Here is a 68,630-nt window from a genome sequence, read left to right as displayed (position 1 = left end):
GTATATGGTCGGCAAGGTTTTTTTTTATAAATTTATTTATTTTATTTTTATTTTTAGCTGCATTGGGTCTTTGTTGCTGCGCGCGGGCTTTCTCTAGTTGCGGCGAGTGGGGGCTACTCTTCGTTGTGGTGCGCGGGCTTCTCATTGCGGTGGCTTCTCTTGTTGCGGAGCACGGGCTCTAGGTGCTCGGGCTTCAACAGTTGCAGCACGCGGGCTCAGTAGCTGTGGCTCACGGGCTCTAGAGCGCAGGCTCAGTAGTTGTGGCGCGCGGGCTTAGTTGCTCCGCGGCATGTGGGATCTTCCCGGACCAGGGCTTGAACCCGTGTCCCCTGCATTGGCAGGCGGATTCTTAACCACTGCGCCCCCAGGGAAGCCCGGTAAGTTTTTTCTAAAGCACGTTACTGCCTTGGGAGATGGCATTATTGTCGGTTCCTTTGATTGTTCTTATTTTGTTGATTGTATTGGGATGTTCAAGTTTCTTGTGCTAGCCTCATGGATTTGCACTGCTGTTGGATTTGCATTGTTGCTGTTGAGGCTAGGGCAGGCCACCCCAAAATATGCCACCATAGACATGTTGTTTATTTTGTGTTGAAGTTGCTTGAGGAGCAGCTGATGTGAGAAGGACACTCTGACCTGTGTCTCCCTGAAAGTGTCTCTTATACGAGAGGTACCCTTCCTGCATCTGGAGGTAGAAGGACACCCTTATCCTCAGAGACAGGGAATTTGGAGCCAAAAAGCCTGTAGAAACAAACCTTGTTGCTTTACTAATTTACTAGCCAAGCCCCAACTCTTTAGATTCTTCACCAACTAAACATCCAAAGCCTAAGTTTCTTTGTACTGTCAATTCCTCACCAATTTATTCTTTGTCGAAAAAGTGTAAAAGCTGCCGGCTTTAGCCACTTCTTAGGTCCTATTTCTATGAGTCCTCTGTGCGGACTAATTAAAATTTGTTTTTCTCCTGTTAATCTGCCTTGTGTCTACTTTATTATTAGTCCAGACACAATAAGTCAACAGGGGTACAGGGGAAATTTCCCCCTCCCCGACATAGTTCGGTGTAATTTTAAATTTTATTTCTTTATTAACAGATTTATTGAGGTGTAATTGATATATTTTTAAAAAAACCTGCACATGTTTAATGTATATCATTTGATGAGTTTCGACCCAGGCAGTAATGGTTTTAAAGCTCCTTCAAGTTCATGCATTTTCTGTCCATTCTGCTCTTCAAAATGCCAGCTCATTCCAGGCATTTTCATCTCCCAGTACAGATGCGGAGGTGGAGGCTCCCCAAGGAGAAAGGATGTGGGGAGGGGTTGGGGAGAGCTGGGGGGCGGGGAGGGCGGTCACCTGGCCCTGGTCCTGGAGGCTGAGGGGCAGAGACCGCCCACCTGGGGCTGCAAAGAATTAACTTGTATCTTGGGCTCCCTCTTGTGGCCGCAGTGGAGAAATTCCCTTCCAGGTTGAAGGAAAAATGTTTGTTTATTTAGGCTGCGTTGGGTCTTCGTTGCTGCGCGCGGGCTTTCCTAGTTGCGGTGAGCGGGGGCTACTCTTCGTTGCGGTGTGGGGGCTTCTCCTTGCGGTGGCTTCTCGTTGCGGAGCACGGGCTCTAGGTGCACGGGCTTCAGTAGTTGTGGCACACGGGCTTCAGTAGTTGTGGCACGTGGGCTCAGTAGTTGTAGGTCACGGGCTCTAGAGCGCAGGCTCAGTAGCTGTGGCGCTCGGGCTTAGTTGCTCCACGACATGTGGGATCTTCCCGGACCGAGGATCAAACCCCTGTCCCCTGAATTGGCAGGCGGATTCTTAACCACTGCGCCACCAGGAAAGTCCCGGAAAAAATGTTTTTTTTATCCTACAAATTCATTTCTTCATTCAGTAAGCATTTGCTGATCCTCTACTGTGTGCCAGGCACTGTTTGAGGTTCTTGAGGTCCATCAGTAAACAAAACAAAAATCCCTGGCCTTGAGGATATTATATTCTTGCAGAGGGAGACAGACAATACACAATATAGATTCAGAGTTCCATCTATGTCCCTGGTGCCCAGAAGAGGGGCTTAAATACTAGAAGCGGGCTTCCCTGGTGGCGCAGTGGTTAAGAATCTGCCTGCCAATGCAGAGGACACGGGTTCGAGCCCTGGTCTGGGAAGATCCCACATGCCGCGGAGCAACTAAGCCCGTGAGCCACAACTACTGAGCCTGCGCGTGTAGAGCCTGTGCTCCGCAACAAGAGAGGCCACGACGATGAGAAGCCCGCGCACCGCGATGAAGAGTAGCCCCCGCTCGCCGCAACTAGAGAAAGCCTGCGCATTGAAACGAAGACCCAACACAGCCAAAAATAAATAAATAAAATAAATAAATTTATTTAAAAAAAAATACTAGAAGCTTCAGTGGCACTCTACTTAGTAAATAAAATAAATTGTCTGGGTAATTATGATTGGATTTCTATAAAAGGCCAGCTAATTATGGCAGGGTTCTAGGAATTGGCCCATAATTATGTACAGTAACTGAAGTATGTAGAGTAGCTAGAAGCACCTAGGGGATCATGGTATAGTCTTAGGAACCACCAGCTGGGTAATTGCACCAGGAGCTCCTAGAACCAGCTGGGTAATTAGAGTCCCTGGAATCTGCTGGATAATTACCACAGACTCATGGAACCAACAGTAATAAGAGAAGGGTCCCAAGTACAGACATCAGGAAATGCTGGAGATGTTTTTGATTGTCACAACTGGAGAGTGATGCTATGGCATCTAGTGAATGGAGGCCAGGGTTGCTTCCAGGCATCCTGCAATGTGCAGGGCAGTGCAGGACAGCCCCACAGCAAAGAGCCATCTGTCCTGTTTTAGTCTGTTCAGGCGGCTCTAACAGAATGCTATGTAGAGTGCAATAACAAACATTTATTGCTCACAGTTTTGGAGGCTGGGAAGTCTGAGATCTGGGTGACAGCATGATTGAATTCTGATGAGGGTCCTGGTTTCCTCACGTGGTGGAGAGAGAAAATGGTCCCTCACCAGACATGGAATCTAGCAGCACCTTGGTCTTGGACAGCCTCCAGAACTGAGAAATAAATGTTGCTCATAAGCCACCTGGCCTCTTCTTTGTTATAGCAGCCAGAGCAGAGTAAGATGTTGATCAGTGCCTGAAAACATTTTATATATACTGAACCCTTGAGTAAGGTTAGTTAGTAAAAGTAGCCGTGATTGTACTCTTATTCGTAGTGTATCAATCCAGAGTCTCAGTTTGCAAGCAACAGAAAATAACTGGTTAGTTTTGGCCAAGAAGGAATTTATTACCAAGATACTGGGTAGCTTTTGGAATGGAAGGGAAGACTAGAGAAATCAAGCTGTGAGAATGGGCAGGAAACAAAGGAGGCAAAGCATCTTTGCCTTAACTCAAGGGGAAAAGTCACACACGTGGGACTATGTGATAGGTTGAGCCCAGGACCCCTGCTCACTGTCTACCTGTGATATTGTGGTTTATAGTAAGAAATATAATTTGGTCTTTTTCCCTGTTTCTGTCACAGAGCTCCTAAAACCCTTGGAATTTCCTAAGTGATAGGAGTGATAAAGGTGTCTTGATATTCCTAACAAATCCCTTTCAATCTCCCCTGAATTTGTTAAGGAGGCGACTTTTGGAAGCACCTGAGGGTGGGGCTGGTTGCCAGGGGAACCAACCATGTGATTAGAGGGTTGGAACTTTCAGTCTCACCACCCTCCCCCCAACCCCGACCTCCAGGGAGGGGAGAGGGGCTGGAGGTTGAATCAATCACCAATGGCCGTGATTTAATCAATCTTGCCTATGTATTGAAGCCTCCATAAAACCCCAAACGGAAGGGGTTTAAACGGAGAGCTTCCAGGCTGGTGAACACGTGGAGATTTGGGGAGGGTGGTGCCACTCAGAGAAGAGAGTATGAAAGCTCTGAGCCCCTTCCCATGTAAATACTTTGCATCTTTTCCATTGAGTGAGCGGTAAGGCACCCAGCTGGTGTCCGGAGAATTGCTTGGTGGTATGGGAAGAAACACATGTGGGAATGGGTGTCAGAAACATACTACCTCAAACGGTGGAGACAGCTGCCACAGAGGAAGGCCGAATAGACTTCCCACTAAGGCTGGGACCGCTGGGAGCTTCTTTCCAAAGAAGAGAAGGGTCCCAACTCAGAGATCCGACTGTGACACACGCGCTCTGCAGCGCTGTGGCTACCGATCCTGGTGACTCCTTAAATAAAACCTCTCTTCCCACGCACGTTTTGCCAGGTGTCCGGAGGGTTTTTTTAATAACTGAAGAGACTAACAAGACTGAGGGTGAGATGATTGTTACAGGCTGAGTTTTTCCTCCAACATTTTATTATGAAAATGTTTCAAACACACAGAGAAGTTGACAGAATGTCACAGTGACTGCCCACATACACACTACCTGGGTTCAACCATTGACATTCTACTCTGTTTTATCACGTAGCTATCCATCAACCCACTTGGGGTGTTTGGGGTGGGTGCCTTTATTATTTTTTTAAATTATTTTATTTTTTAAATTTTCGGCTGCATTGGGTCTTCATTGCTGCGCGCGGGCTTTCTCTAGTTGCGGCGAGCAGGGGCTACTCTTCGTTGCCGGGCGCGGGGTTCTCATTGCGGTGGCTTCTTTTGTTGCGGAGCACGGACTCTAGGCGCGCGGGCTTCAGTAGTTGTGGCACACGGGCTCAGTAGTTGTGGCACGTGGGCTCTAGAGCGGAGGCTCAGTAGTTGTGGCGCACGGGCTTAGCTGCTCCGTGGCATGTGGGATCCTCCCGTACCAGGGATCGAACCCGTGTCCCCTGCATTGGCAGGCAGATTCTCAGCCACTGCGCCACCAGGGAAGCCCCTGGGGTGCCTTTAAAAGTCAGTTGCAAGGACTTCCCTGGTGGCGCAGTGGTTAAGAATCTGTCTGCCAATGAAGGGGACACGGGTTCGAGTCCTGGTCTAGGAGGATCCCACATGCCACGGAGCAGCTAAGCCCATGCGCCACAACTACTGAGCCTGCGCTCTAGAGCCCGCGAGCCACAACTACTGAGCCTGCGCTCTAGAGCCGGTGCTCTGCAACAAGAGAAGCCACCGCAATGAGAAGCCCGCGCACCACAACGAAGAGTGGCCCCCGCTCACGGCAACTAGAAAAAGCCCACGCGCAGCAACGAAGACCCAACACAGCCCCCCAAAAAATTAAATAAATAAAATAAATAAATAAAGTCAATTGCAGACTTCAGTATGCTTCCCCCTGAATATTTCAGCAAGTGCATCATTACCTAGAGTTCAAACTTCATGTTCCTTCTTTTTTGTTGTGTGTTAAAATGTGCATTCAGTGAAATGAAATGGACACATTTAAATGTACTAGGAGCTGTGTTTTGACAGTTAGATACCCAAACCACTATCAAGATATAAAATACAGTCATTGTTCCTGAAAAATGGTGGGTGCAGGGGCTGGGGGTGATGGGGAGTTGGTGTTTAGTAGGAACAGAGTCTCCGTTTTAGAAGTTGAAAAAGTTCTGCGGAAGGTGGCGATGGTTGTACAACACTGTGAATGTGTTTGGTGCCACTGAACTGCACACTTAAAAATGGCTAAAATGGAAATTTAATGTTATGTACATTTTACCACATTTTAAAAATGAAAAATTAAAATTGAATAAAAACAACCTTAAGTGGGGATCATTAACTTCATTTTGCAGCTAAGAAAACTGAGGCCAGATCAGGGGTGTGAGTTCCATGGGACTGCAGACCTACACAGTGAGGGATTTGGGATTTGAACCCACATGTGTGTCCCTCTGAGTTCATCCATTTTCCTTCTCCAGGCAGTTTTCCATCCTCTTGTGCAAACATTCCCAGCAGTTGTAATAAAAATAGCAGAAGTAGTGGCGGTTGTAACAGTAAAAGGAAAAATGATAACTAAAATGAGTTCCATCCACTCACCAGATTCTTACTCAGCCGTAAAGCTAAGAAGAGCCGATACATTCCACACTGTGGATGAACCTCGAAATGTGACTCTGAGTGAAAGAGCCACACATAGAAGGTCACCCACTGTATGATTCCATTTCTAGGAAATGTCCAGAACAGGCAAATCCAAAGAGACAGGAAGCAGATGTTCTGGAACTAGATAGAGTGATGCTTGCACTGCTTTGTGAATGGGATAAATGTCATTGAATTGCATGCTTTAAAATCATTAATTTTTAAATTACTTTTTAATTTATTTTTTTCAAAACTTTTTATTGAAGTTTAGTTGACTTACAATGTTTTATTAGTTTCAGGTGTACAGCAAAGTGACATTATATATATATCCATATATATACTTTTTCAGATTATTTTCCATTATGGTTTATTACAGGATATAAAATATAGTTTCCTGTGCTATACAGTAGGTCCTTGTTGATCTATTTTATATATAGTAGTGTATTTCTGTTCATCTCAAACTCCTAATTTATCCCTCCCCCTCCCCTTTCCCCTTTGGTAACCAGAAGTTTGTTTTCTATGTCTGTGAGTCTGTTTCTGTTTTGTAAATAAGTTCATTTGTACTATTTCTTAGATTCCACATGTAAGTGATAAAATATTTGTCTTTCTCTGGCTTACTTCACTTAGTATGATAATCTGTAGGTCCATCCATGTTGCTGCCAATGGCATTATTTCGTTCCTTTCTATGGCCGAGGAGTATTCCATTGCGCGCGTGCGTGTACGTACCACGTCTTCTTTATCCATTCATCTGTCAAAGGATGCCTAGGTTGCTTCCATGTCTTGGCTATTATAAATAGTGCTGCTATGAACATTGGGTGCATGTATCTTTTCAAATTCGAGTTTTCATCTTTTCTGGATATATGCCCAGGAGTGGGATTGCTGGATCATATGGTAATTCTATTTTTAGCTTTTTAAGGAATTCTCCATACTATTCTCCATAGTGGCTGCACCAACTTACATTCCCACCAACAGTGTAGGAGGGTTCCCTTTTCTCCACACCCTCTCCAGCATTTTTAAATGGTTAATTTGATGTGAATTTCCTCTCGATAAAAAAATAACAGCTATTGAGCATTTGCTGTGCGCCACACACCACGTAAGCCCTTGGACAGGTATTAATTTATGAATTGGCAGCACCATATGGGGTAAGGATGTCTTGCTTCATTTTTTTTGGAGAGGGATATTCCAAGCCACGGGGTCACAAAGCCGGCAAACGGCAGATCTGTGATATGTCCATCTGGCACTAGAGCACTTCCTTTTAAAAATCATCCTTCGGGGCAAAGAGAAGGAGCATGTTGTGGGGATCGAGGTTCCTATCCCTTCCTCCACCAAGTCAGCTCTGCTTTCACTTCTCTCTGCTTCGGCTTCTGAGCACGGTTTCCTGTTAAGCGTAAATTGAGTTGCACTCCCTGCCCCCCTATCCCCCCAAGAGACTGTGAGTGAAAAAGTGAGAGCAAAAGAAAGAAAGAAGAGGAAAGAGAGAAAAAAGAAGTTCGAAAATCCCTGAACGCTCCTTTTCCTGCCAGCGTGGCTCAGAGGGGATTCCAGGAGCCTGTAGCTTACGCTGCCTTTTTCTTAGCTGGTGGCCAATCGCTGTGTGGCTGTCATGCTATAAATAAAATGGTTTAATTTTTGTCACACCTGCTAGAGCTAAACGCACCTCCAGCATCTGGGCCCATGTACCATTTCCTGCCAAACTCCATTCACAGCCACAGTGCCATGCCCAGGTTTGCTTAAACCAGCACCCCCTCGCCCCCACCAGTGGCTTCTGCTGTCTGAAAATAAGCTCTAAAATCCCTCTTAGACTTCAGACCCTGCACAAGCTGGCCCTGCCCACCTCCCTGGCCTCATCCTCTAGAACACCCCCTCCCTTGCTCACACCAGCCCCTCCCACACACACACGAGTTGGTTTTCTCTCTGTTCCTCCAATTCTAAGCTTGTCCCTGCCTCAGGGCCTTTGCACAGGCTGTTATTTCCGCCTGAAACTCTCTCCCCGCAGCTTCTTCTCATCCTTCAGGTACCATCTTCTATCACTACCTCCAGAATACCTCCCCATCATACCAAATAAAGTAGGTCTCTTGTTGTACCCACTCATAGTTGCTAGTCCTTTTCTATCACATCTCTGTTCACAATTTGTCATCATATAGATTGTGCTGTACATTGGGGTCCCCAGAGCCACCACCAGAAACTGAAAGTGCATCCAAGGAAAACAGCCTGCATGACAAGAAGGGCACCTCACCTCTCTGGTATTCCTCCCCCCAAATCCACAATCTCAGTCCCATCCCGAAAAAAAAATCAGACAAAATCAGACTTCGGGAGGTTGGACAAAATCCCTGACGAGGGCTGCTCAAAACTGTCAAGGTCATAAAAATCCAGGAAAGAGGGAAGAACTGTCACAGACAGGAGGAGACTCAGTGTCATGTGGGATCCTGGATTGGAGAAACATTAGTGGAAAAACGGGAAATTAGAATACAGTGAGTAGTTTATTTAATTCTAACGTGTGAATGTGGATCTCTTAGTTTTGACCAATGGACCCTGCTTATGTAAGATGTTAACGTCAGGGAACTTAAGTGAAGGGTATAGGTACCATCTTTGTACCATCTTTACAACTCTTCTGTAAATCTAAAGTTATTTCAAAATAACAGTGTAGGGAGCCCTCTGGCGGTCCAGTGGTTAGGACTCCGCACTTTCACTGCCGAGGGTGCGGGTTCAATCCCTGGTGGGGGAGTTAAGATCCCGCAAGCTGCTCAGTGCGGCCAAAAAAAAAAAAAACACCAAAAAAACCCCCGCAGTGTAAAATTAAAAAGTAGAAAATAGAAACAAAAACAGACAAGCATCAGCAACTCTACTTCTGAGTATATACCCTGTTAAAAACAAAACAGGCTCAAAATGAAGTTACTTAGGCTAAGCCCCGTGTCACCCAATAAGACTTCATTACAGGGACTTCCCTGGGGGCGCAGTGGTTAAGAATCCGCCTGCCAATGCAGGGGACATGGGTTCGATCCCTGGTCGGGGAAGATCCCACATACCACGGAGCAACTAAGCCCGTGCGCCACAACTGCTGAAGCCCGCGCACCTAGACCCTGCGCTCTGCAACGGGAGAAGCCACCGCAATGAGAAGCCCGTGCACCGCAACGAAGACCCAATGCAGCCAAAAATAAATAAGTAAATAAATTTATTAAAAAAAAAAAAAAAAGACTTCATTACAGTTTCTGCTCTCCCAGAAATGGAATCTTAAACCAGTCAATCAGGAATCACCTTAGCAGCCCTGATTAGGTAACCTGCCTGATAGACCCTGCCATCCCCTAAAGGAAAGCAACCTGGCGGTAACCAACCCGCTTTTTTGCCCAGTGTAACTTCCTCACTGCTGCTCCCTTCTGCCTATAAATGACTCGCATTTTGTACAGCTTCTCAGAGCTCCTTTCTCTCTGCTTACACTGGCTGCTGCCCGACTCATGAATTGTTGCATAAGCCAATAAGATCTTTAAATTTTACTCAGTTGAACTTTGTTTTTCAACAGCCCAAAAGAATTGAAGGCAGAGTCTCAAACAGAATTTGTCTACCCATGTTTATAGCAGCATTATTCACAATAGCCGAGAGGTGTAAGCAACATAAATGCCCATCAAAGGATGAATAGATAAGCAAAATGAGGTATATACATACAATGGAATACTGCTCAGCCTGGAAAAGGAAGGAAATTGACACACGCTACAACATGGATGAAGCTTTGAGGACACCATACTTAGTGAAATGGGCCAGACACAAAAAGACGAATACCGTATGATTTCACTTGTATTCAGTATCTAGAGTAACCAAATTCACAGACACAGGGAGGAGAATGGTGCTTACCAGGGGCTGGGGTTGGGGAATGGGGAGTTATTGAGTTATCATTTAATGGGTATAGAGCTTCAGTTCTAGAAGATGAAATAGTTCTGGAGATGGATGGTGGTGATGGTTGCACAACACTGCAAATGTACCTAACACTACTGAACTGTACACTTAATGAGAGCTGAGATGGTAAGTCGTATGTTGCGTCTTTTACCGTAATTTTACATTTTTTAACTAAAAATGTTTTTAAAAACAAGCAAAAACCCAACCTACTTGTAAAGTTACGGAGAGCTGGAGAGTTGTTTTTTGTGAAGGTGTAAAAACCTTCTCGGGACTTCCCTGGCGGTCCAGTGGTTAAGACTCTGTGCTTCCACTGCAGGGGGCCCGGGTTCGATCCCTGGTCAGGGAACTAAGGTCCCGCATGCCTCGCGGTTTGGCCAAAAATAAATAAATAATTTTAAAAATTAAAAAAAAAAAAAAGAACCTTCTCAAAGGAGAGCATAAAAGGATGTTAAAAGCGGGAATAAGAAAAGCCTGGGAGGTGTTGAAAACATCCGTTACCTTGATCATGGTGATGGTATCACGGTGTTTGCATTTGTCCAAAGTCATCAAATAGTATACATTAAATATGTGCAGTTCTGTGTATATCACTTATACCTCAATAAAGCTGGGTTTTTTTTTTAAAGGGAATTTCCCCCACCTCTGCCCTTTGATTGAGGTCCCAGTGGGAAAGTGCATAGGTGATAAATGTCTGCCTGTTCTAAAGAGAAGCTTCAGACATGCGGAGGTCCAGAGTGGCACAATTACCCCATCACCCGTCTTGAGGTAAGGGACTCATAAGAGGGTGGGGTCCTTGCAGACGTACTTTGCAGAATAGAGCGGGCATTCCCTTCTTGTAGGGTGCTGTGGACTGAATGTGCTCCCACTCCCCAACCCCCAAATCACATGTTGAAGCCCCAACTCCCAATATACCATTGTATTAGGAGGTGGGGCCTTTGGGAGGTGATTAAGTCATGAGGGTGGAGCCCTCATGGTGGGGATTAGTGACCTGGTAGGAAGAGGAAAGCACACCAGAGTGCCCCCCACCCTGTGTCTGTGTCTCTGGCTCTCTGTCTCCCTCGCTGTCTCCCATGTGAGGACACAGCTAGAAGGGCGGTCAACTGCAAGCCAGGAAGAGACAGTGCCCCCTGCCCTTGGGACCTGTGAGTATGGCAAACCATCTTGCTGAGACAGTAGCCTCCGGATCCTTTGGCCTCACCGTGCTTGAATAATAATGAAGTCTGTTATTTTACGACATCTCAGAACCTCCATGGGACAGAGCTGGAGCGTGGTGGAACAGGACCGGATCCCCTGAGTTTGGGGCTACGGGGCTGGGGTGTGGGAAGGTGAAGCTGACAAGCGGCGGGAACCTCCGCCGCTGGCACACCCAGCAGGCACAGCAGAAGCAGGTTTGCCTGGCACTGAGAACACCCCAGAGGACTGCCACAGGGGGAGAGGGCCCCGCGGGGTGGGGCGCGTGTATCGTGAAGAAGAGCAGGGGCCAGGAGGGTCGCGGTAGGACAAGGGCTGAGCGAGTGCAGCACGGGGGGGGGGGGGGGGGGTGACTTCAGGTGGTACCGTGATAGGTAAACTCCCACTGCAGAGTCTGGCGTGATCCGAGCTACTTTCCCCTCATGTCAACATCTGCTGCAGGCGTTCCTGGACGGGCGGACCCTGCATCCCACGCAGGACCCTGCTGCGGGGTGGGTGGAGGGGCGGTGGGAGAGACAGGCCACGCCTGGAAATAAGGGATGCCCGTCATCTCTGTAAATACTGCAACGGCCAGAAGCAATCATGCCCACCAGGGAGATAAATGCCAGTACCTGGTGGGAAAGGACACGCGGAACGGATGTAATGCTCACCGCCACGTCAGGACGCTCCGCCGCAGGATGCAAACAATCTTACGTAACATCCGCTTCAGTCAATATCACTGCGCAACCGCAAAACGCCCACTCTCGCCATAGATGACTTGTTTCTTTGCCTGGTACCCCTTTATCCTCGCTTTCATGCGCCCTCCTGTAGAAAAGATTTTTTTCTTAATGTCAATTTTTAAAAATTGAAGTATAGTTGATTTACAATATTGTGTTTCAGGTGTACAGCAAAGTGATTCAGTTATATATATTTATTGAGATTATTTTCCATTATAGGTTATTATAAGATAATGACTATAGTTCCCTGCGCTATACACTAAATCCTTGTTGCTTATCTATTTTATGTATAGTAGTTTGTATCTGTTAATCCCATAGTCCTAACTTAGCCCTCCCTGCCCCTCTCTTTCTACGTTGGTCACCATAAGTTTGTTTTCTATGTCTGTGAGTCTGTCTCTGTCTTGTATATAGATTCATTTGTATTATTCTTTAGATTCCACATATAAGTGATATCATGTAATATTTCTCTGTCTGACTACTTCACTTAGTATGATAATCTCTAGGTCCATCCATGTTGCTGCAAATGGCATTATTTCATTATTTTTTTATGGCTGAGTAATATTCTGTTATATGTATATACCACATCTTCTTAAACCAATCCTCTGTTGATGGGCACTTGGGTTGTTTCCACATCTTGGCTATTGTAAATAGTGCTGCTGTGAACACTGGGGTGCAGGTATATTTTCAACTTAGAGTTGTCATCTTTTCTGGATATATGCCCAGGAGTGGGATTGCCGGATCATACGGCAACTCTATTTTTAGTTTTTTGAGGAACTTCCATACTGTTTTCCATAGTGGCTGCACCAATTTACATTCCCACTAACAGTGTAGGAGGGTTCCCTTTTCTCCACACCCTCTCCAGCATTTATTATTTGTAGACTTTTTGATGATGGCCATTCTAACTGGTGTGAGGTGAAACCTCGCTGTGGTTTTGATTTGCATTCTCTAATAATTAGCGATGTTGAGCATCTTTTCATGCACCTGTTGGCCATCCGTATGTCTTCTTTGGAGGAATGTCTATTTAGTTCTTTTGCCCATTTTTTGATTGGTTTTTTTTTTTTTTATAAATTTATTTATTTATTTATTTACCCTTGGCTGTGTTGGGTCCTCGTCTCTGTACGAGGGCTTTCTCTAGTTGCGGCGAGCGGGGGCCACTCTTCATCGCCGTGCGCGGGCCTCTCACCATCGCGGCCTCTCCCGCTGCGGAGCACAGGCTCCAGACGCGCAGGCTCAGTAGTTGTGGCTCACGGGCCCAGTTGCTCCGCGGCATGTGGGATCCTCCCAGACCAGGGCTCGAACCCGTGTCCCCTGCATTGGCAGGCAGATTCTCAATGACTGCGCCACCAGGGAAGCCCCGGTTTTTTTTTTATATTGAGTTGTATGAGCTGTTTGTAGGTAAGATTTCTTGAGACACCCAACCACAGAGTTGCCCCTGCTCCCTGACAGCACCCAAATCCAGAGCAAGCTCTCTTCCTTTGACCCTGCTCAAAATGACCCAATGACTCTAAAGCCAATTATAGAATCTTTCTAACACCCTCTGTGTCACTTTCTCAGGCTGCCATGACAAAGCACCACAGACTGGGGGGTGTCAACAACAGAAATTTATTTTCTTGCAGTCCTGGAGGCTGGAAGTCCGAGATCAAGGTGTCGGGAGGTTTGGTTTCTTCTGAAACTTCTCTCCTTGGCCTGTAGATGGTTGCTTTCTTGCTGTGTCCTCACGTGGTTGTCTTTCTGTCATGTCTGTCATGTCTGATCTCCTCTTCTTATGTGGGCAGCAGTCATATTTGATTGGGACTCCCCCTAATAACCTCATGTTAACTTAATAACCTTGTCAAAGGCCCCATCTCCAAACATAGTCACATCTGAGCCACGGGGGATGGGAATTTCAACATATGAATTTAGGAGGACCCAATGCAGCCCGTAGCACCCCGTTGCTTGGTCTGTGTTACCTCTCACCCCAGGATGTGTGTTCTCTCTCACTGTGATGAGTACTAAACCCAGCTTGTTCAACTGCAGGTATGTTCCTGGCGGTCTTGGGCATCACAGTAATTTGCTGCTGAAGAAGGGAAGCAGGAATTCTTGGTGGACTTGAGGGAAGGAGGAAGGGTGGGGGGCGCTTCCCAAGGATTCCCATGAGACAAAGAGCCATCAGACTGGCACAACTTGGGAAGGAGAAGAAAGAAAGGAGTGTCTATATCAGAGACTGGCCAAAGAGAGCAAGATGAGTGGGCAAGCCAACCATGGGTCACCCCCTCCCTTGGTCTGTGGGGTCTTAGGTCAAGCCTCCGCCTGGAAACAGGGGGTGACTGCGCTGGATGCCAGATGGATGTTTTGATATTAAGTTAGGCTGGACTGTTGACCCCCTGAAACTGGGACCGTTGGAAAACCCCCAGATGGCAAGAAAATCTAGAAGATCTGCTCCTGATATAGCCACGGAGGAGGGAAAGGGGGCTCAAACAGATGGAGTGTGAAGGCAGGGTGAGAAAGAATGAAGCTGTCTCCTGTTCGCACCCGTGAGCCTAGACTTTTTTTTTTTTTTTTTTTACTCTTTATCATTTTAAAAAAATGAATTGCTTTTTTCTAAATAAAATTTTTATTTTAGAATAGTTTCACATTTACAGAAAAGTTGCAAGGATGGTACAGAGAGTTCCTATACACCCTTGGCCCCATTTCCCCTGCTGCTAACATCTTAGATTGCTCTGGTGCCTTCGTCACAACTAATGAACCTAGATTGATGCCCTGTTGTTAACTACAGCCCATATTTTATTTGGAGCTCCTTGGTTTTTACCTGTGTCCTTCTTCTGTTCCAGGACCCCATCCGGGAGACCACAGGACATTTAAGCTCCTGAGGCTCGCCTTGGCTCTGACGGTTTCTCAGCCTTTCCTTGTTTTGGATGAACCTGGCAGTGTTGAAGAGGACTGGTCAGGTATTTTGTAGAATGTGCCTACCTTGGGGTTTGACTGATATTTTTCTTATGATTAGACTGAGGTCCTGGGTTTAGGGGAAGAAAACCACAGAAGTAAAATATCATTTTCCTCACATCGCATCAAGGGTACAGACTAGCAACATGACTTTGATGCTGACCTTGAACTCCTGGCTGAGGCAGGGCTTGTCGGGTTTCTTGACTACAAAGTTACTCTTTTTCCCTCGTTTTTGTGCTGTTCTCTTTAGAAGGATGTCATCGTGCTCAGCCCACACTTAAGGAGTAGGGAGTTATGCTCTACCCTTGAGGGTAGAGTAGCTACATAAATTATCTGGAATTCTTCTGCATGGGAAATTTGTCTCTTCCCTCCCATCTCTTACTTTATTCACTCAATTATTCATATCATTCTGGACTCATGGTCATTTCTTTTATTTTTTAACATCTTTATTGGAGTATAATTGCTTTACAATGTTGTGTTAGTTTCTGCTGTATAACAAAGTGAATCAGCTATACATATACATATATCCCCATATCCACTCGCTCTTGCATCTCCCTCCCACCCTCCCTATCCCACCCCTCTAGGTGGTCACAAAGCACCGAGCCGATCTCCCTGTGCTATGCAGCTGCTTCCCACTAGCTACCTATTTTACATTTGGTAGCGTATATATGTCCATGCCACTCTCTCACTTCGTCCCAGCTTACCCTTCCCACTCCCCGTGTCCTCAAGTCCATTCTCTACGTCTGTGTCTTTACTCCTGTCCTGCCCCTAGGTTCTTCAGAACCATTTTTTTTTTAGATTCCATATATATGTGTTGACATATGGTATTTGTTTTTCTCTTTCTGACTTACTTCACTCTGTATGACAGACTCTAAGTCCATCCACCTCACTACAAATAACTCAATTTCGTTTCTTTTTATGGCTGAGTAATATTCCATTGTATATATGCGCCACATCTTCTTTATCCATTCATCTGTCGATGGACACTTAGGTTGCTTCCATGTCCTGGCTACTGTAAACAGTGCTGCAGTGAACACTGTGGTACGTGATTCTTTTTGAATTATGGTTTTCTCAGGGTATATGCCCAGTAGTGGGATTGCTGCATCATATGGTAGCTCTATTTTTAGTTTTTTAAGGAACTTCCGTACTGTTCTCCATAGTGGCTGTATCAATTTACATTCCCACCCATTTATTTCTTATTTGGGTTATAATCCAATACTACTTAATCGTGTTGCTCTAATTATAGCCCTGTCTCTTTTTTTCCTCAACATTTTAGTATGAAAAATTTCAAACAGACAAAAAAGTTGAAAGAATGTTACAGTGAAAAAAACAAATAATCTAATTATAAAATGGTCAAAGGACCTGAAAAGACAAGTTTCCAAAGAAGATATTCAGATGGCAAACAGGTACATGAAAAGGTATATATGTATGTTGTGTATGTATAGATATAGATATATAGATATAGCTATATATATATATATATACACACACATATACTTATACATATATAATCATTAGTGTACACCTTAAACCTACACAGTGTTACATATCAATTATATCTCAATAAAGATGGAAAAAATAAAGAATATTACAGTGAATACCTAGACACCCACCACCTAGATGCTACCGTTAATATTTTGCTTTATAACATATCTATCCCCCTGTCAACCCACCTTATTTCTTTTTTGATCCATTTCAAAGGAAACTGCAGACACCACTAAATTCCCCCCCATACTTAAGCATGCATATCATTAAATAGAGTTCTTTTTTCCCCCAAGGCAAAATTTGCAGTGAAATGCAAAATTTGTACAAATCTTAAGTGTACCACAAATGCAGACCCTTTGTACCACAAGTGCCACCCAAAACCTTATCAAGATACAGAACAATGCCATCACTCCTGAAAGTCCCCTCGGCCCCCTTCCCAGTCAGCCCTGTCCCCACCCTCCCAGAGGCAACCACTGTTTTGATTACTGTTGCCACCATAGATTAGTTTTGTCTGTTCTTGAACTTCACCTAAATGGACTCATACCATATATACTCACAATCACCTCGTGAAACTGATGAGTCTCCCAGAATTTACGTCATGGGGAGCACATGTGAGTTCTTTAGCTGGGACCTGCCCTTGTCTTTTGTCAAGAGGGGCTGGTCAGGAGGCCTTCCTGGAAGAGGCGGCATTGCTGCCTCTCTCTGGCTTCCTTCCTGCCTCTCTGGGCTGCTCCTTCTCAGCCTCTTTGTGGGCCCATTTCCCTCCGCTTGCCCCTTCCACAGCAGTGCTGCTCAGCGTCTGGCTAGACCAGAGCTTACAAAACAGCCAGCACCAACCCACGGACAGGTTTTATTTGGCCCACACAGTATTTTTTTTGTATTTGAATTAGCTTTAACATTTAAAAGCTGAGGGATTTTGCTTTTAAAAATATCCATATTTCTGTCGTCTCTTGGAAATTTGGAACATCTGGCGATGCTGTGTCCCTCTCCCCACATGGCAAGAATTGGCTGAAACAAAATATCAATAGCAACAACCTGTGCTCTGAGCCCTCCCCCACGCTGGGGGCAGGGGTCCTAACACACCCAAGCCCTGAATTAACACCTATAGAGTTTGGGATGGTATTGGAATGGTATTCAGCCAAGAACCCTGGAAATGCTCAGGGACCACCCTGGAATAACCATTCGTCTTCCCCAGGAGAAGCAGACCCAGGAAACAATGGCAGGAGGTCAAGGAGAACAAATCTCTATCAGACAGCATCTCAGATCTCCCATTCATCAACATAATCACTGTCGTCACCATCATCACCTTCCTCCTCCTCCTCCTCATCCACACCATCGACATAATCACTCTCGTCACCACCCTCATCATCACCTTCATCATACCATTGTCACCATCCACAGCACCATAATCTTCATCATTGTCATGACCGTCATTATCCCTAGGACCATCACTACCACCATTATTTTTCTCCCTAGTAATGAGATGGGCAACTAGCCCCAGCCCTTCCTCACCAATCGGGAGCAAAATATTGGGATGAGATGGCTGGAGCACCGTCTCCCCTTTCTCCCCCCTGCCCATCACACCCCCCCCAAGGGAGGCCATGTGTGGGGACGCCAGGTGGCGAAGTCTAGCCCAGCTCCACAGGGGTGGGGGAACCCCTGGGGCAGATTCCTGGGGACCTTAGTTTGAACTTCAGCAGTGACTGGCTGGGTGGTGACGCTGGAGCAGCCAGGTCCCCTCTACTTCCTCCACTACCAGTGCGGTATCAGTGGGTTCCTGTGAGACTCAGCAGAGGTAGCGGCTGGAAAAACACTTTGTAAACTGTAAAGTGAATGACAAGGGCAGGTGGATCCTTGTATACATTGAAGTCTTTCTTAATCAGTTTAGAGAGGTTCTTTAACACATGGGAGGCATCCTTATAAAGATGGGAGGGGGTCCCCCAAATAGATGAGCAAGTTCTTCTTGGAGTGGGAAGAACCCTTCTGCACGTGCCAGGGGTCCTTACTGCAGACATGCGGGTGTACGTTCTGGAGGGGTCTGTACACATAGGGAGGTTTGTGTCTAGAAGCTGTGTCCTTATACATATATATATTTTTTTAAGTGGGAGAAGGCTTTTAACCCACATGGAGGCGTCCTTTACAGGTGAGAGTACGCTTATAGAAGTGAGGGGTTTTTATTGATGCAACTGACCATGATTTGTAACTGATCATTATTTGTAAAATGCTGCGCAAACACTAGCGACCTCTGCACAGACACGAAGGTTCTTCCTAAAGATAAAGGGATCGTTATGCTGTAGGGTGATATAACAGTATGAGCGGCCTTCTACTGGATGTCGCTGTTCAGCCGAGCTCTGTTGGGCCGCCTATGCGAGCAGCGCGGTACCTGCGCGGGGGCCGCAGGTGGGAGCCGCCACCGAGTGAGCGCGGGGAGCCCGACTCGCGGTACGGCAATCCCCCCCTCAGCCGCCAGGGGCAGCACCATCCCTGCCCTGCCCGCGCCTCCCCCCTCCTCCCCCAATCTCCGCCCCCCACCCCCTCCCTCCCCCCCCCCCCCCCCGCTCGCTCCCCTGAGCCCCGCCAGACCCCGCTCAGCCCGCGCCCCGCTCCGCTGCCGAGGCTCCCGCAGCCCCGGCGTCCGCCCCGCTGAGCCCTCCCCCGGGGGCCATGGGGGCGCCCCCGGGCTACCGACCTTCGGCTTGGGTGCATCTGCTGCACCAGCTGCCCCGCGCCGACTTCCAGCTCCGCCCGGTGCCCAGCGGTTTCGCGCCCCAAGAACAAGAATACCAGCAGGTGGGCGCGGGCACGGGGTCCTGGGGGCGGGGGCTGGGAGCTGGGTGACAGATTCCTGTGTTCTCTGGGGGTGGGAGCCGGGCCGGGACTTTGGGGTACCTGAGGGAGCAGGAGCCTGGCGTTCCCGTACCTGGAGGTTCCCCTGGGACAGGCGCTGGGGAACCAGACCCTTTGCTCCTTAAATAAGGGAGGACTGGGGCCTGGACCCCTGGATCTCAGAGGAGGGAGGGGACTGGGGGCCCTTGGATTCCCAGGTCCCTGAGAGCTGCGCGGGAAGCTAGGGTCATCAGGGGGATAGGTCCATCGTGTCCTAAAAGACGACCCCTTCCCTCATGGGAGCAGTGCAATCCAGTTAAATACGTCCCAGTTCAGGTGGGACCCAGGAGATAGAGGAGCTGACATGGAGAGGAAAAAAGCTGGGGGATGCCCTGATTCTGGGACGGGATTGAGACCTGAAATGGGGAGGGGGCTGAGGGCTTTTAGGGCTGGAGCTGGGAAAACAGGGGAGGCGCTGGGAGAGACTTCCAGCCTGTCCCAGGACGGAAGGGGCAGGCAGGCAGGTCGATGGAGGGGGGTGAGGATGAGGTAAGGTGTGGGGACTGGAGAATGACAGAAACGGGGCCAGAGGGTGGGGCTGGGTGGGAACCTTAAGGAAGCCGGGGTCCCTGGGGAAGGGGGCCCAGCCTGGGTCAGCTCCAATAGGGGCGAAAGAACTGTCCCCTGACCCAGTTTAATTCAAGTCCTTGACTTTGAGATTAATGAGCAAGGCTTGGCTGAGCTGGGGGTGGGGTAGGGGGTGGGGAGGATGGTGGAGCCGTGGGATGGGTCCTGGGCCCTGCCTGTAAGGTCTGAGCCCCTCGGATCTGTCCTGGGGGGCTCCCGGGACAGGGGGCTGGGGATTAGGAAGGCAGAGAGGGGGACGTGTGCTGTATTCTGAGCTATTTGGGTCATGGCTGGGCTGAGCCAGCCGTAAGAAGCTCCTCCCTGCCTACTCCACGCCGCTCTGTCCCCACCAAACGGGGACTGCCAGCCCCTCTACCACAGCCTGCTGGTTACACAATCCCAGCCTCCAGAGCCAGTCCACGGCCACCTGCTCACGGCCAAGGAGACCTCCCCACACGGATGCCACGCGCGGGGTCCCCACCCCAGCCACCGCCAGAGGCGCCCAGGGAGGTTCGCTCTGCCCCCGTCGACAACAGTCAGGGTGACAGTGCTGGGACACACACCCCAGGAGGGGACAGCTGGGAAAATAATTAGGGACTGGGTGCCTCCGTGCTGGGGGGACACGCTCACACACAATTAGACACACACTCTCACACGTGCATTCACACTCACGCACATATACACACACATATGCACACATATACATCCACATACAGATACACGTGTACACACCCATATACTCACACTCACATGTATACACACACCCACACCTTCACATTTACACACACATTCTCGCACTCATACAAATGCTCACACACATGCATCAAGTATACACACACACACACTCATATGTTCACATACACACATTCACACACTACCTCTTTCCCTCTCTCTCTCTCTCTCCCCCCCCCCATCCTCCTCTCGCCCCTGCTCTGTCTTCACTCTCCCAGCCTCCGGGTCCCCATGTCTGAGTTGCGTGCGCGCACACACACACGCACGCACACACTGTCACGGAGGCTGTCACGCCCCCTCCCCCTGAGTCCCTGGGTGACAGACTCACACTGCGGTGGGTGTGCAGAGCTCAGCATCAGGGGAGAGGAAGCAAACAGTGAGTGGGGAGGACCAGCGCGGGGGAGGGGGGAGGGAGTAGGAAGCCTGCCACCCCCAACCTGGCACACATCGCCAGGAACAGGTGCCCCCTCCCGATCCCCGATCCCACAAGGATCTGGGGTCCAGGTCTTGGCATGTCCTTGGATGGTGCTTCATTCCAACTACCTGGTTTTGGTGAGGAGAAAACCGAGGCTCAGAGAGGGGAGGGCCCCTACCAAAGGTCACACAGCCTTTGGAGGGCAGAGCAGAAGTTGAATCCAAGACTTGGGCCTCCCAGTTGGAAGCTCCCTCCAGCCCCAAGTCCCAGAGCCCTGGCTGCCAGCCTGGGAGGGGCTGGGAATGCCATCTTTCCTCACAAACCTGAAAACCACGGCTTGGGCTCGGCCCCCCAGCTAGCCAGGGACGCCTTCCACCTGCACTGAGATCCCAAACCCAGAACCTCCAGCCAAACAGGGAGGGAGCCCGGAACCCCTCTGATGCCTGATGTCACCCCCTTCCCCAGGCCCTGTTGCTGGTGGTGGCCTTGGCAGGCCTGGGCTTGGGCCTGAGCCTCATTTTCATTGCTGTCTACCTCATCCGCTTCTGCTGCTGCCGGCCCCCAGAGCCGCCCGGGGCCAAGAGCCCTCCGCCTGGGGGAGGCTGTGTCACTTGGAGCTGCATTGCTGCCCTTCTCGTCGGCTGGTAATGGGGCCCCAGGGTGGGTGGACACTGGGGATAGGGCTCCCCAAGCTCTCTATCAGTCATTCTTCCTGGTGGTGTCCCAGCAGGGGAGAATTGCTCCCATTTGATGGATGGAGAAACCAAGGTCCAAGAGGAGAAGTGACTTCCCAAAGGCAGCCAGCCTGGCAGGATGGCCTAGGGGTTAAAGGCTGGGCAGTCAGACTGCCTGGGTTTGGTGGCTCTGTTGTGGAACAGCTGTGTGACCTAGGCGAGTGGTATAGTTTCTCCAGGCCTCGGTTTCCACATCTCTAAAATGGGCACTGTAGTCACACCCACCTCCTAGTTGTGGTGCGATTAAATGAAATGTACAGTGCCTGGTTCACAGCTAGGGATGTCATTCATTAACTCATTCATTCATTCAGCAACTATTTCCTGAGTACCTACTATGTGCCAGGAAATACTGACTAAGCCAGACGAGGTCCCTGCCCTCATGAAGCTGATGTCCTGGTCAGGGACAGTAAAGGGATATTTACAATCCAGGAGCAGCCTTGAGCTGGTCTAACTCCTTCCCACGGTAACCCTGCTGGATTCAGAGTTGTCACAACCAGTTTTGAAAAGGGAGGCTCAGGGAGAGGCAACTTTTCAAGGCCAGGTGGGCCAAGTGGAGATTCAGACCCCAAAACCCCTAGGAGCCCAGGGGCCACCTTCTGGGACACCCTCAGGGGTGGGAGGAGCAGGGCACGTGAGGACGCATCATTTACCAAGAGCCAGCTCTGAGCGCAGCCCCTCCCCGGCAGGGCAGCACCCACCCCTCAGGGCAGATCTGGGCACTCAGGACCTGCCCCCGGACCTGGGGCTTGGGGGCGGGGAGGGCGGGCAGCGGCCGGAAAGCCGCTGGTGCCCCCCCACCCCCGCCAGACCGGGCTCCGCCACTGCGGGAGAGCAGCAGCGTGGTGGTGTGGGGGTGGAGGTGGGGGAGGGGGGAGGGGGGCCGGGAGGCCCAGGATGCTTCCCCTTCGGGCTCTCCTGAGTGGAGGGGGGCGGGGAGGCGGACAGAGGCCCTGCGCGGGAGAGACACGGCCAGCCCCCGTGGCCGGGGAACAAGAGCAGCTTTGTAGCCCTGCGAACAATGGGTACGGGCGCTGGAGCCGGCGCCGTCGGATCCCAGGGCCGGGGGTGGGGGCCTGCGGAGCGCGGGGCTGGGAACTGTGAGGGCGTCCGGGCGTCCGCCGCCCCGCTCCAGGCCTGGCCCCCTCCGCGGAGGGACCCAGTGTGTTGCGGAGGGAGAGGGAGGGGGCGCGTATTCAGGCCCCACAATGGAGCTCTGTGTGCCGGCAACCGAGGGGCGGGGGCGCCCGGCTTCTGGCCCGTCGGGCCCACATTCCCTTGCTTCCCTCCCAGCCGTCCAGAAGCTTGGGTCCTGGGGGTGGGGGGAGGCTGGGAGTTCGAGGCTTGGGGTCCCCAGGAGTTGGTGGCTCCGTGGAACCCCCAGGAGGCGGGGGAGGGGACGGCTGCATCCTGAAGGGACAGGTGCTGAGGACCCCGGATGCTTGGGGAAAGGATGGAGGGCCTGGGTGTGGGGTGGCAGTCACTAGGGGGGAGGACTTCCCGTCCTGGGGCTGGGCATGGCAGGGTTTCACTCCGGGGAGGTGCGAGTTAAATCTGGGGGCCTGTTCCCCTCCACCTCTCCACCCACCATTAGCATCACAATGACGTCCCTGGGCCGGGGGAGTGAGACCTTCCCGTTACCTTGGCAACTGGTGGGGGCCTGGCTGGAGACGTTCCTTTCCCACGATGGGCTGGACCAATGGGATGGGGTGGGAGATGGGATTGGGTGTGTGAGGAGGTGGGGGGAGCGTGGCGGCCCCCAGGGTCCCAGGACCGGTTGTGATTTCCCTTCCCTCCTCCTCTTAGCGCTGGCATTGGCATCGGTTTCTATGGCAACAGCGAGACCAGTGATGGGGTGTCCCAGCTCAGCTCCGCACTGCTGCATGCCAACCACACACTCACTGCCATTGACCACCTGGTGAGGGGCCAGGCACTGGCCAGACCCCAGACCCACACCCAGACTGGTTCCCCACACCTGGGCAAAGGGCCCCCTCCCAGGGAAACAGGATCTAAACTCAGAGCCAAGACCCCAGACTCAGAATGTCAGGTTCCAACATGCAGATCTCAAGACTGTATGCCCAACCCCCAACCCTGACTACAGATTAGGGCCTCACACATGGCACCATCAGAACCTTAGCCCAGATCTGGGATTCGAGACTAAATCACACGCAGCCCCAGCGTTGGACTTAAGCTCACAGCCCAAACCATCCAGAGACCAAACACCAAAACCCAGCCCCTGCCCTCAGGTCAGATCCAGGACGGAGACCTGATCCTTGGCCCGGGTGCAAGGTTAGAGACCTCAGCTCTCAGACCCAGGACTCAGAAGAGAAGCCTCACTCTGATCCGCAGCCCCAGGGTTCCAGACCCGGGCCTGAGACCCAGCCTGACCTCAGACCTTAGATTTCATGTCCAGTTGCAACCCTGGAACCCAGACGTGAGACCCCAGACTCAGGAAGGCAGATGCCAGCATCAGACCTAGGATTCCAGACTTAATCTCAGTCCTGGGGCTCCAGCCACGGACCTCTCCGAGCTCCTGACAGAAGCCACAGGACTGCATGAGCTGGACCGCAGAGCCCCTTCCTTCCCTTCCTCAATCCTCAGATGCCCTAGCGCCCAGATCTCAGATACCCGCCCCTGCTCACTCTTACTTCGCCCCCCCAGCCCTGTCGCCCAACCCCTGGCCACCCCAGAGAACGCCCTCCCCCGACTCCAGGCCCACCCCTGTGCGCAGGTGTTGGAGATGGTGGAGAGGTTGGATGAGGCCGTGAGGACAGAGCTGACCACTCTGGAGGAGGTGCTGACGCAGCGCACGGAGCTGGTGGCGGCCACCCGGGGGGCTCGGCGGCAGGCAGAAGCCGTGGCCCAGCAGCTCCAGGGGCTGGCCTTCTGGCGGGGAGTGCCCCTGAGCCCCCTGCAAGTAGCCGAAGATGTGTCCTTTGTGGAGGAGTACAGGTAGGTGACCGCTCTTCTGCTCCGTGTGGCAGGGAACGCCTGCCTGGGTGATTGTGCCCCCAGGGGACATTGGGAGACATATCTGGGTGTCACAGCTGGGGGAGGGGATGCTACTGGCACCAGGTGGGCAGAGACCAGAGATGCTACTGAATATCCTACAATACACAGGACAGCCCCCGACGGCAAAGGATTATCTGTGCTAAGTGTCAGTAAGTGACAGCAACCCTGGCGTAGAGAGACGGACCAAGTGATCCCGTGCCCACTCAAGTATTCATCCATTTACTCCCTCCCTCAGTGCATTCACTCCTTCATTCATTCTTTCATTCATCCTTGACTCAGCCATTCATCAAGTCACTCTTGCACTTCACTCATTGAATCTCAGACTAACTAGTTCACTCCCTCGGTTGTCCATCTGACGTGTGTATCCATTCAACAGATATTTATTTACACCTTCTGGTGAGAGAGGTGTACCCAAATGGTCAGGACCATGAGCTCTAAAGCCAGATGGCTACTCCCTAACCACGTGATCTTAAACAAGTTACATGCCAGCTCTGTGCCTCAGTGTTCCCATCTGGTACCCGTGGCAATAATGGGTAGCAATACCCTCATTGGATTGTGGAGGATCTGTTGAGTCATTATCTGTCAAGTGCTTACAGAGGCGACCAGCACACGTTATATAGGTGTCTGTAAAATATGGGTTTTTTTAAGATAGAGCGATGAACAAAACAGAGTGATTCCTGCCTGCCTCACAGTGGGCGGACCAGTAAGAAACAAATGCATGAATGAGATATTGTCTGGAAGGTGGTGAGTGTTAAGAGCTCTGGAGAAAAGTAGGTGGGAGATGGGAACGGGATGGTCTGGGGACAGAGGATGGCAGTTTTGGGAGTGGGGGGTCATCCGGAAGGCCACACTGAGAAGGTGACATTTGAAGGACATCTGGGACGGCCATCTTTCCCAGCAGCCAACATGACGGAGTCCTCATTGCTTCGTCCGCGAGGAATTATTTCTTTTGTTCATCCGACAACTGAGGGTCCCAGCCAGACATGGGAGCAGAGACAGGGAAGACTTGGTCCTGGATTCTGTGCTCCAGGGGGAAGGCAGACCTGGGCTGAAGCAGTCTGCAATGAGGATGCCCCCTGCAGGGCATCAGACAGGCCTGGGTCCCAGTGAGTTCAAGTTCTGGGTTCTGGCCAAGCTCAGGGGTGCAGGCCCTGGGCCTCAGCCCTGTTTCAGGGGGGCTGGGGGGTAGCTGTGTGGACTACACCCGAGTGAGGCAGACCTATCGTTAACAGGAAGTAGCTTCTGGATGCACCAATACGAGAGTGCCTGGCACTTGGGAGTCCAAGGAACATGGCCGGTTTCCTGGAAGGAAATCGGGGCCCCCAGCGGGAGAGCTTTGCTGGGGGAGTTCTTGGTGGCTTAGGGCAGAAGTGCTACCTGCCCCTGATGGAAGTGAAGTGAAGCTGGGGCACAAGAGCTGGCGGTGGGGACATGGGGAGCAAAGGCCTGGAGGTCAGCTGGAGCCACTGGGCCCAGCTTCTCCTTTCGGGGGAGAGCCTGACCCTCCAGCAGTCCGGGAAAGAAGGGCACAGTGAGTCCCCACAGGGGTCTGAGCAGAGGCTGCCACGGAGTGGGGTGGCGGTTCCCTTGCCGCTCTGGCGACGTGGGGACCGCTGAGAGCGATGCTATTTATTGAGCATCTCCTAAGTGCCAGGCACTGTGCTGTGGTCTCATGTACATCTTCCTCTCCAACCAGAGTGAACTGATCATTAACTAATACTGAATTCTTAAATGACATTAAAAGTTTCCTGATGCGTGTTCAAGCTAATATTTAAGTGCGTCCATGTTGGCACTCTTCTCGGTGCTTTATGGTTTAGCCTCACGACAACCTTTGGAAGTAGGTGCTGCTGTTCTCCCCGAGTTACTGGCAGGGAAGCCGAGACACAGGAGGCAAGGTTACTGAGACCAAGTTGCAGGCAGGCAGGAAGTGGAGGGGCTGGCATTGCGACCCAGGCCGTCGGCCTGCAGACACTGAGCCCTTGGGTCGTGCCCTGTGTTGCTGAGTACATGCCTGGGAATGAGTCTCTCTGCTCTCCAGGCTGGGGTGGAGGGGCTGGGGCCCTGAGAGCGTGCCACTCACAGGGCTCATGCGTGGTTCGGTCAGGGTACGGTCCTGGGACCTGTGCTCTAAATGGCTACAGTGGCCGGCCTCCCAATGCACCCATTTCACAGATGAGCCTGGCTGTGGCCTGGAGACTGGGCATCAGGGAGATCACATGTCCAGGCAGAGCCGGGAGAACGTGCAGGTGCTGTCACCCTCTGCCAAGTCCCGGTCTGGGAGCCTGGGCACGTGAAAGGCTGGATTTGCTGCTTCGGCCTCACCCCTGTCACCCCCTCCCCAGGTGGCTGGCCTACGTTCTCCTGCTGCTCCTGGAGCTACTGGTCTGCCTCTTCACCCTCCTGGGCCTGGCGAAGCAGAGCAAGTGGCTGGTGATTGTGTAAGTCTGGGTGGCTTCCTGGCAGCGGCACATGTCACTGAGATCCCACAGCGCTCTTCCGAGAGGGGCCACGGTCCTTCCCAGGCCCACACTGGTTTCATTCCCTTGTCCCACGAACCTCCATGGAGTTCCTGGGCTGGGCTGGCACATAGAAATCAGGCTCAGAGCTGCCCAGGAAGGGGGCGGGCAGGAAACAGGCTGTCCTCACAGCAAGAAGTGCACCAAAATCCTAGAAAAGCGACGATAGTAATGCTTGTGCTGAGGACTGGGGTGATCACTGACCCTCTCAGTTGCCATGACAACCCTGTGAAGGAGGTGCCTGTCGGATGCCTATCTGGAAGACGAGGGCCCTGAGGCAGAAAGCTATCACGTGGTGTGGCGGAGTTAAGGACCACACTCTTACTTAAAGGTTCATTCTGTATGCCCGATGCTCTTCTGGAACCCTCGCACTAACCCTATGAGGAGGTCCTTTCCTTCTCCCCATATAACAGAAAGGGAGACGTGCTCAGAGAGGTTAGGCCACTTGCCCAAGGCTGCACAGCCAGAAAGTGCTGGAGCTGGGATTCCACCTAGGCCAGCCTATCCCACTTGGAGGAGCCTTTGTATCCTCCCTGGCCCTGAGGGGGGCCACGCTTGTGCCCGCCACCATTCCCACACTCCCCCCGGGGTGAGAGGTCCTGCCATCCCATCCAGGCCCCCCTGAAGCTTGAAGATGGTAAAGCACAGTGGGCAGGGCAGGTCTGGGGCTTGTGGCCAGGCCTTCAGTTTGGCCCCCTCCAGGTGCCCTTCTTTCTTGCTGACCACCCTCCAATGTGGATCCCTCCCAAACCCCATCCCCAGAGAAAACCTGGAAGGCGATTTCAGCCCTGGAGCTGTCTCCACTCCTGGGAGGAGGAGTCTGGGCTGAGAGGGAGGCTGACCAAGCAATGGGTGAACCTGGGAGCAAGCTCCTGCGGAATTCAGAGCAGGGAAATGGGGCCCAGGGGTGGGCAGTCCGGAGCAAGGCGGGGACAGACGCGGGCTGGATCCGGCCAGCCCCTCACCCCGTATCCTCCCCCAGCAGGGCCAGATGTTCAGTTTGACGTCAGCAGCCTCGGGTCCACACCTCTCCCCCCACAGCTTCTCTGCCCCTAGTTGTTATCTTCTTGGCTCCAGAGGTGGGTGGAGGGTAGGGCTGGGGCTGTGATGGGATTAGGGGTGGGGGGAGGCAAGAGGCGAGGTGGGAGATTAAGAACCCCAGAACCCCCAAGTCCAATCCCTCCTCCCCACCGTAGGATGACGGTGATGAGTCTCCTGGTTCTTGTCCTGAGCTGGGGCTCCATGGGCCTGGAGGCAGCTACAGCCGTGGTGAGTGGTGCGGGACAGGCCCTTGGGCTCCAAGACTTACGGGTGCCAAAGGCCCCTAACTCCTGGATCCTGGGGCAGGATGGGAATAAATGCCTTAGGTCCTGAGAGGAAAGACTTGGGGGCCGGGAACGCAGGTTCTGAAGTTTCCAGCCAGTTTCCTAGGTCCTGAGGGACTGGACTTCTGGACACTTGGGTCTGAGGGAGGAGGGACTGGGGGTCTGGACTTCTGGGTCTGAGCGGGGGGGCTAGAGGGCACTCAGTTCTGTGGGAGTGTGGAATGGGGGCAGTTTCTGTTCTGAGCCCCCTTTCCTGCTGCCCCTTTCAGGGCCTCAGTGACTTCTGCTCCAGTCCGGACACCTACCTCCTGAACCTGACCCGGGAGGAGACTGGCCTTGGCTCAGGTGATCGCATCTCCAGGCGCACGCCCTGGGTCCTCGGGCCTCTCTGCGCGGTCCTCCTGGGATGGGGTGAGGGTGCGCAGCCGGCAGCCAGGCCCTGCCCAGTTCTGCAGAAGCTCTCGGCACCTCCCCTGGTGCGCTGGAACAGAGGGAGGGATAAAGATGATGGAGTCAGGAGAAAGGGGTCCTCAGGCTGGAGCTGAGGGATGGGAGGATTTGGCCACTTGGAGAAAATGGGGGGAGCACAGTTGAGTCAAGGGGAGGGTGGCAGAAGCAGGGGCTCCCCGGGAGTGTGTAGATCAGCATGTTTCTGGCTGTGGCTGGAGCAGAAGGGATTAGGGGCTGGGAGGGCCGCCAGTCTCAGAATGCGAGGTCATTGGGACCACAGGAGGGTCCTGAGCTGGGAGGGGTGGAAAGTGTGGCCTTGCCCCCTCCCGCCTTTCCCCAGGGAGGCCCCGGGGCTCAGGCTCACAGCCTCCCCCCTCTTCCCCTCTTCCCTTGCCGCTTCAGACATCCTGAGCTATTATTTCCTCTGCAACCAGGCCGTCTCCAACCCCTTTCAACAGGTTAGGGCTGCGGGCAAGGGAACCGGGTGGAGGAGGGCGCGGCTGGGGCCTAGACTTAGGGATCCTGGGGGAGGATGAAGGCCCCAAGTGGGCTGGGGGTGTCAACCGCTGGGTCCTCCTCCCTCCCTCTGGCTTCCCGCAGAGGCTGACTCTGTCCCAGCGAGCTCTGGCCAACATCCACTCCCAGCTGCAGGGGCTGGGGCGAGACGCTGTCCCCCAGTTCCCTTCTGCGCAGGTCGGCGGGCCGGGTGCTCCTACTGCACCCCGACTCCCAGGGGAAGGAGGGGCGGGAACCTGGGTCTGTGGGCGGAGCCTTAGAAAAGGGGGCGGGGGTGGTGGCTGTGGGCGGGGGGGGGGTCCGCAGAAAGGGGCGGGGCCCGCAGAAAGGGGCGGGGCGGTGGCTGTGGGTGGGGCCCTTGCTTGTGAACCCACAGAAAGGGGCGGAGCCTGAAGAGATGGGCGGGGCCTGAAGAGTTCCTGGGATAACAACCTCCTGCCACCGCAGAAGCCTCTGCTGTCCTTGGAGGAGACGCTGAATGTGACAGAAGGAAACTTCCACCAGTTGGTGGCACTGCTGCACTGTCGTGGCCTGCACAAGGTGACCCCTGTCGCCCTCCCCGAATTCTTCTCGCAGGGGAGCCTCTGCCTAGACCCAGAAACCTAGGAATATCCTTTCTGCTTCCTGTTCATTCGTCCAGCAAGTTCTGCTGGCCCTTCTGCAGCCCCTCTGGACTCAGCACAGCTCACACCGTCACCGCTGCTCCCGACGGCCGCAGGGCCTCTTCCCTGTTCGCTGCTTGCCTGCCCCCTGCTTGCCTGCCCCCTGCTTGCCTGCCCCTGTCTGTCCTCCGCACAGCAGCCAACAGCCCAGTGAGCCTTTTAAGCACAATCTGATCTTCTTCCCGCGCTTAAACCCCACAATTACCCCTGCAGGCGGATTAAGGTCCTGGCTTCTCGCCTGAGCTCCGGGGCCTGTGTGGTTGGCCCTGGCCGGTTTCGGCCTCAGCCCTTTGCTTCCCCCTAGCCCGCACCCTTTCCCCCAGCAGCCTGGCGGGTCTCCCAGACAACAGTCCCCCACCTCCCATCGGCCGGGTTCCTTCCAGCTGGTGCCATCTTGCTGTCGGGACCCCAGTACTGCTTTCCAACCCCCCTCTCTCATTAGCTCATTGTGTTCTGAAGCGACCTTCTGGGGCCTGGTTGCTGAAGCTTCCCCGGTACTTGGAGCAATGCCTGGCACAGAGCAGGCCCTCGGCCAGCCCCTGCTGAATGACTTATGGCTGGCCATTCAGGAAATGGTGCTTCTGCCGACTTCCAGGGATGACAGTAGTGTCAGCCAGTGTTTACTGAGTGTGCGTTATGTGCAGGGGGCAGTTCTACACCAGTTGTTCTTCTAAGCCTTATTCTCAGTGCTGTTCTAAGCCAGCGATTTTGCCCCAGGGGACGGTGGCACTGTGTGGAGACACGTCTGGGTGTCACGGCTGGGCCAGGGGGTGCTACCGGCATCTAGTGGCTGGAGGCCAGGGCTGCTGCTCGAGGGCCTGCCGTGCAGAGGCGCCACCCGCTGCCACCCCGGGCAGCACACGCAGAGCTCTGCCCCAACGTCAGAAGCGTCCGGGTTGAGACGCCCGGCACTCAACCGAGGCTGAGCTGCTGCGGCGTCTGGGCGTGGGGCGTGGGGGGTGGGTTCTCGGTGATGGAGGCGAAGCCGCAACTGGGCTTCCTGCTTGCAGGTGTGATAATGACAATGACCACGGCGCCTACCGTGTGCTGAGCGCCTTCTGCCTGCCAGGCCCTGGGCTGAGCACAGGCGACGGGAGGAAACTGAGGGACTTGTTCAACGTTGCACAGCCAGGTGGACGGTCTGAGCCGTGTGCATTGCCCGCTGACGCCCTCTCCCCCCGCCCCAGGATTATGGTGCAGCCCTGCGGGGCCTGTGTGAGGACGCCCTGGAAGGCCTGCTCTTCCTGCTGCTGTTCTCCCTCCTGTCTGCGGGGGCCCTGGCCACCGCCCTCTGCAGCCTGCCCCGCGCCTGGGCCCTCTTCCCACCCAGGTCAGGAGGGGAGGGGGGCAGGGTCTTGGCGGAGGGGATGGGGGAGAACCATTGAGCCACTGTTAGGGGGCAGCCTCCTGATGGACCCCCATCCTGTTTCTCTGCCACTCCCCCCCTTGCACCCCAGTGACGACTATGATGACACAGATGATGACGACCCTTTCAACCCTCAGGTATTGGATCCCTGGGTCTGAGGGGGGAGGGGCTGGGTCCTGGACCCCTGGGTCTGAGGGGGGAGGGGCTGGGGGCCTGGACCCCTGGGTCTGAGGGAGGAGGGGCTGGGGGCCTGGACCCCTGGGTCTGAGGGGAGGAGCTGGGGGTCTGGACTCCTGGGTCTGAGGGGGGAGGGGCTGGGGATCTGGACCTCTGGGTCTGACGGGGGAGGGGCTGGGGGCCTGGACCCCTGGGTCTGAGGGCCCACACTACAAAGCCAGATTCCCTAGTCATGCCCTCTCTCGCCCCACATCTCCCTGGCAGGAATCCAAGCGCTTCGTGCAGTGGCAGTCATCTATCTGAGCCCTTCCTCCATGCCAGACTGGAGCCTGTTCCCCATCTCCGGTGAGCATCTAGAGTGACACCCCAGCTCCCAAAGCCAGCCTCTGCCCTCCCTCCTTCCCTCCCTATGGGCTCCGGGGCGGCCCTTCTGCCTGCATCTGGTCCGATCTTTGCCTCTCTCTGCAGTTCCTTCCCCAGCTGCCGGAGAAGACCCCACTAACCCAGCCTCACTGGGCTCCCACCACTAACAATGCCCTGGCTACGGACACCTTAAACAGGACTGCCTTCCCGCCCGCCCTGCCCCCTCTATGTGTCCTTAGCCCTGGAAGTGAGCCGAGGGGGTAGGCCAGGGCCCGGAGTTGGCCGGGCAGCGGGCAGACAGCCAGACCCACAGCCTCTCAGCCCTGAAGGGATGTGAGTGCCCCCGCCCTGCCACACCCCAGTGGGCTTAGGCCCCTGATCTCCACTTGCAGCACCAACTTGGGAAAGGGTTGATTTGAAATAAAAGGGACGACTTTATTTTACAAGCAGCTGGGTCCTTTTTTCTCCCCTCCCCCAATCTGGCCTTGTGGTTGGGGGGGGTGGAGATTCTCTTCACCTCTGTTCTCACCCTGCCTCCTGGCCGCCAGGTGTTTCTCTCCTGTCCAGGCTCTGCAGCAGTTCCAAAGGGATTGTTCTTTAAAAAAAAAAAAAAAATCCCCCCCACCCCTGATCTAAAAGCAGCACACATGTCCTGACGCAGGAAGAGACGCATATCCCTGGAACAGAAGAGACAGCCTAGAAATAGATCTCAGTGTGTGTGTACATATGACAGAAAACAGATTTCAAGTCAGGGTGAAAAGGACTGGTTTCGAAGGAATGCTGACATGATTAGCTCTCCAGCTGGAAGAAAACAGTCTACATACAGTATGGGTGGAAAACCTAAATGTAGACAAGGGACAGAAGTATTTCAAGGGAAAAGAGGAGACTTTTGTATATTGTATATCTCGGTTGGAGGGGGAGGATTTTCAGCAAGGTATCCTAAAGACTGAAAGGAAAAGAACTTATTTGACAACTTGTGGAGTGAAAAAAATATCGTAAAGTCAAGAGGCAAAATGACAGTCTGGGGAAAATAGTTTGTTTTTCTAAAAACACACATGGCAAAGAAATAGGTAATTCTTAATACATACGTATAATCTGCAAAGCTTCCACAAACCAAGAAAAAGATGACCCAACTTGAAAATAAGCAACTAAGATGAACATTCAGTGAAGTGAAAATCCCAACGCCAGTGAACAGACTAAAGGGCATTCAAACTCTAATAATTAGGAAGCGCACCGTGAAACAAGCAGAAACTTTGTTTTCGCCACCCAGTGAAAAAGAATTATTATAAAATTAAAATTATAAGATTATCATATAAGGAAAGGAGGGCTCATGTCCCGTGCTGGCCAGGATGTGGCGGAACGGCTCGTGCACCGCTCCTGAGGCTATGAACTGCAGTCCAATGAAAAAAATAGTCTGCTCACATGTGACAGACCCTTTGACCCAACAGTCCTACTTTTGGGAATCAATTTATGGAAATAAAGCAGAGACACGTAAGGATGTATTTTAGGCGCTGTTTGCTGCAACGATACTTCGATCAGCTAAACTCTGGAAACTAAAGTCCATAGAAAGAGGACGAGCCCAGTAAACCGCTGTACAGCAGGGCTCTCGGAACGTGACAGCTCTTGGCTGGGTTTGGAATCTTGGGAGAAAGCCTGAGAGAGGAGAGATTTGAGGTGGGAGTGACAGACAATGGCTGCAGAGTGGGCAAACGCAGAGCAGGATCCCTGTGGTTAAGAGCCCAGGCCCGCTCCTGACCACCAAGTGGATGTGGGTCGTCGCTCGACTAGCTGGACCTCAGCTGTGTCATCCATCAGAGAGTGTCAAAGACAGCTCCCCAGTCCCTCCTCAGCAATTCCAAAATCCAAAGAGCTCTGTTAGACCAAAAGTCTTCCCTGAACTCACTGGGCAGCAAAGCCCAACCTGGCACGAGGTTACTTACAGACTATTTCCCTGCCTGGTGTGAATGTCCATCTATTTCTCTACAGAAACACTGATGGGGTTACTTCCAAGTGCTGGGCAGGGTACTGAGGGTACCGTGTCCTCTGTGGAATATACACCATGCTCTCTCTTGAAAGTCTGAAAAATCCTGAATCCCCAAACACGTAAACAGCCCCAAGGGTTTCAGGTCAGGGCTTGTTGGCCCAGAGTGCCAGATGTCAGGTGTCCAGTGGGGGCCTGCCGTAGGGAACAGCTCCATGCTTGCTAATCATTTCCATCTTGTACACCAAAAGGAATGTTCCAGGAAGCCTTCGATGTGTGGGCCTGAAGCTGGGAGAGAGAAATGGATCACAGTTTCCAGAGAGGGACACCGGGGGCCACCCTCATGGACTCACTAATTCTCATGACTGGGTGAGCTGTCTGGCCCTGGGGCTGGCCCATCTGCGCTTCTAGCTGCTTTGCTCTCAAATACTGCCCTCTAGTGACTCTGAGTCTGTGTCCGGAAGCTGGTGCTCCCTGAAGTGTAGGATGCTCACAAAGTACCCTGAGATTCAGGCTGCCTGATTTCCTGCCAAGGGGCCTGGGAGTGATCTTTAATCACAAAGCCCTAACCAAGAAAAAAAAAGACCATTTTGGCCTAACCTTTACAAAAGGGAAATCTATTTTCATTTTTAAATGACACATATGAGGACTTCCACTTCTGAACAAGATGGAGTAACAGGGACTGGATTTGCTGTCCTTCCTGAAACGACCAAAATGCCAGACAGAATATGTGAAACGACGGTGCTCAAGACTTGACATCAGGCAAAGAGGGAGGAGGGAGGGTGATCCCTGAGAATTGGAAAACACCTAGGTGACCCCTGAAATCGCCACAGCCTATGAGTTTCTGACCACAGGGCAGGGGACCTCCCTAAGGCCCCACCTAAAAGTGCTCTAAAAAATAAAGTCTATTTTTTAAAAATGCTCAAGCCAAAAGAAGGCAGAAAAAGAGGAAAAGGGGAACAAAGAAAGATGGGACAAACGGAAACCAAATAACAAGATGATAGATTTAAATGTAACCTTACCAGTGATCACATTACAATAGTTATAAACACCTCTTTTAAAAGGCAGAGATTGTACGCTTGGGTAAAAAACAAAGATCGAACTATACACTATGTATAATAAACCCACCTTAAATATAAGGGCTAAAAGTAAAGGGATGCTAAACGCAATGGGGTACCCTGGATTGGGCTCTGGCACATGAAGGAGAAAGGCACATAAAGGGGAAAGTGGTGAAATTCAAATAAGGTCTGCAGTTAACAGTAATGTGCCAGTGTTGGTGTCTTAGTTTTAACAAACATACTACAGCATTGGGGGAAACTGGGTGTAAGGTAGGAAGGACTTTGAATTATCTTTACAACATTTTTGTAAGCCTAAAATTACTCTAAAACAAAAAGTTTAATTAAAAAACAAGTAAAAGGGGCTTCCCTGGTGGCGCAGTGGTTGAGAATCTGCCTGCCAATGCGGAGGACACGGGTTCGAGCCCTGGTCTGGGAAGATCCCACATGCCGCGGAGCGACTAGGCCCGTGACCCACAATTGCTGAGCCTGCGCGTCTGGAGCCTGTGCTCCGCAACAAGAAAGGCCACGATAGTGAGAGGCCCGCGCACCGCGATGAGGAGTGGCCCCCACTTGCCGCAACTAGAGAAAGCCCTCGCACAGAAACGAAGACCCAACACAGCCATAAATAAATAAATAAATAAAATTTTAAAAAAAAGTAAAAGGATGGGAAAAAAGATCAACTGTGCTAACAGTAACAAAATGACACGCAGTTATCAACAGAAAAGTTTTTAATAACAGAAAAAGGGAAGGAAATCGCTGCATCTTAAATACCACCTGCTATAACTACAGTGACCGGCGCGTGAACTGGACTGGATAATTTTCTCAATCAGAGCCCTGGGTGGAAACAGCTGGCATACTCAAAAGATTAGTTGCAAGGAGTTCAAAGAAGGGCCTTTTTAACTTGGGATGGTCCCAATTCCTCAGCCGGACATCGATGGCCTTTCAGGATCTGCTACCTGCCCACCTCCACAGATCTATCTCTTGACGCCAGGACCCCGCACACTTCTGTTCTGCCACAGCCACCTGACCCCCGCCGTCTCCCCAAGGTACGCTCGTTTCCCGCCTCTGTGTGTTAGCACACGCCATTCCCTCTGCTAGGTACGCCATTCCAGTTTTATTTACTAGGGAAGCTCCCCTTTCCGGCTGGAGGCTATTCTCATGTTCTCTTGCCTTCTTTGGGTCCATCATTCTCTTCCCTCGTCTTCCACATCACTACACGATGGGTAGTCTTAGAACTCTCATCACACTAATTTGTGTCTAGGAATAGTAATGGCTACCACCAACTGAACCAAAACAAAGATGCGTGGAAGGGCGCGGAACCTGCGAACTATGCCGCGCGTGTCCCCTCGGGGCCACCGTCCCCACCCCGGCTTCCGGCTTGCATTAGGAACGCCCACCGCGTGGTAGCGTAGGCGGAAGGGGTGGGCTCAAATCAAGCTCGTGGCGTCTATTGGCTGCCTGGGGACGAGGGAGGCGGGGCGAGGCCTTCGCGTGACGTCAAGACGCCACGGTCCGGGCGTCGAAGCCCAAGGAAGACAAGAGCCAGTCGGGTGGGGAGCAGTCTTGCGGCCGTGTTGCTGTCATTTGGAGCCGCAGCTGATGAGTCCCGGGGGCGTACGGACGAGGTGGGTGTACCGAGCGGCGGCGGGCGGAGGCGGCGTTTCCTTTTGGCCTTACGCCCCGCGGGCCCCGAGGCCTCGGCGGCGGTCGCACCAACGGACGCCGCGCGCGAGCGACGACAGGGTGTGGTGGAGCCCGGGCCACTGGGCCTGCGCACGAGTGGTGGGGAGTGCGGCTGCGCACTCTCGCGCCTGCGCCGTCGGCCTTTGCTCCCCACCCGCGCGCTCGGAATTCTTGGGCTCCGAGCACCCCTTTCTTCAACCCCCATTGACCCGTCACTTCCTTCGGGAGGACCACGTTGCCCCTGGCGACCCTTGCGCTGTCTTCTCCCGCCCCCCCCCCCCCCGGGGACGTGGTGCGCACGCGCGGCTTGGCCGGGGCGGTGGCTCCGGGGCCAGTGGCGAGGATCCGGGCGAGCTCTTCCTCCACCCGGAGCCCTCCTGTGCCTTCCCCGGGCCTGCGGGACGGCCAGGTGCCCCCCTGCCTCCGGTTCTCGCCCCCGCCCAGAAACCTCCCTCCAGGCTCCCCCAGACCTTACCCCCACTTTTCTTCCTGTCCCGGGGCTCCCCCCACTATCCCCGCTCGTGACCCCCCCACCTCCCTGCCCCCCACCCTTCCGTCCAGTTTCGTTCGGTCTCTTCTTTATGGCTCGTCTTCTCTAGGCTTTTTCCCAGTTCCAGACTCCTGTTCTTATTTTTCCACTTCTTGTAGGATTTTCGGGTTCTCCAGCGGGACTCGCCTTTGAGCACCCCCATACTTCTCAGTTCCTTCCTCAAGTCTAGGCCCCCCAATTCTTGCCCCCAGGACATTTCCTCATGTTCTTGCCGTCCTCTTCTCTCCACCCCACTCCAAGTCCCTAAAGATGTTTTGGACCTCTTGGGGCGTCCCCAAAGCTTTCCCTCCAGACCCCCAACCAAGGGGCTCGCTTCTTCTCTCTCCCAGGTTTACTGCTGTTTCTAGGAATCTCCGATGTACGGTGTTCTCTATCCTTAGGGACCTTCCTGAAATTAGTCTTCTAAGAGCTTTCTAAGAACTCATTTCTTCACTCCCGGGGTTCCTTTCTGGCACCCTCAACTTTTTCCTGCTCCAGGAGTAACTTCCAGAAATCCGCTTTTCCTCCCAGACTTCTCCATTCTCCAGTGTTCTCTTTTCTCAAGGCTTTCTCAAACGTTTCCCTCTTTACAGACTCTCTCTTAGGGGTCTTTCCAGGTCTCCCAGCCTGGAGATTCATTTAGCCCTTGTTTATTAGAGCTTCTTCTCAGAAGCTGTCTTCCTCCTTGCTCCTTGCCTGAGGTCCCCCACCCTGCCCTCTGACCCTGTCCCTGTTTCGGGGTTTCCCTCGAACCCTTCCCTTTCTTCACATGGGCTTCCGATCCTTCTCTTTCTCTTTGGGAAACTCATTTGGACTTCCCTGTTTTCAAATCCTTTGTTTTCCACCTAGAGCATTGCAGAGGGGTCAGGGTCTTTCCCTCAGGCTGTAGCCCTTTAATTCCACACCCAAAATTCTCTTCAGATTGTTTACTCCTTGGTTCATTCTTTCTCAGATTCCCTTTTCTGTCTGGCTTCTCGTGAGCCCATTTGCTTCTCTTCCCTATTTGTTGACATGTTTCTTGCCTAATTCGTTCTTTTTCTTGCAGACAGTGAAAAAGCAGTCTGGCTCCTGAGGTCCACCCCGTACACCCCAGGGTCCAGATGGCGGCCAACGTGGGTGATCAGCGTAGCACGGATTGGTTAGTGAGGCTAGAGGGACAGGGGTCGGAGGGGAGGGTGAGAGGAAGCAAGACCCAGTGTTGCCTTCTGGATGGGCCCTCACACAGCAAGGGGGGACATGATACCACAGCCCCTGGGGTAGGGGTGCGGATGAGGCACTCCTTTGAGCTTTCATCTTTCACAGTACAGTGCTTGTTTCACAAAAGTGTGATGATTCATTCCATGGGCTGTGATTAAGGGGCAGCCTCTGACGCTTAATACTCAGTTATTTATTTTTTTAATTCCTCGTTTTTTCCAAAACAGTGTGATGATTTTCTGACTGAGGTGGCATCAGACAGAATTTGTGGTTTCATAAAGTATTTAGATCTGCTAGGCATTAGGTCTTGTTTTAAGTCCCGTGGTTACTGGTAATCCTTTTGTTTGATTTTTAACATCTGTATGTAGCAGGCATCTGGAAAAGTACCTTAGGTAGGTAATCGCATCTATCGCTCACTGAAAACTGTGAAGCAGAAACTGGCTGTCAGTGTGTCACAGATTAGAAAATTGAGGCTCTGGGATTCAAGCCCTGGTGTTTGCCTGCTTCCATCCTGCCCACCGTGTGCAGTGGGAGAATGGGCTGACTCGACGTCCCCTGTCTGCAGGTCCTCTCAGTACAGCATGGTGGCCGGGGCAGGCAGAGAGAGTGGCATGGAGACCCCCATGCACGAGAACCCCGAGTGGGAGAAGGCCCGCCAGGCCCTGGCCAGCATCAGCAAAGCGGGAGCTGCCGGTAGCTCTGCCAAGGCCAGCAGCAGCGGGCCCGTGTCCAGTGCACAGGTGAGCCGCGTCTCCGGGGGACCCACGTCCCCTGAGCGGGCGTGGGGCACACGCACACGCTTGTGTCGTCTCGCATCACCAGGGCAGGGTGCTCTGAAGATGTCCTAGGAGCCCTTGCGTAGGGGAAGCGAGTCTGTCTCCTTGAGTCTAGGGCACCATGTGGTCGTCGTTCCTGGGAATCCAGCCTGAGGAGGGAGGGGTGCTCGTGTCGGTGGTAGAGGTGGTGGCTCTCTGTGGAGAGATGTGGACCCAGTTCTGTCCCTTGGCAGTTAACCACCAGTAAACAGACCTGCCCTGGCGGGGCCCTGGGCTCCTGCTTCCAGCACTGATGGCACGTGGTTCTCTCCCCGCACAGTACGTGTCACAGGCAGAAGCCTCAGCTCTGCAGCAGCAGCAGTACTACCAGTGGTACCAGCAGTACAGCTACGCCTACCCGTACAGCTACTACTACCCCGTGGTGAGTGCCCGCCCCGCCCGGCAGGGCCACGCGGCGGAGGGGCGGAGGTGGGATCAGCCGGGCAGGGTCCAGGGGCAGTGGGTGGGTTGACCAGAGCCGTGACAACTGCTGCAGAACCCTCCCTTAGCTCGTGGTCCACAAGGTCAACGCCCAGGTCCTTCCGTGGCCACCCACCCTGCCCCCCCCGTGCTCACGTTGCCAGGGAGGCTCCTCCACCTCAGCACACACCAAGTCCACCCTTGCTCCCGCCTCAGCCCTCCTCTGGTGTCCCGACACTCGCTGTGTCCTTGCCCAGCAGAGGGCTGCCCGGAGAGCGCCTGCGGAGTGCCCGTCCTGGGGCAGGCTTTCCTTAGAGTGGCATTCCCACCGCTCACCCTGCCGCTTGGCTTCTCTGCTTGGCTGGTATTCGTTGCTTACTGTTGGCCGTGTTGGGTGTCTACTGTGGCACGTACTTTGAGTGCAAAGTTCATTTTGTCTTTACTTTCCATTGTATTGTAGTGTTTAGATGGGTTGGTACTCAGTAAATAGTTGTTGAAGGGAGTGGAATGTGGGACAGATGGAGGTGATCATTTTATTTGGTAATTTTTCAGCATGAGGGAGTTGGGCGCTTTTATGCGGTGGAGAGAGGGAGGGTGAGAGATCGGTAAAGGATCGCAAACTGAGCAGCTGGGAGAGAGGGGCAGGTCTCGGCCTCCGGGGAAGGAATCGTCGGGCCCACTGCTAACCCCTCCTTCCTGTGCCCTCGCCAGAGCATGTACCAGAGCTATGGCTCCCCCTCCCAGTACGGGATGGCCAGCTCCTACGGCTCAGCCGCACCACAGCAGCCGTCCGCACCGCAGCACCAGGGAACTCTGAGCCAGGTAACGCCCTAGCCCCGCCACGGCTCCCGTCCGCGCGCGGGGGGTGGCGGGCCAGCGGTGCGGGCGCCTGCGTTATTTAAGCTGCTCCTGCCGAGCAGTTCCTGATCTGAGAACGAGGAAGGCAAAGCATCGTTTTTGAAACCAGGGTGGGTTCAGGGCTTGGGCACGGCCAGGGGGCTGAGGTGTCGGGGTGACGGTGGGAGCACTTGTGGCGTGGCAGCCTTTTCCTGTGCTTCCCCTCAGCATGCGGCCACACGCGTACAGTCTCGCTCTCACACTCTAGCCTTGCACTTCGCGTGCGGCTGGGAGGCGCGGTGGAGCTCGTGCCGGGGAGGTGGGCAGACCTGGGTGTGAATCCCAGCGGCCGTGGTGGCGAAACTACAAGTCACGCTCTCTCTGCGCCTCAGGCGGTGCCATCCGGGGGGAAGGATGGCGGCTTTATCGCGGGGTCCCGCGAGCGTGCGCCACGCGTGTGTCTTGACGGGCACGTGACACGTGCTCGGACAGTGACCGCCGGGGCGGGGGTGCCGTCGGGGGCGGACGCCGCCGCCCAGCAGCGGGAGCCATGGGGGAGTAGCGCGGTGGCTGAGCCGCTCGGCCGTGGGCGGTGCGGGGCGGCTGTCGTCGCCGAAGCCTCCCCTCGAGAGGCGCTCTGCGGGTGCGGGTGGCGAGGTGGGGAGCGTCCGGCCGCGGAGCTGAGCGCCGAGGTGGGCGAGGGCCAGCCCGGGGCGCCCGCTCCCGCCTCAGCGGCCGCTCCGCCCGCAGCCCCCGGTCCCGGGCATGGACGAAGGCCTGTCCTACCAGGCGCCCCCTCAGCAGCTGCCAGCGGCCCAGCCCCCTCAGCCCTCCAACCCCCCGCGCGGGGCTCACCCTCTGAGCAGCGGCCCGCAGCCCGGGACGGCCCCTGCCACGCAGCACGGCCAGGCAGGGTCCGCCTCGGGCCAGGCCTACGGGCAGCACGGCTACAGCGAGCCCGCCAAGCCCAAGAAGGGCCAGCAGCTGTGGAACCGCATGAAGCGTGAGTGGCCTTGGGCCGTGGAGGCGAGGGGGCCCCCAGGACTCCCGGCGTCGGAACGGGCGCCCTTCTCTGGAGCTCACGGCTCCTGCCCCGGGGGTGGGGGCGGGGCCACCCATGTGGGCCTGGGGGGGCCTCACCCCAGCTTTCGCTGCCCTCACAGCGGCCCCTGGGACTGGTGGACTGAAGTTCAACATTCAGAAACGGCCTTTCGCTGTCACAAGCCAGAGCTTCGGCTCCACCACGGAGGGCCAGCACGGCAGCTTCGGCCCCCAGCCCAACCCCGAGAAGGCCCAGAACCACAGGTGAGGGCCACCCCCGTGCCCTGCGCCAGCCCCGGGGCACCGTGCTCAGCATCTGCGTGCGGCCCGCCGGCACGGCCTGCTCCTTAGAAAGCAGAGCGCCCCCCCGGCCCCCGCGGGCTCGCCCCGAGCGCCCGCCCGTGAGGGGCGGCGGGGACGGTCCCGGCTGGGCCGTGGGCTGCCGCTCCCCAGCCGAGCGAATGCAGCTGCCCTCCCTCCGCCAGGGGGAGCCTGTCCGGGAAGCCCGACGACTGGCCGCAGGACATGAAGGAGTACGTGGAGCGCTGCTTCACCGCCTGCGAGTCGGAGGAGGACAAGGACCGGACCGAGAAGCTGCTGAAGGAGGTGCTGCAGGCGAGGCTGCAGGACGGCTCGGCCTACACCATCGACTGGAGCCGGGAGCCCCTGCCGGGGTGCGTGGGGCCGGGGCGCGCTCGGGAGGGGGCCTGCCGTCCCAGTGCCCGGGGCCCTGAGGAGGGGGAGCAAGAGGCTTGGGTCCTGGGGGCGGGAGGCTGCCAGGGGTCGGAGTCCCGGGGGCGAGAGCGCAGAGGCGGGGGGTGTGCTACTCGGCGGCTGCGAGCAGCCTCTAGACACGCAAAACCTTGGGATTGTCTCCCACCCGAGCGTCGTGTTAGTCGAGTGGCCTGGGTAAGTGCCCTTCGTCCTGAGCTCGTGTGTCCAGGGGCGGGTGGCAGGCGTCGGGGACGTCGGGGCGCCGGGTGGTGATGCCCTGCCCTGCTATATCCCCAGGCTGACTCGGGAGCCTGTGGCTGAGAGCCCCAAGAAGAAGCGGTGGGAGGCCCCTAGCAGCCTCCACCCTCCCCGGGGGGCAGGCTCAGCGACCAGGGGCGGGGGTGCCCAGTCCCAGCGAGGGACGCCCGGGGCTGGGGGTGCTGGCCGAGCCCGGGGCAGCAGCTTCGCCAAGTTCGGCAACCGCAATGTCTTCATGAAGGACCGCAGCTCCTCCTCCAGCACGGACTCGCGCTCCCGCTCCTCCTCCCGCTCCCCGACCCGCCACTTCCGCCGCAGGTGCGCAGCCTGCGGGGTGGGGGGGCGGGGGGCGGGGCCGCTTCAGGCCTCACCGTTGTGCTCCTCCGCGCAGTGACTCGCACTCGGACTCGGACAGTTCCTACTCAGGGAATGAGTGTCACCCTGTGGGCCGCAGGAACCCACCCCCCAAGGGCCGGGGAGGCCGGGGGGCCCACGTGGACCGGGGCCGAGGCAGGGCGCAGCGTGGGAAGAGGTGAGGCTGTGGGGGGGCTGCGGAGGGGGAGGGCTGTGTCTGGGCAGCGGGGCAGAGGCGGGCGGGTGGCGCCACGCCTGTCGCCTCAGGGCCCCCTCCTCCCTCCCTCCCTCCCTCCCTCCCCAGGCACGACCTGGCCCCCACCAAGCGCAGCCGCAAGAAGATGGCGGCCCTGGAGTGTGAGGATCCCGAGCGCGAGCTGAAGAAGCAGAAGCGGGCGGCGCGCTTCCAGCACGGACATTCCCGCCGCCTGCGCCTGGAGCCCCTGGTGCTGCAGATGGGCAGCCTGGAGAGTGGCGGGGCCGACCCCGACTGGCATGAGCTGCAGATCGTGGGCACCTGCCCCGACATCACCAAGCACTACTTGCGTCTCACCTGCGCCCCCGACCCATCCACCGTGCGCCCCGTGGCGGTAAGTGCCCCCTGGCAGCGAGGGCAGGTCCTCCCTGTGAGGCCAGCGCCGGCACCAGGCCTCCGGGACCAACGCTGCGAGGATGGCAGAGGCAACGTGGGAGGAGGTGGTGGGGCGGGCAGGGGTCTGGCTCGGGGAAGACCCCGACCTGCCTGTGCACAGGGGGCCTGTGGCTGACCGGGCCCCGGAGGCCTGAGGCACCGAGAGGTGAACTGAACCCAGAGCTTGTGCTTCGGAGCCGAGTCCAGGGCCTGTGGCCTCGTCGGAAGGCTGGGCCGGCCTCTGAGCCTCCGTCTCCTGCTTAGGAGACCAGGAGAAGGAAGCTGGTGTCCCCGGCCAGTGCCTGTGAGACACTGGGACATCCATGTCCCGACATCCCCTGAGGCCCGAGCTGGGAGCGGGGCTGACGTGTCCCGCCGGGGCGCACGCGCCGCCTGTGCTGACGCAGAGACTGTGTGCGTGCTCTTACCGCTTTAGGTTCTACTCCCTTTAATGTCGGCATCGAGCCACTGGCTGGGTTTAATGTTGCAGCCCCCGCTCTAGGACCCCGAGTTTGTGGAGCCGTGGCAGGTTTTAGCACGTCCTCGCTCTCCCTGCTCAGGTCACGCTGAGCCACGGTTCGCCTCCTTGGCAGGTTTTGAAGAAGTCGCTGTGCGTGGTCAAGTCCCACTGGAAGGAGAGGCAGGACTACGCCTTTGCCTGCGAGCAGATGAAGTCCATCCGGCAGGACCTGACGGTGAGGCGGGGACCGGGGGGGGGGGGGCACACTGCTGGGTGCCGCCCTGCTCCGGCGTGACACCTGCTCTCCCGCGGCCCAGGTGCAAGGTGTGCGCACCGAGTTCACGGTGGAGGTGTACGAGACCCACGCCCGCATCGCCTTGGAGAAGGTGAGGGGCTGACGGGATTCCCTCGGCTTCCCCTGCCCGCCCCCCCACGCCCCGCCGTCTTGGCCTCACTCTGCTCCTCCGTCCACGCCCCCCAGGGTGACCACGAAGAGTTCAACCAGTGCCAGACGCAGCTCAAGTCACTGTATGCTGAGAACCTGCCAGGCAACGTGGGCGAGTTCACTGCCTACCGGATTCTCTACTACATCTTCACCAAGAACTCAGGAGGTGAGGCGCAGCCCCGCAGAGCGGGGCGGCCACGGGCCCCCAGGTCCCGGCCCTGCTCACGTCCTTGTTTCCGGCCGCAGACATCACCACGGAGCTGGCGTACCTGACGCGGGAGCTGAAGGCGGACCCTTGTGTGGCCCATGCCTTGGCGCTCAGGGCAGCCTGGGCTCTGGGCAACTACCACCGCTTCTTCCGGCTCTACTCGCACGCGCCCTGTATGTCTGGCTACCTCGTGGACAAGTTTGCAGACCGGGAGCGCAAGGCCGCCCTCAAGGCAATGATCAAAACGTATGTGAAGCTGAGCTCTCCCCCTGGCCCTCTGCTCTGCGGCCTCACCGCCGCCCGCCTCCTCCCCTCCGTTCCCCGCTCCCCTCCACACCTCCACCTCTGGGTGCCAGGCCTCCGGCTCCCCTGGCCTCCCTCCCTCGGGTCCTGGTCTTCTCTCCCCTTTTCTCCTTTCCGCCCTCGGCCCTCCCCTCTGGTCCCTCCACTTTCCAGCGCACAGCGGGCCCTCCTCCGTCGTCCTCTCTCACTGCTCTGGGGTCCCCTGCCCCTTTGCCTCTCTTTGCCTTTTGCTCGTATCACCCTGGACCCCACTTTGTCTTCTCCCTGCTCCGGGCTCCCCTTCCTCCAAGGCCTCTGCCCACCTTCTTCGGCGCTCCTGTGGCTGAGCTCCCGCTCTGTGGGGACACCCAGCAAAGGCGGCCCCGCCCTTGGCAGCCGCGGTCTCAGGGACAAGGCCCCGCTCCCACTCGAGCTGTTTTGAGAGCCCGGGCGCGCTCAGGGAGCAGGTGTGAGGCAGGGCAAGCTAGGCCGGGACGGGACCCTGTGCCCACGTTCCCAGTCAGGCGGGAGACGCCCCCAGGCCACGGCAGGACACCTCTTCCGTTGTCACAACCAGGGCTCCTCCTGGCCTCTGCTGGTGGGGGCCAGGGGTGCTGCGCAGCGTCCTGCAGTGCACAGGGCGCCCCCCAGCTGGCTCCCCTGGCCGCAGTGTCAGTCTCGCTGAGGCTGGGAAGCCCTGGTCAGAGGACGCGGGGCCTCGAGTGCCACGTCAGTTCGTTGGGAGCCGTGGGGATGGCTTGCAGCTGGGGAGGGACACTTACCCTGCAGGTTAGGAGACTCCTAGGATCCAGTTCGGGTCAAGCCGATTTAAGGGCGAGGTGCGGGCCGGGGCAGGGGCCGTGGGGAGAGAGAGGTGGGAGTGGGACAGACACAGAGGAGGCAGGGCCGCGGGACCCGCTTTCTAAGCCAGGAGAGAGGAGGCGGCCGGTTACCTGAAGGACCCTGGGCTCCCCCGGTGTGTCCTCCGTGCGCTTCTGCGCCGCCCCCGGGCCGTAGCCGGGCAGGCCTCTGGCTGCTCCTCGGCACTCCCGTTTCTGCCTCAGCTTGCGTGCGCGTGGCCTGTGGGGGGGCTCTGGCCTGTCGGCCTCCCGGTCTTGTGCCCCCCTGCTCCGGAGGGTGGCGCGGCTTCTCTCCGGCTCGCTGGCCCGGGCCAGCCCCGTGTCGGGGGGCAGCAGGCTCCTGTGCCCCGCCCCCCACGGAGTTGCAGGGCTGTGAGGAAGTGGGGGCTTCAGGCAGGACGGGTTTGAGGGTTTTCTGCCACTTACTTACTTCCTAGGTGACAGTGGCCAGGTGGCTCTGCCGCTGCGCTGTCCTCGGTGTGTGTGTGTGTGTGTGTGTGTGTACAGGGTAGGGTGACAGCTTCTGGGAGGGAGCTCAGCGAGCTCACGGGGCGGTACTTACTTAGAAGAGCCGTTTCCTGGCACAGGCCAAGCCTCCTCTTAGCACTCGGACCCAGCTCAGGGCAAGCGGGGGGGCGGGTCCCCGAGTAGCCGCGCCCCGCGCCCCGCGTGGCTCCCTGCGCCCGGCCCCTGCCCCGGGCCGCACGGGCCCTCTCCTGAGGGGCTGCCCAGGCCCCGGCCAGCAGAGGAGCCAGCCGGGCCCTTCCCTCCCGCCCCCTCTCCTCCCGCCCCCCGCACAGGTAAGTGAGGGGGAGGGGGGGCGCAGCCGGGGTTGGGGCCCCCCCACCCCGGGCCCCCCCGAGCCCCTGAGGGGGGAGGCCGGGGCTGGGGAGGGGCCGGCAGGTGACGCGCTGAGGAAACCTGCGGGTGCCCGAAAGGGGGGCGCCCACTCCCTGCTCGTGGGGCCCTCCCGCGCCCGCCGCCCGCCTCATCGCGCTCTCCTCTTGTCTCCGTAGCTTCCGCCCTGCGCTGCCAGTCTCCTACCTGCAGGCCGAGCTGGCCTTCGAGGGCGAGGCCGCCTGCCGGGCCTTCCTGGAGCCCCTGGGCCTGGCCTACACGGGCCCGGACAACTGCAGCGTCGACTGCCGCCTGAGCCTGGCGCAGCTGCCGGCCTTCTGAGCACCAGCGCCGCCGTGGGGGGAGGGGGGCAGGGCTGCAGCCCCCCAGCGCCGCCTCGGCGGGTTTTGTTTTTGAGCCGTGGACTTGGGGTGTAAATTAATTTGCGGGGAGTGGGCTCCAGGAAGAGCCACCAGCCCGGCCCCCATTTTCCCACCAGGGAGTCTGTACAGAGATTTTTCTACATTTTTATTTTTTGCCTCCGAGGGATGGGATTGGGCGGGGGGGGGACAGCAGAGGGTTGGGGGCATGGTCTGTAGGGTCGTCTGTGTCCACCTTGCACCTCCACTAATGCTGTCTCAGTGTTTTTTCTCTCTCTCTCTCGAGCTTGTACTCCGGTAGCGACCCGGCACCCTGGCCCATCCCATGCCGGGGGGGGGCCAGTGGAAGAAGACAGGCCGCTCCGCCCGTGCCCGCCTGCGGCGGGGGCACCAGCACACCAGCCCGCCGCCCGCCGCCTCATCTGCCTCACCACAGACTCTTGTTGCCCAGCCCTCCGGGGCCTCAGTGTTTGTTTGGGGCGAGGGGAGCCGCGTAGAGACTGTGCCCTGCCCACGGCCCCCGACCCCAGAAACGCCAACGCCTCGCCACCGCCAGATCCGCACTGCCACCCTGCACTGAGGACTCCGGAGGCCATCGCGGGACCTCGACGGCCGGGCCGCCTCGTCTACAGTTGTATTAAGTTGTCTCCGTGTCCCTTCCTCCCTCCACCCCCCCGTGTTTCTTCTGGTTTTTTTTCCCCTTTCCCTCCCTCCCCCTCCCGCTCCCGCTCCCCCCTTGGTTCAGCACAGGTAAACGGTTACCCTCCCTCCCCGCCTCATGGATCACCAGCTCACGTCATGTTTCCTTCTCTTTTCTTTTTGTGTGTGTTTATTTAAGTTATTTTTTCTTCCTCCTCTTTTCTTTTCCGTCCTCCCTCCCTCTTCTGCCATGTAACTGGAGGATGTGCAATGAGTTTGCAAACAGCTGGACTGTCGGGCTGCTTTTTTTCCAGATGTTCCTCCTTTGCCTCCCCTCCCCCTCCTCTCCCCCTCCCCTTTCCTTCCTTCATTCTTTCCTTGGAGCACTGAGCACCATTTGGAAGCTTGAGAGAAACCAAAATTAAAGAGAGAGAAAACACGCGTGCACGCTTTGTTCTTCTGCCTTGGACTAGATTTCCTCTGGGTGTCTGGGTCCTGGCCTTTATTTCTTTTGGGGTTGAGATACCAGGGGGATCTCAGCCACGGCCTGGTAGGTGCCCCCTGACCTCCCCACGCGGCACAGCCAGAGTTTCCCCAGAGGCTGGCTCCCCAGCTCCTGCCTTGAGCTGAACCCAGGCTTGGGGAGGCCGACTTGGGAACCCTGGGGCACCTTGGCCAGGGTGAGGTGGGGGTGTAGCCCCCTGCAGGGCTGCAGCACTCTTAGCCCCCCGGCCTCCAGCCTCTGGCTGAGCACTCGGGCCATGTTCTCCAAAGGGGGGTCGGGGGGCGCACAGAGCACACGAGAGCCCAGGAACACCAGGCGCCTGAACCTCAGCCTCGGAGGGACCCGAAGCCCGGGGTCCGAGAGCACGCCTCTGAGTGCGTCGACCGCAGCCGCCATCTCCCCGGGGCCCGCCAGCCTCAGCAGGGCCACTGTCAGGTGCAGGGCCTGAGCAGGCACTGTGAACGCCGCGCTAGCTGGTGCATTTCGTACCAGTTCTTCTTGGACCTTGGCCACCCCGGCCTGCAGCTCAGCCTCTGTCACCAGGAGGGCCACGAAGTGCGTGGGGCGGGGCTGGCGAGGGCCCACGGCCCCGGCTGCTCCACCGTCCACGGGCCAGACCCCGGGACCCCACTCCACTTCCGTCTCAGAGAGGCCTTCCGAGGGCCTTCCCGGGGCTACCACAGCCGGCAGCTCCCCGATAGCGGCGGCGGCTGGCTTCAGCGCCCTTCTTGGCTGCATCCACGGGGAACCTTGGCCCCCAGGGCCGCCCAACTCCCGCTCCTGGATCCTCGATAATGTCCCCGCCAACGCCAGGCGCCCAGCTTCGGGGCCTCCGCCATCCGGGGCCAAGGCGGCCCGGAGTCCCGTCCAAGCTGGCTGTACGCGCCCTCCCGCACCGGTGCCAAGGCAGGTCGCAGCTACGCCGTCCAGTGCGCCTCCGGCCCCGGCCGTGTCCCCACCGCTGAGCGCACCTACGGCCCCGTACGCGTCCTCGCCGTCACTCTCGTCCCCGGTCCCGTGCACGTCCCCGCCCCTGTCTCCGCCGTCGTGCGCGCCCACGCCGTCGCTCTCACCTCCGGCTCCGTGCACGTGCTCGCCGCCGCTCGCATGCCCGGTCTGGTGCGCGTCCTCGCCGTCGCCCGCCTCTCCGATCCCGTGCGCGTCCCCGCCGTCGAGCGCGTCCAGGATGGTGGACCCGCGGCCCGCAGCCAAGCCCGAGCCGAAGACGAGGTCCGTACGCGAGGCGCGGTCCCACACCAGACGGCCGCGGAAGCGGAAGTAGCGAATCCGGTGCTGCGGCACGGCCAGGACGCCCGGCCCGAGCGCCGCCAGAGGCTCGTCCCAGCAGAAGGAAAGGAAGGGCTCCTCGCGCGAGCCCAGGAAGCGGTCAACGTAGCCCACGGAGAAGTCGGCCGGGTCGAGGCGCGGGTCCCAGCGGATGCGCTGGATGACGGCCGCAGCCGTGCGCAGCGGCGGCTTCTTGGTTTTGGCCTCGGCTTCGGGCTCGCCTCTAGGCTGCGGCGGCGCCGGCGCCCCGGGGTGGGGCTGGCGGCAGCGGGCACCGAAGCGGCAGCGGCCCTCCAGGAAGAAGCGGCAGGCCGGCGGCGGCGCGGGCTCCGCGACGGGGGCCCCCACGGGCGACTCCGGCCCTCCGGCCGCCGCCATGCGAGCGGGGTGCGTTGGCGCGCTCGCCCCGCTCAGGCCGTTCCGCACCTGGGTGAGTCCTGCCGGCACGGGCGCCAGGCGCCGCTGTGACGTCACGGGCGAGGCTCAGGCCCCGCCCCGACCTGGAAAGCACCTCGCGCGTGGGACGGCCCTCCGCGGTGCCCTGGGGGCGCCTGACCCTTGCAGCCAAGCGGTTTTTATCTGTGGCCCCGACCCCGGCCCCAATAATTTACATATGCGGCCACGCCCCCAATCCAAATACCTTACAGGTGCGGCCCCGCCTCTTCTGACCCCTTAGCGAGCTTGGCCCCGCTCCCTAATGATTTACAAGTGCGGCCCCGCCACTCTTGCTCCTTAGAGAACCTGGCCCCGTCCCTAGTCCACAGTGCTCTAAAGGTGCTGCCCCGCCACTCTTGCTCCTTAGAGAACCTGGCCCCGTCCCTAGTCCAGTGCTTTAACGATGCGGCCCCGCGCTCTCTTGGCCCCTGACGAGCCTGGCTCGCACCGCCCCCTACACACGCCTAGTGATTTGCATGTGCTGCCGCGCCCCTCCGGGCCCTCGTTGGGCCGCGCCCTCCGCGGGACAACCGGACGCCTGTAGGCTCAGAACGAACTTCGTAGCCCGCATTTGGGACGCAACTGTCGCCCTCGGGATAACACATCTTTGGGGCGTCCCTTTTCTACGGGGACCACGCCTCTTCCCGGCCATTTTTCCTGTGCGGCCGCTCCCGGGGTAAAGGACAGCTCGCCTGGGCTGGGTCCACTGGAGACACGGAGCTCACGGGGGTCACAGCCGTCGGCCGGCCCGAGGGAGCGAGTCAGGCCGGGCCCGGGGCCGCGTCCGGCAAGCGGCGGCGGCGGCGCGCAGCCAACACTGCTGAAAAAACCAGGCTGTGGGAGCGGCCACATCGGGACCCCGCCCCTGGGAGGGGCACCGTCCAGCCACGCCCCTGGCTCTCTTAAAGGGGCCGCATCCCATTACACCAGGCTAATGCTGAGACCTCTACCCACCTGGCTGGGACCGGAACCCCACGTGACACACCTAGCTCTTAAAGGCACCAGGACCCCATCACCCCTCCCCGTCCCCCCTTCCCACATGCAAAGTGAACAGACAAAACCCTGGGGCACAGACCTTGTCGGTTTATGTATAAAGAAGTGGGGCGCTGGACGGTAAGGGCGCAGGGAATGGGGGTGCCTACAGGCCGATGACGTCGTCCAGCTCGAGGTCCGCGTTGGGGAGGCAGCGGGCACTAGGGTGCTGCGCCCCGGGGCCGGGGTCCACGTCGGGCTTGGCGGCGGCGGCGGCGCCCGGGCGTTCCGCGTCCATGACGCCCAGCACTGCGTCCAGCATGGAGGGGCCCAAATCCAGGTGGAAGGACAGCAGCGGGTCGGCGGGCGCTGGCGCGCGGAGGGCGGGCGGCGGGGGCTGCGGCGCGGAGCGCGGGGCCCCCGCGGGCGGCGGCCGGGGCTCAGGGGGCGGCCCGCCGCCGTGGCGGCTCAGGAACGAAGTGTCTCCGAAGGCGTCGCCGCCGCGCCCCACGTGCAGAGTGTGCCGGAAGTCGCCGAGCGGCGCGGAGATGGACAGAGCGCCGCGCTCCGGCCGCTTCTTGGGCTGCGCGGGGCCCAGCTGCTTCAGGACCGGCATCTGCGGGATAGGGACGGGTTAGCACGGCCTCCCCCGGGAGGACGCTACCGAGGCCTTCCGTGTTCCCAGCCCTGGGCCTAGCACGCCGTTCAGAGGATGCTCTCCATAAGTACAGGATGATGGTGGTGGGATTACTCCCATTTTACAAGTGGGGAAACTGAGGCTCCCAGAGGTCCGAGGTCACAGCTGCTTGATTCAAATCTCACACTCAAATATAGGTCTGCCCATATGTTAATTCCACCAAGAACTAACGTTTGAGCTTTTTATAGGTCAGAGAACAAGCAACATCCTTCACCAAGCCTTTTGGACTGCTTCCCAAACTTGACAGAAACTCCAGCTTGAACACAGGGCCATCCACCCTGAAGACAGGGCGGACTCTGTCCTTTAGGTGCAGCAGACACAGTGCCCAGGGCCCGCCACACTTCTAGAGGCCCGCACACATGTTTAAACATTTTAATTTATTATTATTTTTTTGAACCTCTTGTCCTTTATTGAGGCCACTGGTCCGCAGCTCCCGCAGGGCAGGGACACAGGCCCAGGTCTTCCTCTCCAGCCCCGCCTTTGGGGCCTGCAGAGCCCACAAAACCCCGGGGAGCGCAGATGAGACCCTCCCCCTCAACACATGGTGTACAGAAGCCCCTTCCCAGACGGGGCTGCCGTGTTTTATTTTAAAACGTCTGGATTACGTTTGTCTTTATACCAACGCAGTCGTAAAATATAATTATGATATATATACATATATAATTATCTCCATGAAAGCTTTGCCTAGAACACACAAAAGTCATCATGTAGGCTGGCCTGAGCATTGTAATTTGGGAGGTTTAGGGTGGGCCTGGGAAATCTATATACTTGCACAGCATTTTATAATTTGAATTATCTGGTTTTGAAAGAAACATGTAAGTCTTACTTCTTGGAAAACAAGAGTAACAATAATAATCATGCAAATTTTGCTATGTTAAAACATGGCAAGAATGGCATAAATTCCAAACTGGCAGCTCATGAACTGTAAACTAGGTGCCCTATAGCCACATGACTGCATCAGACTCGATGGTAAATAGATATGCCTGCCAACCTTTGCCCATATCCTGGAACTTGGCTGTTTCTATGGAACTTCTGGGAGGGACTTTGATGACCTTGTACTTTTGTTTTAACAGTCACTGTTATTATAATAATAACAATTTAAAAAAAAAAACTTTCCATTTGAATTGAAGCCCCACCCTTTGCCAACTGTATGAATTGGGATAAATTATGTGATCGCTCTCTGTTTGTTTTCCATCTGGAAAATGGATAAAATAACACTACCTTCCTTGCAGGACACATAGAAATACTCAATCAAAGAAAACTATATTTTTAACAGTTCCAGCCAATTGATAGTGTTAGTGTTGGGGAGGGGCATGTGTTCCCAAACAAAACTGTGGAACAAAATTTAGATCAAATCCTACGAAGCAGGCAAAGCAGCCAGCCTTGTCCTTTTAGTGACCAGCACCCTGGGAAAGATCAGTGATAACGTGGAGAAAAATTAAAGCCGAAAGGATTTGAAATAATCATAGATGGATGTGTTCAGAGAGCTGCCCTCTCCCCTACCCAAACACACACACACACACTTTACAGTTACTTCTCTGGAAAAACCAGTCTTGATTTACCACCTCTGTTGTGTTTCTCAAACTTCCCTGACCTCAACCTAGATGAATAAATATATTTTATTGCAATCTGGCACACAGTCACCATTCCTTCCCCACCCAAACCCACACCCCCTACATAAGGGAAACAAACATTTTATGAATTGAGACCTACTCTTATCACATGCTAGGCACTCAGTTTCAATTCTATTTTATAAATGAATGAATGAATGATGCATTTATTCTGCACCATGCAGGATCTTAGTTCCCCGACCAGGGATCGAACCCACACTCCCACACCGCCCCCTGCAATGGAAGCACGGAGTCTTAACCACTGGACTGCCAGAGAACTCCGTATTATTCTTTTTTAATGCTGACCTCTGCTCATTAATGAATCTCAATCCTCAGTTAAAAAAAAAAAAAAAATCCTGTCTCAGAGCTAGCAGCACCCTTTATCCCTGGGCAGTGATTCATAGTTCAAAAGAGCAGAACTCAGAAAGCCAACTGCCCAGACTTGGATCTGACTGTGCCCACTGCTGTGTAACTTTGGGCAAGTTACTTAACCTTTCTGACCTCACTTCCTCATCTCAAAAATGGAATGACGCTCATATAATAATTCAGTCTCTTTGCAAGAATTGGGGAGATGTTGCCCATGGAAAGTCTTAGCACAGTAGCCAGCGCACAGCAAATGCTCAATAAATGCTCAGTGGAGTCCTAGTTTGGATCATTCTCCCCTGTCCCAGAGAAGGAAATAGATGCTCAGAGATGGTACATGACTTGCCCAAGGTCACAAAGCCAGCTCTGTGGGACTCCAGAGCCCAGAGTTACTGCTTCCACTGCCTGCTGCCCCTTGAACTGGCGCCTCCCTGGACGGCTCTCAGCTACTGCCTCTTCTCCCTGCCCACCCCCTACCTTGCCCCTCATCCCATCCTCCTATCACCCTACAAGGTGACATCACTGCCATTTTCCAGCACTTAGCAGCATATTCAGATCTTGGTTTCTGACACCAAACACAACAGGTTTGCCATTGCCTTTCTGTGGGACCCGGAACTAACTTCCTCAGCCTTAAGCCTTAGTTTACTCCTCTGAAAAATGGGAAATCAGAATGCCTGTTTGCAAGCGGTTGTCGTAGAGTATACTCATGATGCTGACATTTTATTTCCCGAGCACTTATTCTGGGCCAGGCAGGGGTCTACGTGCTTCACACAAATGAATGAACTCATTTAATCCTCGGAACAACCCAGTGAGGGGAGACCGTTGTTATTTTGTCCCTTTTACAGATGTGGGTGGCACCTGAGGCACAGAGAGGTGAAGTAACTTGCCCTGGATCACACAGTAGCAAATGTTGGGGGCTGGATTTGGAACCCAGGCAGACGAACTCCGGAGTCAAAGGATGATATGAGATTGCTCACAGCCCCCAAAGGAGAGGGTGTGCAGACCCATGGAAAAAATAACGTTTTGATATCAAGGCCAGGGATTTCCTACACCCTTCACTGTGTTTGTTTGTTTGCTTTGCTTTTTTCTTTTTCCCATTCTAGATAAGAACAATGAGTTCAAAATTGTTTTTGAAAGCTACCACTTCTCCTCGCTAGCTCTGAGACCTCGGGGGCCAGTCACTCCGCTTCTCCAAGCCTCGGTGTCCCCTTGAACAGAAGGCTCTATCTCCCTTGTTGTGTGCTTGATGCAATGAGGTCATACTCGGAAAAAGGCCGTCACAGGGCCAAGCTCCGTACAGAGGGGCTGTTGTGACAATCTTAAAGCAGGCAGAGAGCAGGAGCCAGGATGGGAGCCTGGGACGCGGCGACCGCGCACACTCGGCTAAGCCGCCTTCCTCCCGCCTCCACCCGCCCCCTCTCTTTCCGGGCCGAGGCTCCAGCTGCAGGGGTGGGGGGCACAGCTGGCTCACCTCTGTCCTCTCCGGGCCCCAGCCCCGCCAAGAGGAAATAACAACCCGCTCCAGATCCAGCCCGACTGGTTCTCAGCCCTTTAGGAGAGGCAACAAGGAGGGTGGGACCCAGACGGGGCAGGGGGACCAGCGACTGGGAGCCCCCGACCCCCTCGGGGCTCCAGGGCGCGCTTCCTGAGGCCACGTGGCTGCGGCCCAGGATTTCAGCGGCCGCCGTCCCTTTGGCCGGGTGGCCGGCTCCCCTCCAGACCTGACCGGGGACCCTGGGCCACCACTGCCCCTTACCTCGTGGTCCTCGCTGAACCGGGCAGGCAAACTCTCAGGCTCCGGCTCAAGCTGGGAACCCCCTCTTCTTGGTTCGGAGCCCGCCTCCGCCTCCTAGTCCCAGGCCCGAGCCTCCTTCCTTCTTCCTCCGGGCGGGATCTCACCTGGCAAAGGAAGCGTCATGCGGAACCTGGAGGGGCATCCAGGACCCAGGCGGCCGGGCCCAGAGTGCCACCTCCGTCTCTCTTAGGTTCCAGGAGTCCTGGCTCCTAGCTCTCTTGATCCTTAGCCTCAGGAGTCCAGACCCCCAGCCCCTCCTCCCTCGGACCCAGGGGTCCGGGTCCCCAGCCCCTCCCCCCTCAGACCCAGGGGTCCGGGCCCCCAGCCCCTCCTCCCTCAGACCCAGGGGTCCAGGCCCCCGGCCCCTCCTCCCTCAGACCCAGGGGTCCGGGCCCCCAGCCCCTCCTCCCTCAGACCCAGGAGTCTGAGCCCCAACCCGGGCAGAACCTGGCATGGAGCCCCTTCTTCACCTGCACCGGGATCTGAAGTGTCAGCCCCTCTCGGGGGCCATGGTAGGAGCCCAAAGGGGCGCAGAGTCACCGCGCAGTCCAGCTCAGTCTTGTCTGGGGCGGAGAGGGTTAAGGCGTAGGCCCCTCCCAGCCTTCCTTATCCCCCAAAAGTTTGCCTCTAGGATTTAAAGGACTAGGAAGTAGCGGTGGAAAAGCTGAGGCCCCTCCGGGCTGAGTTGGGGTGGGGGCGGGGGGAGGCTGGCACTGGGTGTGCGTCTGCCCGAGAACACGGCAGACGGGGCGGCCCCCAGCCCGGCCCCTCCCCCTGCCAGCCTGGAATTTCCTGAAACTGGGGAAGTCTGGCTGTGTAGAAGAATAATTTCTTCCAGATTGCAGCTGTTGAGGGAGTATGTGTGGGATTGAAAGAGAGAGAGAGAGAGAAACAGACCAGGTCGGGCAGTGAGACCAGCAGAAGGATGGATGTGAGCTCGGAGGCGCAGCTCTCACCCTGCTTTGGGGAGTTCCCTGGATGAATATCCCTGCCTGGAGCTCCTCGTCCACAGAAGGGTCATTACATCACCGAGGGCCAGTGCCTAGCGGCGACAAGAAGAGTCAGATTTGGGTGTGAGTAAGATCCCTCAGTGGCCAGCGTGCCAGACGGCCCGACCTGGGGGTGGCAGAGGCCCCGGGGAGGAGGCTGGCTCAGCTGTGCGCTGGGGCTGGGATGCTGGAGCTGGAGAGGGAGGGAGTGAGTCTCATAGATAACAGGGAGGTGTGGCTTGACCTGAATCTTGAAGGAGGAGCGGGAGTTCACAGGGCTGGAGACAGGAGGGAGGATATTCAGAGCGGGCCGGGCCGCCGGGTGGAGCGGAGAGCACTAAAGCGCCGGCTGGAGTTCGCTTTGCCCGGAGAGATCGGCTCGAAAGCCATGGGGAGCCCACGCCTTGTCCTTTGTCCTGGGCAGGGTGCTGAGCAGGAAGAACAGGGTCGGATCCTGGTGGTAGACGGTCCTCTCCACGATCCAGGAGGGGGAAGGAATGGAAGAAGGCTGGGACTCACACCCGAGGCAAAACTGAAGGTGGGGGTGGGGGAGTGGTCACCTGAACCTCGGTAACCAAGACAAATGTTTAAATGACAGAGACAAAAAGTGACAACAACCCAGGGACTTCCCTGGCGGTCCAGTGGTTAAGACTCTATGCTTCCACTGCAGGGGGCACAGGTTCGATCCCTGGTCTGGGAACTAAGATCCTGCATGCCACGTGGCGTGGCCACAAAATAAATAAATAAATAAAGGTTTTAATTATTTTCTATTGATGTTAGCTTCACATAACATAAAATGACTCATTTTAAAGTGGTATTTAGGGGACTTCCCTGGTGGCGCAGTGGTTAAGAATCCCCCTGCCAATGCAGGGGACACGGGTTCGAGCCCTGGTCCGGGAAGATCCCACATGCTGCGGAGCATCTAAGTCCGTGCACCACAACTACTGAGCCTGCGCTCTAGAGCCCGCGAGCCACAACTACTGAGCCCGCGTGCCACAACTACTGAAGCCCACGCGCCTAGAGCCCGTGCTCCGCAACAAGAGAAGCCACCGCAACGAGAAGCCCTCGCACCGCAACGAAGAGTGGCCCCTGCTCGCCGCAACTAGAGAAAGCCCGTGCGCAGCAACAAAGACCCAACACAGCCAAAAATGAATAAATTAATTAATAAAAAAATCAATAAAGTGGCATTTAGTACATTGACAACGTCGCGCAACCATCACCCCTATCTAGTTCCAAAACGCTTTCGTCACCCCAACAACAAACACAAACACAAACAAAATAAAAAACTCTTGTACCTGTTAAGCTGTCAGCTGGGGGCTGGTCTGCTCCAAGAGGCTGCCTGCATCCTTCTGGTGTTTTCCCTGAGTCTGTCCTCTGGCAACGGTAAGTTGAGCCCCTCTTATGCTTCAGGTCTCCCTGATTTGCAGGCCTGCCCCATCTCCCTCTTCCCTCCAGCCAGAGAAGGTCCTCTGCTTTTAGGGCTCATGTGATTCGGCTGGGCCCACCTGGAAAATACAGGCGTTATACATATATCACCATCGGTAATGGATATGTATTAATATATTACTTGGTGATCAATCAGTACAAGTTAATACAGAAGTATACATAATTTATGTCAAGGAATTGGAGTTTGCAATGCTAAGGGCTGGTAAGCCTGAATTCCATAAGGCAGACTGGAAACTCTCAGTCAGGCTAGGAGCTGATGCCTCGGTCTTTGTTTCTGGTTTGGTTTGGTTGTTGTTTTGAGCCCCGCCGCGTGGCATGCAGGATCTTAGTTCCCCAACCAGGGATCAAACCCATGCCCCCTGTGTTGGAAAGGCAGAGTCTTAACCACTGGACTGCCAGGGAAGTCCCTGATGCCGTGGTCTTTAAGGCAGAATTTCTTCCCCATTTTGCAGTGAAGGACTTTCAACTGATTGGGTGAGGCCCACCCACATTCTCGAGGGCCATCTCCTTTACCTAGAGTCAGCTGGTTATAGACGTTAGTCACACCTACATAGCGCCTCCCCAGCCATACCTGGGTTAGTGTTTGGTTGGACAACCAGGTACTAGCCTGGCCAAGCGGACAAGTAAAATGAACCAACACGCCAGGATAATATCCCCGTCTTAAGGTTCCTAACTTTAATCTTGTGTGCAAAGTCTCTTTGCTACATGATACAACATATTCATAGGTTTCAGGGATTCATGCCTGGATATCTTTAGAGGTGCGTTCTGTCTACCCCAAGGACCCTCAGAGGGCAGATCCCGGGGGATGGTGGGGTGGCCACCAAGCTGGAGAGCCTGGGAGGAGAAGCAGGCATACAACAGATGCTAGAGACCACGCCCAGAGGAGAGGGAAGCAGGATCAGCTTCACGGGCAAGCGACCTGTGCAGTCACTGGGGTCGCCATGCCCAGAAGGGCCCTCTGCACTTGGTTTAATGATTTGCTCTATCTTCACAGTATTAATCATTTTGAACAAGGGACCCCACATTTTCATTTGCAATGCACCCTGCAAATTAGGTAGCTGGTTCTGGACTGAAGTGCGGGAAGAGCAGGGTTCTGGGATGAAGCAGCTGAGAAGGGTGACACTGAGAGATAAGAAAAGGGGAAGGAACTTGGACCAGGGCCGGGCAGCAGCCAGAGAAAGAGAAGGAGGAGGAGGAGGAGAGAGATGGGTTGCAGAAGCCCTGGGAGGACGCACAGGTCCCCTCTCTGCAGTCTCAGTCTGATTTAAAAAAAAAAAAAAAAAAGATCCACTGGATTTAATAGCAAGCCAGAGGTCACCGGTGGCCAGAGTGAGAACTGCCCATGGGGGCTGGGCGGGCGTAAGCCAGATTGTAGCTGGGGAGGCGAGGGAGGGAGGAGATGAAAAAGTGCAGAGGACTTGGGAGTCCGCGAGCCCGCTGTGAAAAAAAGGAGAGCAAGACAGGATGGATATCTGGAGGGAGAGGTAGGGGTCAGAGAAGGAGTTTTGTTTCTTTGCTTGGTTTGGATACATTCACTGCTATTTTGTTTCTTTTTTGAAAAAGTAATTTTTAGTTACATAAAGGATATCCTCCTTGTAAAGAGAGAGAGGAAAATAACCCTAACTAATAAGGTTTTTTTTTTACATAGACTTTTTTTTTAACATCTTTATTGGAGTATAATTGGTTACAATGGTGTGTTAGTTTCTGCTTTATAACAAAGTGAATCAGCTATACATATACATACATCCCCATATCTCTTCCCTCTTGCATCTCCCTCCCTCCCACCCTCCCTATCCCACCCCTCTAGGTGGTCACAAAGCACCGAGCTGATCTCCCTGTGCTATGCAGCTGCTTCCCAGTAGCTATCTATTTTACATTTGGTAGTGTATATATGTCAGTGCCACTCTCTCACTTTGTCTCAGCTTACCCTATCCCCTCTCCATGTCCTCAAGTCCATTCTCTAGTAGGTCTGTGTCTTTATGCCTGTCCTGCCCCTAGGTTCTTCATGAACTTTTTTTTTTTTTTTTAGATTCCATATAAATATGTTTTAGCATACGGTATTTGTTTTTCTCTTTCTGACTTACTTTTGATGACCTTGTCCAATCCAAGCCCCATGAAACTAGTTTGCAGTATACACCTTCCAACTGGGCTGGGCTCTTACAAACACATACACCAGTGCTTCCGCACCTCGGAGCTACTGGCATTTGGGGCTGGATCATTCTTTGTGGTGGGAGCATCCTGTGCACTGCGGGATGTTCAGCGGTGTCCCAAGGCTCCACCCACTAGATGCCGGTAGCTTCGCCCTCCCCACGATTTAGACGACCAGCATTGCTTCCAAATGGCGCCTGGAGGGGAGATATTGCCCCTGGTTGAGAACAGCTGATCAACGTGGTGCTCTAAGAAAACACATATTAAACACACAAAGGAACTTTTACTGGATGGTTTTGGGCTACCACTTTTTTCCCACTTAGCAGTTTCTTTTGGGACTCATTCATTGCTACTACATACCGATTTAAAAAGGGGTCTTGAGCTTATTTCAGCATTTTGAAGAAAGTATATAACAACAATAATAGCAGCTAACATTTATCAAGGGCTTAGAATTTTTTAGGAGCTGTTCTAAGCTCTTTCCATATGTAACCTTAATCTTTGCAATAACTCTATGGGCGAGAGGAGGTTGGTATTATTATTCCCATTTTACAGATGGATAAACTGAGGCACAGAGAGGGTTTTTTGGTTTGTTTGTCTCTTAATTTTTAGGTAACTTAGCTAATGCAGCCCTAAAGTTGCGCAGGTAGGATTTGAACTCAGGCAGGCTGACCCTGACTCAGAAGGAGAGATGGAAGATACAGGAGACGTAGGGTCTATAAAGGACAGGACCCCCAGGAGCAGGGAAGAAAAGGATCTGTCCAACAGAACTTTCTGGAATGATGGGACTGTCCAGTACAGTAGTCACATGTGGCTGTTGGGCACTTGAGATGTAGCTAGTGGGGCTGAGAAAGTGAAATTTTAATTGTATTTAATTTTCATTGATTCTACATGGAAATAGCCACTGGGGGCCAGTGGTCCAGGTATTGGGTAGCCCATGTCTAGAGCACTTGAGGAGGGTTTAGCCCAGGGCAGCGGGGGCTGCCTCTTGAAGGAGCAGGAGGCAGGATAGAGGGGTGACTGCAGCCTGGGTCAGTGTACAGGTGGGGCGGTGCTTCTGGGGCTCTACCCCACTGGCCTGGATCTGGGTGAGGCAGAGGCAGGGGTGGAGGAGGTGAGGCGTTCAGCTGTGCTGGGAAGGGAGGGGAAGCTGGTTCAGATCTGAGCCCCAGACGAACTGCAGGACAAGTCTACTGAACACTTGCTGTGTGCGGGCTCTGTTCGAAGCACTCCTTCTTATTATCTCATTTAGTCCTCATATCAACCTATGAGGCAGGTGCTGTTATTATGTCCATTGAGCAGATGAGGAAACTGAGTCAGCAGGGCAGGGCCTCTACCAAAGGCCACGGAGAGCAGAGACCATAAGCAGGGTGACCTATGCGTGAGTTGTGGGAAGTTCCCCAGCTGCTCAGCAGTGTGGTCAGAGAATGCTGAGCGGGGAATGACCCAGGGTTCGGGTTTCCCCATCAGGAAGTATTTCCAACAACCCAAAGGACTTTGAAAGAGCCTCATCTAGATGCAGCGGGAGAGAGTAGGAAGCCAGAGAGGGTAGGGACAGACGGGGTGAGAGAGAGAGCGAGGGAGGGAGGGAGACAGAGAGACAGAGACAGAGACAGATGACTTCCCTGGCGGTTCAGTGGTTAAGACTCCATGCTTCCACTCCAGGGGGCGAGGGTTCGATCCTTGGTCAGGGAACTGAGATCCTGCAAGTCATGCAGTGCGGCCAAAAAAAAAAAAAGAAGAAGAAGAGCTGGAGACGGGATCTGTGCCAACAGAGGGAGCCCTGGGACTGCAGCCAGTCTGGTCTGAGCTCTGTCTCTGGAGCTCCCTCCTCCTTCCAGCTGAGCTGGCTCCCAATGCATTCCCCCCCACACACACCCCCTAACACACACACAGCTTGGAAGGAGTTTTATTTTTTTCCTTGGTTTGGATACATTCGCTGCTATTTTTGTTTCTTCTTTTGTAAAGTAATTTTTAGTTACATAAATGATACCTGAATACATCCTCCTTGTAAAGAGAGAAAGGAATGATTTTTTCTTTTTTCTTTTTTTTTGGTCACACCTCACGGCTTGTGGGATCTTCATCTCCGACCAGTGAGAGCACTGAGTCCTAACCACTGGACCTCCAGGGAATTCCCCCCCCCCTTGTAAAGAGAGAAAGGAAAATAACCCTAACTAATAAGGTTTTAATGACCTCATCCCATCCAAGCCCCATGAAATTAGTTTGCAGTATACACCTTCCAATTGGGCTGGGCTCTTATAAACACAGAGACCAGGGTTTCTGCACCTCGGAGCTGTTGGCGTTTGGGGCTGGATCATTCCTTGTGGTGGGAGGGTTGGGGGCCATCCCGTGTGCTGAGGGATGTTCAGCAGCGTCCCAAGGCCCCACCAACTAGATGCCAGTAGCTCCCCCTCCCCACGGTCTGGACAACCAACAATGTTTCCAAATGACCATCTGCAGTTCCCTCCCCCTCTGGTTACAACCCCAGCAGGAAAAGTTCCTGGAATCCTTTGCAGGTTCTGTGAAGGAAAGGAGTAGCCTGGCACAACTGGCAAAGTTGAGGAAATAGGGAAGGGCCAAGAGATAACTGCTGCAAACTCCTGGCCAAAGTACCACAAGCCTCGGTCTTCCACCTGAGGGTGGGTCGGGGATTCCTAAGGTCCTTCCTGCCCTGCTGCTAAACGTGGGCAGGCGGGAATGCGGCCAAAGCCCGTGCACTGGTGTCAGACAGCCTTGGCTTGGAGCTCTTGCCTGTGTGACCCAGGCAAATCACTTTTCAACCTGTAGCTTTAGTTTCTTCATCTGTGTCAGAGGTCCAAGGACCCTCACAGAAATCCTAACAATAATTCATAAAAGCAGCTATCGTTACCAAACCCAAGCGGTTTGCCAGGCTGTGTCTAGGCACATGATGGTGACGGTAATAGTTATAACAGCTCACATCCTTGAATGAGTGCTAAATGCCAGGCACTCTACTCCACACATCTCGTGTATGAACTATTTAGTTTCTCACCAAAACCCCACAAAGCAGGTCCTGGCATTATCCTCATTTGATAGATGACAAAGTAGAGGCCATCGGGTGACTTTCCCTAAGTCACAAAGTTAATAAAAGGCAGAGCTATGATCAGATCTCAGGATGCCTGGCTCAAGATCCTGTGCTCTTAGCCAAACTGCTTGCTTCCTGTGAGAAGCAGAATAGAATAATCTCTGATCACCTGCTTCCTTTGAAGCAGACACCATTATCATTGCCGTTTTCCAGAAAAGCAAAGTGAGCCTCAGAGAGGCAGAATGACATTCCCAGGGACACAGCGCTAGCAAGCGGCAGATCTAGGTTTCGAAACCGGTTTGGTGTGAGCCCAATCCATTATCTTTTGGTCATACCCAGTACCTGGTATCCTGAACCCGGTCTGGTAAAAGATAGTTCTGAGGTGGATGGGGGAAAACGAACATTATATGACACGCTGGTCTGCTCCAGTGCCTGTGATGCTGAGTGTGGGGCCAACATCCTGGGCTTCTGAGCTTTATCCCTATTCTGGATGCACGGATTGTGAAGGGAGTTTGAATCATTGCCAACTACAGCCATCCCCCATATTTTTCCAATTTACCCTCATGCTCTGACTGAATATGTCTTATCTGAATCCTGCATGGAGTCTACACAAGAGGACCAAAGATGGAGCTCAGCTGATGCCTACTTGACAACTGAGATATCGGAAAATGGGGGAGGCTGTGTTGCCTTCATAGACTCTGACCATGGTGCTGAAACTAGACAACAGTCAAATCCCCATCAGCACTGTGGACAGCAGCCGCAGAACCTACCTTCCTGGGGTTGGGTCCTGATGGTGAAATAGGGAGGGTGTCCAGATACAGGTCCGGGGGTGCTGGGGCCACGCAGAGAAGGAGCCAGAATTGTTCAGGAGGCAGGGAAGCTCAATATGCAGATGAGGATCAGACTGACCACAGAATGCTGTCATCAGGAGAAGACAATTTCTTTCCTACTCTACACTGGGGGAAGTAGAGAGGCAGCAAAATGGACGCACCCTAGACTTGGCTTGGTCATAAGGTTGTCTTTTATGGATATGCTATGGGTGTATAGTATGAGTGCAGTAAGAATGCACTCATGAAATGTCAGGGCTGTGCTGCCTGCTTTACAAACATCATTACTTTTTTCCTATTGCAGTAAGGTTCACGTAACATAAAAGTGACCATTAACCATTTGAAAGTGTACAATTCAGTGGCATTTGGTGCGTTCACAATCTTGTGCGACCATCACTGTTAACTGGCTCCAAGACACTTTCATCACCCCAATAGGAAACCCTGTACCCATCACCCAGGGTTTGTCATAGAAACAAGACCAGTAGGATGCATGTGAATATATATATATATATCATACTCCACACACAAATACACAGACACACACACAGATTGTATGGAATATCCTCACACGAATGTGGAGGCTGGCAAGTCCAAAATCTGAAGGGTGGGCTGCAGGCTGGAGACCTAGGAGAGCTGATGCTGAGGTTCAAGTCCAAAGGCAGTCTGCTGGCAGAATCCCTTCTCGCTCAGGAGAGGTCATTCTTTTGTTCAATTCAGGCCATCAGCTGATTGCATGAGGCCCACCCACATTATGGAGGACAATTTGCTTTACTCAAAATCCAATGATTTAGGGGCTTCCCTGGTGGCGCAGTGGTTAAGAATCTGCCTGCTAATGCAAGGGACGCGGGTTCAAGCCCTGGTCCAGGAAGATCCCACATGCCACGGAGCCACTAAGCCCGTGCACCACAACTACTGAGCCTGCGCTCTAGCGCCCGTGAGCCACACCTACTGAGCCCACGAGCCACAACTACTGAAGCCCGCTCACCTAGAGCCCATGCTCCGCAACAAGAGAAGCCACTGCAATGAGAAGCCCGTGCACCGCAACGAAGAGGAGCCCCCGCTCGCCGCAACTAGAGAAAGCCGGCGCGAAGCAACGAAGACCCAGCGCAGTCAAAAATAAATAAATAAAATAAATTAATTTTTAAAAATTCTTTTAAATCCAGTGATTTAAATGTTAATATCATCCAAAAACACCCTTGCAGAAACATCCAGAATGTCTGACCACATAACTGATCATGGCCCAGCCGAGGTGACACACAAAATTAAACCTCACAAATCCACCCCTTGTCAACTTGACATCTATATGCATCTCCTTAAACCACACTTAACCTCCAGATAAAGACAATAACAACAATGAATGAGTGAATGAGTGACCTCTGCCAGCCCCCTGCCTCTATGGGGGATTTTGCTGAATGTGAGGCCAACTTCCTGTTTCAGGGCTACAAACCCGCTCTGCCCCCTGCCCGCAGGCTAGTTGAGACAGATGGGGTTTCCAGAGCCTCAGTAACAAGGAAATGGGAATACACTGAGACGAAGGTAAAAATACAGAGAAAACCCAGGCATGATTTCTGCACAGGGAACTTACACTGGACACAGGGATCCTCACCTGCTGGGGAATGTGGGACCAGAGCTGTGCTCCAGCTCCTCCAAACACACACACACACACACACACACACACACACACACACTTCCGCTGCCCCTCTGCAGACTGCGTCCCTCACCCCACACAATCCCACCTGCCCTTCAGACCCAGCCCAGATGATTCCTACCGACTCCAGCCTCCTGCTTTCCTTGTCCCAGGGATGGCCCGGTCATTCCCATCCTATGCCACCCTCCCAGTTCTCTCTGTCCCTCTAGAGTGGCCGTGAGCAGGGAGGGAGCCGCCCCCTGCAGCAGACATGCCCGGGGGCCCAGCCTGCTCTGACACCTCCCACGTCATCCTGAGCAAGATGTGACCAAGTCTCAGGGTCCTTAAGTCAAGTGGGGAAAATAACTCTGCAGTGATGGGAATTTACATGCTCATAGAATGGACGTGGGGAGGTCTTTTGGGAAGGATGATGAAAATGGTCTAAAATTTGATTGTGGTGACTTGCACAACTAAGTTTGTCAAAAAAAGAAAAATTGAACTGAGTCACTAAAAGGAGTGAATTGCATTGTGTGGTGGTTTCCTCATAACATACCCTGAGGTCCTGCTCTCATCCCTCCTAGGGACCCTGCCCAGACACTCTATCTGGGGGCAGGGTTCTGTGATCTCCTGAGGGCAGCTGACCTTCGTGTGCCGGGGCCCTGATAGGGTTAAGAGATTCCACTTGGAGAACAAGGACAATAGAAATGGCTTCAAGAATGAGGATAACATGTCTCAACTTGGTCCACACCAGACAGAGGCCAGATTCCGCATCACCGCTGTGCGTGGAGACACTGCCCAGCATTATCAGTGCCTCTATCGGACAGGTAGTCACTGGTCTGAGCCCAGGGATGCCCTGGAGCCGGTGGTGACAGGTGAGGAGCTCTCTGCTCTGCCCTCAGGTTTGCCCCAGGTCCCTGGACCCTGTCCCCAGCTGTGTCCTCCATCCATAGGCTCCCCTGCCCCCTCCTGACCCCCAAGCCCTCTGGCTCCCTCTTCCCTCTGCACACACGTCTGCCTTCACACCTGGCTCAGGTCCCTGGAGCCTGGTCTCACCTGGACACCACGATGACCTGGGCACTCAGCCTCAGCATCAGGGTGGGCACAGAGCTGGCCCTGCTGGGCTGGCGGGGAGTGGGCTTCCAGAGATGGGGTGGGGACAGACCCCTTCAAGGGAACCTGTGTCTTTTCCCTCAGGATGGTGTGGACTGTCCTTTCCACTGGGTGAGAATCTGTGGGGCCTTGGGTCATGTTTCCCCTGTGTTGTGATCCACTCCTCACTGGGCAAGTCACATGGTCCAGGTGGGCTCCTGACCAGGGCTGGACAGTGCTTTGGGGCACCTTTGCGATGAGGCCATCCCTGTCCCTGTGGGTGGTCAGCCCCGAGATGTCCTGGAGTCAGCGCCCATTCAGGACACTCTGACCCCCTCCACACCCTCCTGGGGCCTCAGAGCAGACATTCCACATGGATTCTGGGCAGTAAAGCAGGGCGCAGCTGCAGGAGGTGCAGAGGGCGGGACGCCCCAGCAGAACGGAGCAAGGGCACTCTCCCTGGTCTCCTGGTCCCGGCCCCACTTTCTCAGGAGTCTCAGGGTGTTGTCTGGGATTGAGTGATGGCCAGATGTGGCCTGCTGTCGGATGCTCAGGGTGGAGAGGGGCCGGGGGACAGACCCTCGGCAGCCCCCACACAGCATCAGTCCCCCTCCTGCCCTGATCACAGGACCCGTGGAGACTTCAGCTCCGCCCACACTCAGCCCTACTCCTCAGCTGGTGAGTAGCAGACCTCAGCCTGGAGGGGTTTCTGGGGGGGTCTGTGCTGGGGATCAGGGCCTGGCCCTCTCCTGGGTTTGGATCAGGGAGTGGTTAGACCACAGGAAGGGGCTGGCCCGCACAGGGCACTGGGGTGTCTCTGATATGCATAAGGTCCCTGATAACAACACCCACGGGACTGAGAGAACCCTACCCCAGGCACCTGATGGCAGTAATGCCACGACAGGCCAACGTGGGAGGCACTTCCCAGACCTTCTGAGAGCCACCACCCCTTTTATTAATAATATGCAGGAACGAAGTTAAAGCTTCTCGTCCAAAGGCACAGGGCTCTGAAGGGGAGGAACCAGCCCAGAGCAGCCAGACCCCAGACCGCGGGGTTTGGCCGCAGCTCCGCACCGCCGCCTTGTGGGCAGCGTCCGCTGCCGGCCCCGCTCAGCGCTGAGAGAGGGACGGAGGGACTGAGAGCTCATCCTCCACACCTGGACACTAGGAGAGAGAAGGGACCCCTGATGGTTATGTCTGAACAGCCTAGAAGGGAGGGCACTCTTGCAAAAGCCTGCAGTGGACATTTGGAGGGTTTCCCTGTGGAATCATCCCTTTCTGAAGTCATCCAGTCAATTCTCCTGCAGGCAAGAGCTGGAGTCCTGAGACCCCCCCAATCAACTTCTAGGAGATTCATTCACCATGTGGCCCCTCCCACAATCAACTAGCTCCTTGGAGAGAACGTGTAGCACTTGTTTCCAGAGACCTAGCTGTGGTCCCTTGGCTGTTTCCAAGGACCCAGCTATGGTCCTACAGTCGCCCAGCTGATTCCAGACATGTCCTGTGAATCTTCCCCTGTCCCCAGAGATCCGTTTTAATTGTCTTCTCAGCTGACTGTACAAACCTTCCTAGAGTTCATTTTTTGACCTTGAATCTGGGCTACACTTATGCAGCTGATAGCTAAGACCATGTTTTCTGGATCATGCTTCACCTTGTTCATCAATAAATGTCCTCACAGGCCCAACTGCGCCTGCCCTGCGTGTGGCGCTGGGGCACACAGGTTCAAGGTCCCAGTCTCTGCCTCCACAGTCACTCAAGACTTAGTGAGAGAAACAAGGCAAGATGAAAGGGTATCAGTGTTCTCTGATCCAAGTGTGTGTCTCACGGGTGAGTGAGGGAGATGTCTGAGGGGACTCGTGTCTGGGTGAAGGCACAGAGCTGCCCTGCCTGCATACAGCACCAATCCCCCCAAATGCACATGGCCATGAATGCACAAACGCACACATATGTACACACACTGTAAAACGTATACAGGCATGCACAACTCATGAATGCTCGCATACACACACAGACACACATGCACACACCCACATGTACGGACACGTGTGGAGTGGGCGAGGGAGTTGATGAGACCACGACTGCACGGGAAGGTCCCTCAGGCTTTAGGTCCACCCAGAGGAATATGCAGGTCCCCATTTCCCACCCCTACTTCAGTTCATCCCCACTGGATGCCATGCATTCTCCAAACACAAGAGGACCCATCAGCTGTAGGACGTTGTCCTTGATCTGACCTTCACCCCGTCACCTGGCTAATGCCCTTCAGGTTTGGGATTGGAGGCTGTTCATCCCAATAAGCTT

The 68,630-nt window shown here is 55.0% G+C and overlaps 4 protein-coding genes across 8 annotated transcripts; 2 read left to right on the top strand and 2 right to left on the bottom strand.

Annotated features, from left to right (window-relative positions):
- Window positions 1-18,822: 18,822 nt before the first annotated feature.
- On the top strand, window positions 18,823-32,322 carry TTYH1 (tweety family member 1). 2 transcript variants are annotated; one of them, XM_061173857.1, is made up of 14 exons: window positions 18,823-18,948; window positions 21,224-21,402; window positions 23,296-23,407; window positions 24,221-24,441; window positions 26,844-26,939; window positions 28,214-28,286; window positions 28,612-28,687; window positions 29,195-29,250; window positions 29,393-29,485; window positions 29,756-29,848; window positions 31,158-31,300; window positions 31,428-31,473; window positions 31,778-31,858; window positions 31,982-32,322. In XM_061173857.1, exons 1-13 carry the CDS (start codon window positions 18,823-18,825, stop codon window positions 31,814-31,816), a joined length of 1,353 nt encoding a protein of 450 aa, XP_061029840.1. In that variant the 3' UTR covers window positions 31,817-31,858; window positions 31,982-32,322. The 2 variants fall into 2 exon arrangements, with proteins under 2 accessions (XP_061029840.1, XP_061029839.1); XM_061173856.1 differs by lacking the exon at window positions 31,428-31,473.
- A 4,093-nt stretch (window positions 32,323-36,415) lies between these two features.
- Window positions 36,416-47,173, top strand: LENG8 (leukocyte receptor cluster member 8). 4 transcript variants are annotated; one of them, XM_061173753.1, is made up of 16 exons: window positions 36,416-36,540; window positions 38,173-38,265; window positions 38,887-39,061; window positions 39,417-39,518; window positions 40,268-40,378; window positions 41,144-41,396; window positions 41,557-41,698; window positions 41,920-42,108; window positions 42,446-42,724; window positions 42,798-42,938; window positions 43,065-43,350; window positions 43,985-44,086; window positions 44,169-44,237; window positions 44,333-44,462; window positions 44,543-44,750; window positions 46,663-47,173. In XM_061173753.1, the coding sequence occupies exons 2-16, from the start codon at window positions 38,228-38,230 to the stop codon at window positions 46,823-46,825; spliced, it is 2,388 nt and encodes a 795-aa protein (XP_061029736.1). In that variant the 5' UTR covers window positions 36,416-36,540; window positions 38,173-38,227; the 3' UTR covers window positions 46,826-47,173. The 4 variants fall into 4 exon arrangements, with proteins under 4 accessions (XP_061029736.1, XP_061029734.1, XP_061029733.1 ...); XM_061173751.1 differs by having other exon boundaries at window positions 42,861-42,938; window positions 44,543-46,754; XM_061173750.1 differs by having other exon boundaries at window positions 44,543-46,754.
- Window positions 47,174-47,638: 465 nt separating this feature from the next.
- LENG9 (leukocyte receptor cluster member 9) lies at window positions 47,639-50,526 on the bottom strand. Its single transcript, XM_061173817.1, has one exon. The coding sequence runs from the start codon at window positions 49,670-49,672 to the stop codon at window positions 48,005-48,007; it is 1,668 nt and encodes a 555-aa protein (XP_061029800.1). The 5' UTR covers window positions 49,673-50,526; the 3' UTR covers window positions 47,639-48,004.
- Window positions 50,527-50,797: 271 nt separating this feature from the next.
- Window positions 50,798-55,289, bottom strand: CDC42EP5 (CDC42 effector protein 5). The gene is given in 2 exon segments (XM_061173940.1): window positions 50,798-51,317; window positions 55,128-55,289. Coding segments are annotated over 2 exon segments (612 nt in total). The 3' UTR covers window positions 50,798-50,867.
- Window positions 55,290-68,630: the final 13,341 nt, after the last annotated feature.

The sequence above is a fragment of the Eubalaena glacialis genome, chromosome 18 (assembly GCF_028564815.1).
Source record: "Eubalaena glacialis isolate mEubGla1 chromosome 18, mEubGla1.1.hap2.+ XY, whole genome shotgun sequence".
Taxonomy (NCBI): Eukaryota; Metazoa; Chordata; class Mammalia; order Artiodactyla; family Balaenidae; genus Eubalaena; species Eubalaena glacialis.
This window is presented reverse-complemented; position numbering and strand designations above follow the sequence as displayed.

What these genes read in the sequence shown, in the direction of transcription:
- TTYH1 (XM_061173856.1), top strand. Translation starts at nt 18,823, where the DNA reads ATGGGGGCGCCCCCGGGCTACCGACCTTCGGCTTGGGTGCATCTGCTG. An exon ending in GGAGACTGGCCTTGGCTCAG is followed by an intron (nt 28,688 to 29,194) that starts GTGATCGCATCT and finishes TTGCCGCTTCAG; the next exon opens with ACATCCTGAGCTATTATTTC. An exon ending in ACTGTCGTGGCCTGCACAAG is followed by an intron (nt 29,849 to 31,157) that starts GTGACCCCTGTC and finishes CCCCCGCCCCAG; the next exon opens with GATTATGGTGCAGCCCTGCG.
- LENG8 (XM_061173750.1), top strand. Translation starts at nt 38,228, where the DNA reads ATGGCGGCCAACGTGGGTGATCAGCGTAGCACGGATTG. An exon ending in CCACCGTGCGCCCCGTGGCG is followed by an intron (nt 43,351 to 43,984) that starts GTAAGTGCCCCC and finishes CCTCCTTGGCAG; the next exon opens with GTTTTGAAGAAGTCGCTGTG. An exon ending in CTTCACCAAGAACTCAGGAG is followed by an intron (nt 44,463 to 44,542) that starts GTGAGGCGCAGC and finishes TTCCGGCCGCAG; the next exon opens with ACATCACCACGGAGCTGGCG.
- LENG9 (XM_061173817.1), bottom strand. Translation starts at nt 49,672, where the DNA reads ATGGCGGCGGCCGGAGGGCCGGAGTCGCCCGTGGGGGCCCCCGTCGCG.